This window comes from Bos mutus, chromosome 1 (assembly GCF_027580195.1).
Source record: "Bos mutus isolate GX-2022 chromosome 1, NWIPB_WYAK_1.1, whole genome shotgun sequence".
In the NCBI taxonomy this organism is placed as follows: domain Eukaryota; kingdom Metazoa; phylum Chordata; class Mammalia; order Artiodactyla; family Bovidae; genus Bos; species Bos mutus.
Genome location: NC_091617.1, coordinates 117,751,261 through 117,812,208, shown reverse-complemented (window position 1 = coordinate 117,812,208; position 60,948 = coordinate 117,751,261). Strand labels below are relative to the sequence as shown.

Below are 60,948 nucleotides of genomic sequence, written 5' to 3'. Positions count from 1 at the left end.
ATCAACTTTAACTCTGCTCCCGGACTTATCAACATTCATAGCAGGCAGATATTTGTGCTATAGAAAAGAAAGTTTCACACAGTTTCAGGGTGGAATGTTAAACTAAAATGGTTACATAAATTTAAGGAAAAAATATTAAGTTTGAATAAGTCTTAAGAACATCCTTAAAATGACTACCAGTGCTTTTGCAAGAAAAGTTTACTCACCAAATCAATAGCAACATCACTGTCACTCTGCCATGTGGACAGAAAGACCTGAAGACCCAACCAAGTTTTGCTTTAGAGTATTTGTAACACAAAAACCTAGTTTCCCAGAGAAACCACGTTAAAAGTGGGGAGTTTGTTTCTTGGACAGCACACCAAAATATCGTTTATTAAGGATGAATATGTTGGGAGTTTGGAATTAACATATATACACTACTATACATAAAATACATTACTGGGACTTCCCTGGTGGTCCAGTGTTTAAGACTCAGCACTTCCACTGCAGGGGACATGAGTTCGATGCCTAGTCAGGGAACTAAGATCCCATAAGCCATGCAATATAGCCAAAATAAAAATAAAATAAAATAGGTAACCAACAAGGACCTACTGTATAACAGAGAACTATATTCAATATTTTGTAATAACCTATAAGGGAAAAGAATCTGAAAAAGAATATATGTATATTATATATATATAATATATATGTATTAAATATATGTATATCTGAATCACTTTGCTATATACCTGAAACTACCACAACATTGTAAATCAATAATACTTCAATTAAAAAAGAATGAATATGAATGATTACAGGAATAAGAGTAATAATTACTATTACTGTGTTAATAATATTATTCTTGATGTTAATATTTTATTGTAGGTAAAAATTATATTTGGAGCTAATACATCTTTGGTTTTGTAAGAAATGTGGTCCTTAAATTCAAAGAGGATCCCAAAGAACTCAAGAGTGGCACAGCATATTTTAAATAGTGTATGACATATATGTTCAATAGTGTTCCTGATTTTAAAAGTAATCTGCTTTTAAAAGTAAAAGCAGAAGTAGAAGCATACAAGAAGAAAATAAACCTCACTCAGAATTTCACCACCTAGAGAAAGTGACATTTAATTTTTTAATGTACATATATCTATTATATATATATATGTATATATATATATAAAATTTGGATTATATTTCAAATACTATTTTGTAGACTGGTTTTAACCACTTAGTATTGTATTATAAGTATTTTCCCATTAAAATTTTAAGGCATGATTTTTAAAATGGGATAATACTTCAGATAATAAATGTAGCAAAACTTATAATAGATCATTTCCTAATTTTCAGTTTTCCACCAGCATAAAATTACATAGTGACAAATATTTTTCAGTATTGCTGATAATTTTCTGAGATCAACTGTCATGTAAAATTACTGAGTCAAAATGTTAGAATCATTCTGTCAAAAGACCAAAGGATAATGATTTCATGAATAGTCTAAGTAACCAAGGAACTGATAAAAATCTCAGTAACAAAGACACTATTTTCATAAAAAGTTGCTAATAAAATGTATCAGAGAAGGGGGAGATGGAAATGAGAGAAAATAAAATGTCACTTGAATGTGAAAATGAAATTATTAGAATTGTTACTTATCAATAGTTTCTTACCAGAACTGTGAAAACAGTATACACTTCCACCAAAGTATGTGCAATTACCCTCTCACCACACTGTTATTGATACTATCAGTGAAAAAAAACCTTGCCAAATAGATTGCTTTCTTATTCAAAAGTATCTTATTGTTGTCTAAATACAATTTTAAGTGATTTGATTATAAGCAAGTTTATATATCTTTATAGGTTCAGTAGTCACTTGTATTTCATCTTCATGAACTATCTGTTCAAATCTGGACGCAGATATTATAGGAATCTAGAAATTACATTTAACTCTAAAATATCTTTTATCAGATTAGACACAATTTACCTAAATTTATAAAGAAAATAAGCTAGATTATCTTGGTCACATCAAAACAGTAATCTTTGATTACTGTAAATGTAAATATTCAGTAGATCAGATATACTTATATAAACACTTTAATATGAATTTATTTAAATATCAGCACTTCTAATGAATTTCACATACCTTTTCACTCGATTACAGTGTAAACGCTTTCCATTCCTGCCCCGATGTGAACGTTGACATGGCAATGAAATAACCATATTCCAACATCTTTTGGATACATTTTTACAGTTTGATAGCTCCCAGGAGGAAGGTCATACACATCAGAGCGAAACGCTCCCATGTCCTCAACAAAAAAGGCAAAACACAATTAAATAGCTTTTAAGAGATATCTGTCATTTACACCTTTTGTTGTCGTTCAGCCTCTAAAGCATGTCCGACTCTGCAGCCCCAAGGACTGCAGCCCCAAGGACACCAGGTTTCCCTGCCCTTCACTTGTTCCTGGTTTACCCAACTTACCGTTTGCTATAACTCCTCTCTTGTATGTACTTTATCAGATGATGATTAGAAAGCATTAGGTGCCACTGAACCTCTCCTCTGAATACAATTGAGAGTTTGGCGAAGGAAGTCCCAGGGCTTTTTAGCGAAACGCCACAGGAGAAACATCTCGCTCTAAAAGGGTGCTTGTGTGAGTATAGGTTTTAGATACCTTGTCAGAGTCTCATACAGAGTGCTACAGGTTTCAGAGAACATCAGTTTCACAAATCCCAAATGTTCTAACTGTAACTAGGGATGTTGGTGACATGAATATGACCATTTCTCAAGATGTGACTGATCAGGAAAACTCACAGTTTCAGGAAAGAGAGGAGCCACATCTCTGCTCTCTGGGGTTGAGCCTGAAGGCTGAGGGCTTAATGGCTAATTTCTCCCCTAAACAGAAAACCTGAGGTTTAGCAGACTATCTCGTCTGTAGGCTACTTTGATTTTGATAAATGAAGTGCAAGGCCTGGCTTGGATGGATTAGAAAAAGAGTAAGAGGGATTGAATTTCTCTGCATCATATTGATAGATGGGAGGTGTTTGGAGGGTGGGGGATGTGTTGGAGAGTGCAGCTCATGATGGGGTCCAGAATAATTTGAGGAGAAGAGAGAAGAGAGTCAAGAGAGGAAGAATGCAGAGAAAGAAGTGTTGAGAGTGACAGTAAAAAGCAAGAGAGCCAAAGGTTCATGGTGGAAGGAAAATTAAAAACAGCGACATTTAATGTCAACTGATAACAACAATAACACTTTCACTGTGTAATAATAATAAAACCCCTCTAACTTACCCCCAAATTTCACTTGAACTCTATGACCCACAATGTCCTTGATTTTATACTTGCACAGGTAAATCTTAAGTAATGGGGGTGTATTCCAATTTGGAGCTGCTCAGAGAGATGAGAAAATACCAGCCACCGGAGTTAGGGGAGAAGGCAGGAAGCTGAGCAGATGCAGGAAGTGAGAGTTGTAAATGACTAGAAGAAATTTAGGCTGTTAAGACTCTCTGGAGAAACTGGAAGGTAGAGAGGAGGAAGGCTGAACTATTTCCCACTAGAGGCAGAGTGGGGCCTTAAGTCATTGCTATTTAGGGAAATTAATTTTGCATCAAAGGTGACAATAATAAGGATGACATTAGACACATTTCTAAGATGTCAGAAAATTTAAGAAACAATTTAAATGAATTGACAATGTCAGGCGGTAAAGCATCTGTCTACAATGCGGGAGACCTGGGTTCAATCCCTGGGTCAGAAAGATCCCCTGGAGAAGGAAATGGCAATCCACTCTAGTACTGTTGCCTGGAAAATCCCATGGACAGGAGCCTGGTAGGCTACAATCCATGGGGTCGCAAAGAGTCAGACACAACTGAGCACATTTTCACTTCAAGGCGTGCACAAGGTACTGGGAAATGTACCATATATACCTGGAAATGTATACGAAGGAAATTATAGCCTTAGGGAATAGGAGGTGACTGGCTGGTTTGTCCCAAGACCCAGTTAGTAACCCCAGAGGGCTGCTCTGCTGTCCCTAGATGTCCCAGAGAGTAGATTCCAGCAGCTGGATCATTGCTGGAGTAATTAAATTCAGCCTCAGTACCATTTTTCTAGATTCCATATATACGTGTGTTAATATATATTTGTTTTTTTCTTTCTGACTTATCTCACTCTGTATATAATTATGACTGATTCCTGTTGTTGTATGGGAGAAGCCAACACATTATAAAGCAATTATCCTCCAATAAAAAAAATTTTTTTAAATAAAGATAAATTCAGCCTCAAGAGAAGGGAAAGACTTCTTGTATCCATCTGCGATGAATTTAGAATGGGCGGCTAGAGTTGATAACTGGTGGTACTAGTCTGCATGGTACAAACTGGATCATTCTAAAGGAAGGCAGTTTTGTGAAGAGGTTGAGTGAGGGGCTCTGGAGTGAGAGCCAGGGGTTCAAATCCTAAGTTTAACACTTCTTGCTTGTAGGAAAGTTCTTTATCTTGTCCATCCTTCACTTCCCTGTAAAATGGTGATAAAATAGTACGTCTTTCACGGGAAAGTTGTGTGGGTTCAATGAAAAATCCATGCAAAACACTAAGCATATCATCTAGCACATAAAAACTCAAAGGTTAGCTATAATCACCACTATAGAAGTGTTGCCATAAATTCCACTTAATTTGACACCTTATACTGTGATCATTTATGTAAATGTAGCTCCTGAAAGATAACTCTGATTTCATCTCCACATAGCACTTGGCATGGTTATAGGAATATCACAGGCATTGCTGAACTGAACAATAAGTACACTGTAAAAAACTATATCTGGGTTTTAATCTCTTTTATTCTAATTTTTTGGAGAAGGCAGTGGTGACCCACTCTAGTACTCTTGCCTGGAAAATCCCGTGGACGGTGGAGCCTGGTAGGCTGCAGTCCATGGGGTCGCTAAGAGTTAAACACGACTGAGCAACTTCACTTTCACGTTTCACTTTCATGCATTGGAGAAGGCAATGGCAACCCACTCCAGTGTTCTTGCCTGGAGAATCCCAGGGATGGGGAAGCCTGGTGGGCTGCCGTCTATGGGGTCGCACAGAGTTGGACACGACTGAGGTGGCTTAGCAGCAGCAGCAGCATTCTAATTTTTAAAGTATAATATAAACATCTAAGAACTTAACAACAACCCTAGGTTTTTCCTTAACAAATATGAGGAGTGTAGATGGAAGCATGGAAATGTCAAGACTGCTGGACCTGGGCAATGGATAAAGAGATTCATTATATTATTCTGTGTACTTTATTATATAAAATTCCCTATAATAAAATTAGTTTTTTAAGCAAAAAAAATTTACAGGGAATAATTTTTTTATTAAAGGAAAGAAAGCAACACACAAATAAAACTTTGTCTAAATTAAGTTGTACATAATAATTTATTTCTATGATAGACCCAAAGCATTAAAGAAACTATGAACGGAATGCATCTAGAATTCAGGAAAGCTTTATGTGAAACTTCTATAAATGTGTAAAAGATAGACTGTATCATGCCAAGCGGTTAGATTGGAAGTTTGAGGTGTCGAATGCAAAAAATATAATTGATCCTGCATTGCACATTAACATTTATATAAGGGATTAGGATGAGGAAATAAAGAGAAAGCTCTCTACGTAAATAAATGATACTAACTTGGAGACAGAGGAAGGATAAAATTGAAAATACTTATAATAAACTAGAGAAATAGCCAGCAAGAATGGTCAGGAAAAACAACTGTAAAGAAGTATGACAGGTGGAGGGATGGGAAGCAAACCAGACAGAAGCTATAAGGAAACTAAGAAATCATAAAGTAGAAAAAGATGGCAATATAATAATACTAAAATAAAGGAACTGTAAAGCCACTTCACACCTAGTTCCATATTTTAATTTTATAGCAAATGTTAAAAGAATGGTAGAATTGGAAAGTCACCATTTGGAATCCCCATTAGAAAAACTGAGTCAGGCAAGGATCATCAATGGATACTTTTTAAACTGTAAGATGAAAAACTGTTGTAATAAACCACATAAAAATCACCTCACAGATTACTTATTAGTTACAATAGGAAAATGATACTTTCAAAATGGGGAGAATGGTACCCATCACCTTCAGAAACTTATCAAACTTTAACCTTCACAGTATTAGGACCTGTTGACACTGTGTACCTCTTGATGTTATATACGAGAAATACACAGCATCCCCTAGGTAGTGTTCTTGCCAAGGGGTTTGACATGGATCCAATCACAAGGAAATGATCAGAACAATACAGAATATGGCACATTCTACAAAACTGGCCTGGACTCTTCAAAAATGAAAGATCAGGGAAATAAATGTCATATGGTATCCTGATTTTAGGAAAGATATTCAGTTGGTAAAGAATTTGCCTGCAATGCAGGAAACCTGGGTTTGATTCCTGCATTGTGAAGATCCCCTGGAAAAGAAAATGGCACCCCACTCCAGTATTCTTGCCTGGGAAATCCCATGGACAGAGGAACCTGGTGGGCTATAGTCCATGGGGTCGCAAGACTCAGACACGACTTAGTGACTAAAACCACCATGACAATGACAACCAAATGCTAAGTATAAATGGTTAGATCTGGGATTAAAAGAAAAACCATTACAACTAGCATTTTGGGGCCAACTAGTGATATTTGAATGGACTGTACGTTAGATTATATTATCAATGAATGTTAATTTAAAGGGTATGATAATATTATTGTGGGTGAGGCAGGATTGTCTTCATTCTTAGGATACACCTGCTTTAGTATTTAGGAGTGAATAGTCATGATGTTTGCAATTTACTTTCAGTTGGATTCAGAAAAAAAAAAAAACAGAGAGAAAGCAAATGCAGCAAAAATATATAGGCATGTTCAAGGTATTTTTATTTTATGTGACTGAGAGTTTGAAAATTAAAAAGATAAGTTGGGAAAGAGGGGTAAAATTAAGATGATTATAGATGTTTTATTTACTTATTGAGAAACATCAGAATAGAGGAAGAAGTGCAATTCATGTATTCAGAAGCATTCATCAAATGTCTGTAGGACACAAAGAGCTAAATGTATAACTATTGCATCAGACATACTGCAGATTGTATGTAAGGAACTTGCGTTCTGGTGTGGTCATTTCCTTTCTTATCCTGTTATCTTTCTATGCTACCCCGATAACAAGGTACTTTAGTAATTAAGAGGAGCTGCCCAGGCCTCTTACCGTGAAGACAAAGCTGTGGCCGTGAAAGTGAACTGTGTGCAGGCCAGACTCATCCCCTATGCCAATCAGATACCAATTCACTTCACTCCCCACGTGAAATACCAGGCCTTGGTTATTTGCAAACATTCTTCCGTTAATTGCTGTGGGTGGAGAGGGGGACACAGTTTGTTATATTCGACCAGGATTTGAAATAATGTTTTTTAAAAAACACCTTATAGAAAGCACCATCATGTGTTCAGAGGCCATGAGGGTTTTCAAGCTAGCCTAAGGACGCTGTTAAACATGACCAAGCCACCCTTTCATGGGTGTGTCTGATGCTGGAGAGTTTTTCCTTACCCGAGGAAATGAGGCACTGACTTTAACATAAGTGGGTTGTTCTAGAATAATTCACAACTAAGGATACTTAAGTTGGTGGATACTTGAATAGGTCTATAAATTTAAAGCATACTTGAAATTATCTCAATAGGCTCAGAACATTAGCAGTGTGATCCCATTTCCTTCATGACCTGTCATGAGTATGACTGGAATGGCCATTTGTTGTTCAGTCACTAAGTTGTCTTGTCTGACTCTTTGCGACCCCATGGACTGTAGCCCGCCAGGCTCCTCTGTCCATGGGATTCTCCCTGCAAGAATACTGGAGTGGGTTGCCATTTCCTTCTCCAGGAATGGCCATTTGCCTGAGGTCTTGTCTTGCCCCCGCTTTAATCCTCACCAGATATGGCTTCCAATGGGTAATAGGAAGAAAATATTAAGATAAAAAACTATATATCCTTCTTTTTCCTTTTCTATTTTGTGTCTGTCTTTGGAAATACATGGAATATATTATCACAGTGACACAAATATATAATTAATTCAGGAAGCCCTTTCTTTGGGCTTCCCAGGTGGCTCAGTGGTAAAAGAATCCTCCTGCCAGTGCAGAAAACACAAGAGACATGGGTTCCATCTCTGGGTCAAGAAGAGCCCCTGAAAGAGGAAATGGCAACCCACTTAAGTATTCTTGCCTGGGAAATCCCATGGAGAGAAGAGCCTGGTGGGCTACAGTCCATGGGGTCGCAAAGAGTCAGACACGACTGAGCACACGGGCACACACATATCGTATGTAATTAATAACCATTTATCTGTGGAGGTTGAGCTCTAATGCTTTTAGCTGATGGAGGGAAGTAACAGGAAAAAACTAGGAGACACTGACACGCTGCTTTAGATCAGTGCTTCTCAAACTTTAGTGTGTGCATGGCTGGGAATCTTGTTAAAATGCAGATTGTGATCCACTGGGTGTGTGAAGGCTGAAATACTGCATCTCTAACAAACTCTGAAGGGCTGCCACTACTACTGGTTCATGGGCCACGCTTGGAGCACAAATGCCGGAAGTGTTCGGAACACGTACATCTATTTCTATTCTCCAGCTCACTGCTCTTGAAACCTTTAGCATCGTGGTTCTCAACAGGATCTTCTCCTCTAAGGGAGGCAGTGTCTGGAGACATTTTTTTAGTTCTCACAACCTGAGCAGAAGGGCTGCTGGCATCTAGGGGGTTGGGAGTATGGCTCTGCTAAACATCCTACAATGCATAGGACAGCTCCCCCACAAGGAGTTATCCAACCAAAAATGTCAATAGTGTCAACTTTGAGAAACCCTGGTTTAGATCAAGTTTAAATTCTTAACAGGGTATTCATTCCCCACACTGATGGCTTTTTCTTTCCAGGTGCTCTGTGGCCTAGCTTACCTTCTTCCATCCACCTGGAAGGCCATTCCCTTCGTTTTCCACTAGAGAGTCTCCTAGGCATCTTTAAATACTCAAAGTTCTCCTCACCTTCATGAAACCTTTCTTGACCTCCCAAATAAGAATTTAAAACACAGTGCTATTTATAATCCTGTCACAGCATCCCTTTGAGTCAGCCTTTTACTGTGGAAACACGCTGAACAACTTGAGAGATGATCCACCTTATGGCTTTTGTATCTCCTCAAGGCCTCAGACAGTGCTTTAGAGCATGTAGTTAGACCTTCAAGGAATGTTAGCTGATATCCTCAGTTTTACATTGTCCTCAGGGCTCCAGGGACATTAGAATTCACCACGCTGCTAGGACAGTGGTCTACAGCCTGAGTGCCAGCTCCAGCTCACTCACTGTCCTTTTCTCTACTGCTCATGAGCAAAGACTGGTTTTTAAACTTCTAAACGGTTGAACAAAATTAAAAAAAATATTTCCTTATGTGAAAATTGTGTGAAATACTATTTCCAGTGCAGTTTTACTGACTTGAAGCCACTTAAATTTGCGTGTAAATACTCACTTACATGTGAGTGTTTTGGTGTCACAAGGGTTGAGTAGAAGAGTTCAAGGCAGAAACGCTATGGTCTACAAGTCTAAAGTCTTTACTATCCAGCTCCTGATGGAAAAAGTTTGCTGGCCCCTAGTCTATGTGATCTGCACCCCAGCTCTATGGATTGTGTTCTTTAAACTGTGCTGAGAGTGACGGATGCAAACCTTTATCTGTTCCCTTTGGGCAGAACCACCTGTAGGCGCCAGTCAGTGAGTTAGTGAGTGGACATTACCATGCATTCTGTTGCTTCGTTTAAAAGTAATATCATTCCTGTCTACTTGGTTTGGTTCTTGAGCATAGGTATTGATGTTTTCTTCAGTGTACCAGGATTCATTCTCATCAAAAATCAGGAAGAGGAGAACACGGTGAACTATGTTTTCTTTGGTGTCTTTTCGACATACAATCAAAGGACCTACCAGTCCACTATTAAGATCCTGGAGAGACAAAGCAAGATGATGAACTGTGTCCACAGCTAAAAAACTCCCCCAGACAAGGAAAAGAGCGGGAACAAGTTTTTGTTTGAGTGAGGTTAGATCCTGAGTTTTGAATGATTAGGGTTCTAACTCTGAGCATAAGGAACAATATTTGACTTGCTAAATTCTCTTCCTTTTTTCTTTTTTTTCAAATCAGAATTTCCACAAATAACTTGCTAAATTCTTGATTGGAAAAAAAAATCATCATCTCACTCATTAGAGTTGAGGTCCAAAGTGAACAACAAACTCTTGAAAGGGATTTTAGATACATTCCTGAGTAGATTTAGCTTTATCTTTGAAATTTTAATTAAAAAACAGAACTTCGGTTTTAATTAGAATTCCCTTGCATTGGAGTTGGTTGACAGACTTGTCTAAAGGTCATGGATCCTCCCCCACCAATGATACATTTGTTCTTGCAGCCACTTTCAGTTGGGATTCCTGGTTCGTTTGTATTTATTTTCTTTTGGGGTTGAATGTCTGTGTCTGCTCTTGGTTTTGGTGGAAAGCAGGCCAAAAATAACTAAAAGGCCAGAAAATGAGCTCTTTTTTTTTTAATACAAATGAACTGGACCTCAAGTTGAGAGTTTTTAAAAGATAGATACTGTGTGTCCATTAATTTGTAACTAATTACAGAATTTTAAAACTTCATCCTTAATTTTCTGGAAACTAAATCTTATTCAATGAAACAAAGAAGAGGGTATTATCATATAATTATACATATATATGTGTTTATCCCATATATATATATATATTCCATATATATATATGTACTTCAATCCACAGTAACATGTTGGAAAATATCCTAAATCTAAGTAATCATAATGTAATAATTTTTTGCTCTTGAAAAATGCAAACTTGTATAGAATTAAAAACTAAGCAGTATTTAGAAAGTTTACATAAAACTGAGATTTTAAAGAAAAATAAAACCTTGCTTTTGTCGTAATTTCTAAGTATAAAAACTGGAATTTGAAGCTTACCTTAACCATGTCCACAGTCGAATAGTAAAACCAAGGTATGCACTCAAAGTCATTTGAGGTAGGACCAGATCTTTCAGGAACCTGCCAAACGTATGTTCGGATCTCTCCTGAAATAGGTAAATGCAATGGGTTTAAACAGAATCTTTTAAATCGCATTTCTTTATGGAAAACCAGAAAATGAACAAACCCTAAAGCTATACAGATATTAAACAGCATAGTCCTCGTTTTCACTCCTGGCTCCACAGCTTCTGGCTTTGTGATCTTAGTCAATGTGTTTACATGGTTTAGACTTCTGTTTCTTCATGCTCAGTCAGGAAGATCCCCTGGAGGAGGATGCAACCAACTCCAGTGTCCTTGCCTGGATGATCCCAGGGACAGAGAAGCTTGACAGGCTACAGTCCATATGGGGTCACAGAGAGTTGAACATGACTGAGCGCCTAACACTTTTACTTCACTTTGCTTTTCCTCATGCACATAAAATGGGAATTTAGGGATTAGACAAGATGGTGAAGGGAAGCCCTTGGTGTTACGTCTTCTGACCCACAGGGCAAGGTTGATGTCACTGTCAGGGTTGGTTGTTAGATTCTCAGCATTACAGGATCAAAACTTTATAATGGGGGCTTCTCTGATGACTCAGCAGTAAAGAATTTGCCTGCCAATGTAGGGAACATGGGTTCAGTCCCTGGTCTAGGAAGATCCCATGTGCCAAAGGACAGCAAAGTCCATGTGCCACAAATACTGAGCCAGTGCTCTAGAGCTCTAGAGCAACAAGAGAAACCATCGCAATGAGAAGCCCGCGCACCGCAACTAGAGAGTAGCCCCTGTTCACTGATACTAGAGAAAGCCCAGCACAGCCAAAAATAAATAAGTAAACTAAAAAAAAACCTTTATAGTGATTCTGCCATTGAAAAATATCAATTGTTAAATCTAATTCACTTGTTCAACAAATACTTACTGTCATGAAGATAACTCAGTCTTTGAAATGTGACAGAATTGTTTTGAATCACAGCTCCGAACCTTCCAATCTGAAGATCACATGCACCTCCTTCCCCTCCCGACCCCCAAGGCTGTTTGCATTAATTTGAATCTTCTTGACTCTTGCGGGAAAGTTCTTTTGGTCCCCACCCTCACCCCTTGCTGTATCATTCTACATCTCTCCCTTCCAGAGGTGTTGCCAAGCACCTGTGACATAGTCTTCCTTCTCTACTAACCAACCCCATCCTCAGCCTCCCCAGTTCCAAATCTTGAACAATCATCTTAGTATTAGCCCTCTCCTTCCAGCACACTGCACAGGTCCAGGGACACAGCAGGTACTCAGAAGTGTTAGTGAAATGCATGTAATGTGATCCTTTCCTGGCTAATCAGAACAAAGTGCTGACTTGCAAACTCCCTTGGCAGGAGATTCATCTTGGTCCCATGGTAGGACTGTCTACTTTTAAAATCAAAAGGGAATGTTCCACCTATCATCAAAGTCTATCTTTAGTCTTTCTGCCCCACAAATCTTTTTTTTTTCTTCTGAATTTGACTCTTTCTTTGATACCCTTAATTCCCAGAACTACTTATTGTTATGGGCACCTTTAGAGGACATTCTGCTGCTGCTGCTGCTAAGTCGCTTCAGTCGTGTCTGACTCTGTGCGACCCCATAGACGGCGGCCCACCAGGCTCCCCTCTCCCTGGGATTCTCCAGACAAGAATACTGGAGTGAGTTGCCATTTCCTTCTCCAATGCATGCATGCATGTTAAGTCACTTCAGTCGTGTCTGACCCTGTGCGACCCTATGGACAGCAGCCCACCAGGCTACTCCGCCCATAGGATTCTCTAGCCAAGAATACTAGAGTGGGTTGCCATTTCTTTCTCCAAGAGGACATTCTGGATGCCTCTTTTATATCCCCCTTGAAATATACTCCACCAGGTATCAACAGCCATGTCCCCCATGCCTGCATCCAATGACTGAGCAGGGATACAAAGGTGTCAGTTCTCTTACCCCAACTCAGGAGAGCTGCTGCTGCTGCTGCTAAGTTGCTTCAGGCTACCCAATCTGAAATTTCTCAGAGTTGTGGCTGTGACTTCTGTTGAGGTTACATCTCTGTTAAACCTTTTTTCCCTGTCCAATTTTGCTTCTTTCTTTTTTTATTCCCCCAAAGTTGTTTATCCCAAGACCACTGTCTGCACACAAATCTTCATTTTAGGGTCTCCCTCCTGGGCATTTTTATTAAAAAGCATTCATTTCCTTTGAGTTTAGAATGCTGAGTGGCATGCTGTACAGGGTGATGTCACGATGATTAGCACATGAGGTTTCTCCCTTTTTCTTAGCTGCTCAACTCTTTCCCTTGCCTCCTCCCTCACACACTGCACCTTGTACTCAACTCCTACTTTGGCACTTGAGTTGCAGACATTGAACACAGCATAAATACCTGACAACTGGACAGGTAAAGAGGTGGGAGAGCTGCACACAAATTGTATACACATCGTGCCCTATCCTGGAAGCAAACTTCATTTGCAAAAGCAACTTCTCTCTCAAACTTGTTCTTCAGGCCCTTCTTGCTGTTGTTCAATTGCTAAGTCAGGTTCAACTCTTTGGGACCCCATGGACTGCAGCACTCCAGGCTTCCCTGTGCTTCAACATCTCCCAGAATTTGCTCAAACTCATGTCCAGTGAGTCAGTGTTGTCATCCAACCATCTCATCCTCTGTCGCCCCCTCTCCTTCCTAGTCCACTAATGTCTCTCACCTGGAACTATAATCCTATTTAAGAAAGAACATTAGCCCCACAGTCTTGCATAAAAGCTTTGGGGTTTTTCTTTTCCCCAAAGCAGTTACTTGGCTGTGTTTGTTTATTTTCAGTGGGATAGTTTGTTTTCATTCCAGGAATGGAATATCTTTCCATCTGTTTGTGTTGTCTTCAAATTTTTTTCTCAGCGTACAAGAGCTTTCTGTACTTTCTGAGTACAAGTCTTTTACCTCTTTTGGTTGGTTTGTTTCTAGGTAGTTTATTCTTTTGGTGTGATTGTGAATGGGATTAATTTCTTAATTTATTCATTAATTTCTCTTTCTGATATCTTGTTGTTAGTGTATATAAATGCATAAATTTCTGTACATTAATTTTGTATCCTTCAACTTTATCAGATTCGTTGATGAGCCCAAGGAGTTTTTTGGTGGTGGCTTTAGGATTTTCAATGTACAGTATCATGTCATCTGCAAACAGTAAGAGTTTCACTTCTTCTTTTCCAGTTTTGGATTCCTTTTATTTCTTTTTCTAGTTTGATTGCTGTGACTAGGACTTTGAATACTATGTTGAATAAAACTGGTGAGAGTGGGCATCCTTGTCTTGCTTCTGATCATAGAGGAAACACTTTTAGCTTTTCACTGTTGAGTTTGATGTTAGCTGTGGTCTTGTCATATATGGCCGTTATTATGTTGAGGTATGTTCCCTCTGTACTCAATTTGTTGAGACTTTTTATCATAAATAGTTGTTTAATTTTTCAAAAGCTTTTTCTGCATCTATTGAGATGATCATATCCTTTTAATCTTCAATTTGTTGATGATTTGTTGATGTGATGTATCACATTGATTGACTTGTGGAACGAACTATCCCAGGTGACGCTAGTGGTAAAGAACACATCTGCCAATGTAGGAAACATAAGAGATGCAGGTTTGATCCCTGGGTCAGGAAGATCCTTTGGAGATGGAAATGGCAACCCATTCCAGCATTCTTGCCTGCAGAATCCCATGGATGGAAGAGGCTGGCAGTCTACGGTCCATGGGGTCCATGGGGTCGCAAAGAGTCGGACACAACTGAAGTGACTTAGCATGCATCCCTGGGATAAATCCTACTTGATCATGGTATATGACCCTTTTATTGTATCATTGGATTTAGTTTGCTAGTATTTTCTTGAGGATTTTTGTATCTATGTTTATCAGTGATATTGGCCTGTAATTTTCTTTTTTTGTGGTATCTTTGTTTGGTCTTGGTATCAGGGTAATGCTGGCCTCATAGAATAAGTTTGGAAGCATTCTTTCATCTGCAATTTTTTGAAAGAGTTTGAGAAGGATAGGTGTTAACTCTTTTCTAAAAGTTAGGTAGAATTCAGCCATGAAGCCATCTGGTGCTGGACTTTGTTGTTGTTTTTTCAACAGATTCAGTTTCATTTCATGTTTTCAATTTTTCTTCCTGATGCAATCTCAGAAGATTGCATATTTCTAGGAATTTATCTATTTATTCTAGGATGTCCATTTTATTAGCATATAATTGTTTGTAGTAATCTCTTATGATAATTTGTATTGCTGTGGTGTCAGTTGTAAGTTCTCTTTCATTTTTTATTTTATTTACTTGCACTCTCTCTCTTTTTTATTGATGAATCTGACTAAATGTTTATCAATTTTATCTTTTTGAAGAGCTAACTCTTAGTTTCATTGATCTTTTATATTACTCTTAAAATCTCTATTTCATTTATCTGTGCTCTGATCTTAATGTTTTCTTTTCTTCTGCTAACTTTGATTTTGTTTGTAAGTTGGAACAACCCATTATGGACAACAGTATGAAGGTTCCTCAAAAAACTAAAAACAGAACTACTATATGATCCAGCAATTCCACTTATGGATATACATCCAAAGAAAATGAAAACACTAATTTGAAAAGATGCATGGACCCCAATGTTCATAGCAGCATTATTTATAATAGCCAAGATATGGAAGCAACCTAAGTGTCCTTCAACAGATGAATAGATGAAGGAGATGAATATATATATATATCACTACTCAGCCATTGAGTCCCTGGTGGCTCAGAGGTTAAAGCATCTGCCTAGAATGCGGGAGACCCGGGTTCAATCCCTGGGTTGGGAAGATCCCCTGGAGAAGGAAAATGGCAACCCACTCCAGTACTCTTGCCTGGAGAATCCCATGGAGGGAGGAGCCTGGTAGGCTACAGTCCATGGGGTTGCAAAGAGTCAGACACGACTGAGCGACTTCACTTCTCTCAGCCATTACAAAGAACGAAATTTTGCCATTTGCAACTACACAGATGGACCTGGAGGGTATTATGTTTAATGGAATGTCAACTACATAAAGACAAATACTATACTATCACTTATATGTAGAATCTAAAAATAAAGCACTAGTGAATATAACAGAAAAGAAACAGTCATAGATATAGAGGACAAACTAGTGGTTACCACTGGGGACAGAAAAGTGAGGAAAGGCGAGATAGAAGCAGGGGATTAAGAGGTACAAACCACTATGTATAAAATAAATAAGCTATAAGGATATATTGTACAGCATAGGGAATAAAGCCAGTATTTTATAATAAATAGAGTATAATTTATAAAAATTTTGAATCACTATGTTGTACACCCAAAACTAGTATAATATTGTAAATCAGTTACTATACCTCAATAAAGAAATAGGCATGGAATATAGTAGGTATTTCACAAAAGAAAGAAACAAACAAAAAAAGGGGGAAAAAAGAGCAGATGTTATCCTCACAGTCCTGCATAAAAGCTTTGGGACTTTTCTTTCTCCCAAAGCAGGTACCTGGCTGTGTTGCAACAACAGTGGGGTTGTCTGTTTTCACTCCATGAGCATGAATAGAATATGGTCTTGAGGCTTTATTTTTGAAGACAACATAGATTTTCTCACCAGGGCTGAGAAATATTATAGGACCTAGGAAATACAAAAAGAAAAATGGATGGATAGTTGTTATTTATTTTAAATTATGAGTCATCTGCCCCCTTAAGATATACACAGTGACTTATTATATTCCTTAACATGCAGCCAAATGAAACACAAACACATTTAACAAATGGACCATTGCTGTTTTATGACACATGGTTTTTGCCTGGAAAATTTAAATCATCTAGAATTTTTATAAGCTCCAGTTCTAGAAAACTTACTTCGATGAGCATTAGTTAATGCCTATGAAAACACACAATTTAGAAATTGAACATTTTCTTTCTTGACCAACCTCACCATTTAAACCTTTTGTTCTGCAGCCACCCCCCTTTACCCTAGTGGAAGACTGGGAGAAACTGCAAGGTGTTTTCATTGACCCAGGGCTATTATCTCTCACAAATTGACCCTTCATTTTACTCTCTTTTTTATCTCATGCTAAGAGCTGGAGGTATATAATTTATTATAAAACTTCTATTTGAAGGCAGATAGAATTTGTGGCTCTAAAAATTCTGAAACAGAGATGGTTTTGAGATGAACTAAGGCTTCCCTGATGGCTCAGTGGTAAAGAATCCACCTGCCAATGAAGGAGATGCAGGTTTGATCCCTGGGTTGGGATGATCCCCTGGAGGGGGAAATGGAAACCCACTACAGTATTCTTGCCTGGGAAATCCCATGGACAGAGGAGCCTGGGGGGCCACAGTCCATGGGGTTGCAAAGAGTCTGACACCAGTTAGTGACTAAACAACAATAAAGCAGACAGAACTCTCCTTAAACACGTGCTATAACTATTAGTATCAGAACCCCGAAGAGACATGGAAGATACTAGATACTAATGAAGTAAAGCACCTCTTTGCCGCCCATGGCAATTCTACCATCTCAAACACTATGCTTGCTTTTCCTTTTCTAAAAAGTGGGGTTTGTGTGTGTGTGTGTGTAAATAAAGGAATCTAGAGGGTCATATTGTGTTATTTATCTTAGTGCATTTGGCTAGAATCCTAGAGAAAACAAATATAATACTGTTACTTTTTTTGAAGGGTCCATTCAAAAGCACTGGAAACTGAATACCACAGACCTCCCTCCAGGGGTTGCAAAGCCCAAGAGGCTGACGCGGAGCCAAGAAAAGTAAAAATTCCTCCTTGTCAGCATGCACATCCATCTTCTCAGGGTGCCATGCCAGAACATGGCCTCCAATAGACACACAGATATCACGACAGAAATAAGATCTGGACGTATGGATATGCCTTGTGACCTCTGGAAATACTATGCAATGTATGGACATGCCATTTGACATAACAAGTGAATACATTGTGTGACTTATGGAAATGCTGTGTGACTTATAGAAATGTTACATGTGGGTGCCTGGGAGCCACTTACTAGTTTTTTAGCTGATCTGTCAAAGGTGGAGGTATGGGCTATATTTTTCTCACTCCTAGACAGAAGAGGAAATTAAATCTTGAGCAATTAACTGTTTAAACACTTAAATTTAAACAAAGAAGGCCCCCTCCTAACTATATGACGGTTTCTGGGATTTGTTTTAACTTCAAAGAAATTATCTTTAAATGTTATTTCTAAGGTCCCTCCCAGAATCTTGGGATTCTGTGTGCAAGAAGCCAGATAATCTGAAACTAACCGTATTCATTGTCTATGATATCTTTGTTGTCCATTTAAAAATATTTGAATCACTTTTCTTTTCCCAATAAAAGTGTCTACCAGCAAACAAATTAAAGTTAGAATTATAGGCACTTTTCTCCATTGAGGTAGAAGTTGACAATATCCTTATGTAGACAACAATTTCCAGTGGTTGAGGACAAGATAACAAACCCCAAACCAATCTTCTAGTGTATCAATACCTAGTATGTCCAGATGTATTTCATCTTCATTTCGTACTGTTTGATTTGTGAATGTGATGTCATCATATTGGCGGTATACGACCTTCTTGTATTTGGACCCAAGATATGTCTCAACTCTATCCAAGTATATGTTTGTTTCGCTTTGAGAAAATAAAAACAAAAAAATACAGTTAATTAATTTAACCATTAAATTAGACAAATTCTCGTATGGAAGAACTTATTGGAATAATGAAATTTATTAATATCTAGAGTCTATTACATGAACCGTGAACTTCCAGATGTTCAAGCTGGTTTTAGAAAAGGTAGAGGAACCAGAGATCAAATTGCCAACATCCACTGGATCATCGAAAAAGCAGAGAGTTCCAGAAAAACATCTATTTCTGCTTTACTGGCTATGCCAAAGCCTTTGACTGTGTGGATCACAATAAACTGTGGAAAATTCTGAAAGAGATGGGAATACCAGACCACCTGACTTGTCTCTTGAGAAACCTATATGCAGATCAGGGAGCAACAGTTAGAACTGGACATGGAACAACAGACTGGTTCCAAATAGGAAAAGGAGCCTGTCAAGGCTGTATATTGTCACCCTGCTTATTTAATTTACATGCAGAGTACATCGTGAGAAACGCTGGGCTGGAAGAAGCACAAGCTGGAATCAAGATTGCCGGGAGAAATATCAATAACCTCAGGTATGCAGATGACAGCACTCTTATGGCAGAATGTGAAGAGGAACTAAAAAGCCTCTTGATGAGAGTGAAAGAGGAGAGTGAAAAGGTTGGCTTAAAGCTCAACATTCAGAAAGCTAAGATCATGGCATCTGGTCCCATCACTTCATGGGAAATAGATGGGGAAACAGTGGAAACAGTGTCAGACTTTATTTTTGGGGGCTCCAAAATCACTGCACATGGTGATTGCAGCCATGAAATTAAAAGACGCTTACTCCTTGGAAGGAAAGTTATGACCAACCTGCTGCTACTAAATCACTTCAGTCGTGTCCGACTCTGTGCAACCCCATGGACAAGCAGAAACATTACTTTGCCAACAAAGGTCCGTCTAGTCAAGGCTATGGTTTTTCCTGTGGTCATGTATGGATGTGAGAGTTGGACTGTGAAGAAAGCTGAGCGCTGAAGAATTGATGTTTTTGAACTGTGGTGTTGGAGAAGACTCTTTAGAGTCCCTTGGACTGCAAGGAGATCCAACCAGTCCATCCTAAAGGAGATCAGTCCTGGGTGTTCATTGGAAGGAATGATGCTAAAGCTGAAACTCCAGTACTTTGGCCACCTCATGCGAAGAGTTGACTCATTGGAAAAGACCCTGATGCTGGGAGGGAATGGGGGCAGGAGGAGAAGGGGACGACAGAGAATGAGATGGCTGGATGGCATCACTGACTCGATGGACATGAGTTTGGGTAAACTCCGGGAGTTGGTGATGGACAGGGAGGCCTGGCATGCTGCGATTCATGGGGTCGAAAAGAGTTGGACACGACTGAGCGACTGAACTGACTGACTGACTAAGAGTCTATTTTACCTTAGAAATTAATTTCATTTAAAAAAATATATTTATTTTGGTAAGATTGTTGGATATTCATCCTGTACCTTAAAACATGTTTTTAGAATGAAATTCAGTTTTGATCAAATGAATAAATAGTAAGAGAGAAAAATCAGAGACATATCAAATTTTATACAAAAAGAAAAATTAGTGTCTTCAATTTGAGGTTCAAAGAAGAATAGCAATAGCTGGAAACAAATGAAGACAAAAAAATTCTGACTGATTTCAAATGTTAAATGTAGCTGAAATTATACTTATTATACCTAAAGTGGTGAGATTGGGTAGTAAAATACATAAGGAAGAGAGAAGACAAGAAATGAAAAGAGAGACAAGAGGAAACAGCAAAGAAGAATTATGTTAATATTTGGAAAGATTAGAAGTATTTATAACTGAAGACATCACACACACATTTTGAAGTTATTTTAATTAAATGTGTCCTAAACTACACATGCCATACACATACCACACACAAAAAAAGGCACACACCACAAACACACACACACACACAAGACTGAAGGGAAAGGGTGGAGGACTACAGAATAAACCCTGCCCAATTAGAGGTGGAAGTCACTGCCATACTTATGTCCTTGGAGACGATGCAGTTCTCTCTCCCACTCCCTGCTCGGAGAATAATCCCACACAATTTCCTCAGCTGCGATATAAATAATCTTCGCCTCCTGGTACTGTGTTTGATCTGGGTTTGGCTCTGAACACTTCCTTACTTGGTATTTATGTTTCATGCCTCCAATATAGTGCTCTGAGGTCATACAAACCACATCAAAAATGCCTAGAGGGGAATAAGAAAAGAATACTTAAGGCATTGCATTCAGATTTCTTTTCTCTAAGTTATCTATAAGATATACATCCCCCAGAGAAATACTATAAGATGGTTCATTCATTCTTTCACTAATTTGACAAGTATTTATTGAGTATCTTCTTTATGCCAGGCATATTTCTGGGCACTTAGGAAACATTAATGAATAAAATAGGTAAACATTCTTGCCCTTGAGGTTTATATTGCAGGGTGTTGTAGAGACAGACAACCAACCTAGTAAGTAATGTTGATGTGGGTTGGAAGGTGATAAGTGCTATGGATTAAGGAAAATGTAGGACAGTGTAAGGAGTATTGAGAATTCTGGATGAATATGTGGAGGGAGAGGGCAATGAACAATATTTTATAGGATGATCAGGGTAAGTCTTGATGGGTGAGTGACATTTGGGCAAAGATTCACAAGAGGTAGATGGTGGATCCAGAGGAAGGGCAATCCAGCAAGAGGAAATAGAAAGCAAAATTCCCTGCCTGAGGGTCTGCTTGGTGTGTTTGAAGGCCATCTAAGAAGCCTGGGGGTCTGGAGTAGTGTGAGCAAGGCTGAGGGTACTAGGAGACAGGATTGGTAGGGAATGGAGGACAAAGTCACATAGGCCCTGTGGGCCATTGAAAAATCTGTAGCTTTAACTCTGAGTCTATGAGTGACATAGAACATTCTGGCAGTTGTGCTGAGAATAGACCAGAGTGGGCAAGGGAGGAAGGAAGGAGACTTGTTAGAAGGCTATTACAATAACCCACAAGGGATGATGATGGTTGGAGCACAGAGGTAGTGTGGAGGTAGTGAAAGGAAGTTGAAGGAAATCAGAATAATATGCAGAGTACATCATGAGAAACGCTGGACTGGAAGAAACACAAGCTGGAATCAAGATTGCCAGGAGAAATATCAATAACCTCAGATATGCAGATGACACCACCGTTATGGCACAAAGTGAAGAGGAACTAAAAAGTCTCTTGATGAAAGTAAAAGAGGAGAGTGAAAAGGTTGGCTTAAAGCTCAACATTCAGAAAACGAGGATCATGGCATCTGGTCCCGTCACTTCATGGGAAATAGATGGGGAAACAGTGGAAACAGTGTCAGACTTTATTTTTTTGGGCTCCAAAATCACTGCAGATGGTGACTGCAGCCATGAAATTAAAAGACGCTTACTCCTTGGAAGGAAAGTTATGACCAAACTAGATAACATATTCAAAGGCAGAGACATTACTTTGCAAACAAAGGTCCATCTAGTCAAGGCTATGGTTTTTCCAGTGGTCATGTATGGATGTGAGAGTTGGACTGTGAAGAAAGCTGAGCGCCAAAGAATTGATGCTTTTGAACTGTGGTGTTGGAGAAGACTCTTGAGAGTCCCTTGGACTGCAAGGAGATCCAACCAGTCCATTCTGAAGGAGATCAGCCCTCGGATTTCTTTGGAAGGAATGATGCTAAAGCTGAAACTCCAGTACTTTGGCCACCTCATGCGAAGAGTTGACTCATTGGAAAAGACTTTGATGCTGGGAGGGATTGGGGGCAGGAGGAGCAGGGGACGACGGAGGATGAGATGGCTGGATGGCATCACTGACTCGATGGATGTGAGTCTGAGTGAACTCTGGGAGTTGGTGATGGACAGGGAGGCCTGGCGTGCTGCCATTCTTGGGGTCGCAAAGAGTCGGACACGACTGAGCGACTGAACTGAACTGAACTGAACTGAATAAGAACCCAAAACAATGACCACAATGAAAACAAATCACCTCAACAACAACAAACTCCAGCATGGATCAGACCAGAAAATTCCACCTAAATTCCAGTTGCCTTTTATTTTGGTAATTGTATGCCCTTCGTGTTCTGACTTTGTTTCTATTAATATTTATATCACCTTCATCAACATCAGCATTCTCTTTCAACTCTGTACATATTTCTGTGGTTATTGTTACTTATCATTACACTGCCGTGTGTTTACTGTGGTGGATACTGTTTAGGAAAGAGGAAAAAAAGCAGACTACTCTTTTTTTTTTTTTTTAAGACCAGGGAAACATCTACAGAGGAAAGGAGAGGAAGAAGTGGGAGGGGAATGGGTGATAACTTGCTACTAGGTGAATGACTACAGCAGAGAAGAGAAAGTAGTGAAGAAAGACCTTTCTTTTCTTCTTGTGATTACTTCTTTTTGGATAATCTTTTTAAAATATTATTTTTAAAGTGTAGTTGATTTGCAATGTTTCTGCCATACAATAAAGTGATTCAGTAATATGTATGTATATCTTTCAGAATCTTTTCCATTATAGGTTATTACAAGATACTGCATATAGTTCCCTGTGCTGTAAGTAGGTCTTGTTGTTTATCTATTTTATACATAGTACTGTGTGTTTATCCCCCTTTCCTCTTTGATAAACATGAATTTGTTTTCTATGTCTATGAGTCTACTTCTATTTTGTAAAGAAGTTCACTTGTATCGTTTTTTTAGAATCCACATATAAGCGATATCACACGATATCTGTCTTCCTTTGTCTGACTTACTTCACTTAGTATAATAAAGTCCATCATTGTTGCTGCAAATGGCAATATTTCTTTTTTTTAAAAATGGCTGAGTAATCTTCTGATTACTCATAATCACCAGCACTGTTTGTTTGGAAAGTAGAATAAAAAATTTTGAAATGTAAATATATAGTCAGATGAATTTGTGATATCACAAAGAGTTAAGACACAAATCCATGGTATTTATAGAGTAATTTGTTTATTGCAGTGCTTCCCGCATAGCTCAGTTGATAAAGAATCTGCCTGCAATGTAGGAGACCCGGTTCGATTCCTGGGTCGGGAAGATCCACTGGAGAAGGGATAGGCTACCCACTCCAGTATTCTTGGGCTTCCCTTGTGGCTCAGCTGGTAAAAAATCTGCCTGCAATGCAGGAGACCTGGGTTTGATCCCTGGGTTGGGAAGATCCCCTGGAGAAGGGAAAGGCTACCCACTCCAGTTTTCTGGCCTAGAGAATTCCATGGACTGTATAGTATAGTCCATGGGGTCGCAAAGAGTCAGACACGACTGAGCGACTTTCACTTTCACTTGTTTATTGTATAGCCAGTATTCAACTGGTGTCAGTACTTTTTGACCAAAAAGAGTTTTGTTTGCTTGTTTATTTTATTTTTTGTTAAGGTGGGATGAAAGAAAATACTAAAATTTTAAGTCTAACATATACCAGGCCCTTCACTACATTGCATCTATCTCATATGATTGTGTTTATTGCTTTTTATGGATTGTAAATTATTACAATCCCTGTTTTATAAATGAGGGTATTAGATTCAGAGGAAAGGGGAGGCTCCTCTGATTCCCTTAACAATTTTCTATACAAGGTGCTTTTAAAAAACTGCCAGAAGTAGTCAACCTCGTTGAAGTAAAAATATTTCCCAAGGGAGCAAAACTAGCAAGGAGAGGGATAAGAAAGGAAGGCGAAAAAGAGACGGGTAAAAAAGAAGGGAAAGGTTGATGAAGGAGGAAGACCTGGGAAACAAATGGACAGAAGAGTAAGAAATGCAGCAGATAATAGAATGAAAGCAAATTAAAATGCTTCAGAGCATATTCGTTGCTTTTGAAAAGTATGGGTTGATTTAGAGCCTGATACCTGGGAAGAGGAAAAATGGAAAGGGCTGAGAGGATTTTTGTGTATGGGAAAATGATATACTAACACTCCTATAAATTAAATGGAGCAGGGCAAAAGTATTCTTAAACATTATTTGGATAGCTTCCTTTTTTCCTGTACAAACAATATTCAGTGCATATAAAGACATTGCTTTTTCATAGTTTGGGCATATTTCAGGCTGATGGAGAAGATCCACAACTTACCTGTGGAATCAGGGGTCATAAGAAGTGTTTGGGAGTTATGGGGATTCACAACTATGGTGTCATCCCTTGATCCTAAGGAAGTGAAGGTATTTCCTGAAAAATATATCCCATGTAAGTCTTGACTTGATCCCACACTAAGAACATGCCATGAAACATTGTCTCCCAAGCACATATCTAGTCCAGGCAGATTTCCATACATGTATCCATTTATCGCTGCAAGATATTGTGACAAAGAAAAGATTGTTTAATTTATTGGTACTTGACATCTCTTGGACTCAACCAAGGACTATTCATTAAGCAGTTCATTCATGTAAGATATCAAGATTACGCAAGCCAACCCCCTTTTTTTAGATTTGATGAAACTAAGGTCAGAGAGACTTGTTCACTGTCATGAAGCTAATGAATGAAAATGTTGAGACCAGAGTCCAAGTCTCCAGATTCTAGACCATTCTTTTTTCCCTCCACACTTTAAAGTCTTCAGAAACCAACCAACCAACTCAAGAAACACCCCAGCTATCCACTCCATTACTTTGGCAATAGAGAAATATGTCTTTTCTGTATCATATTTAGTAATAGCTAAAATAATGTATTGCACCAAAAAAGCATTGGTAAACATTTGATAGAATATAACATAATCACCCAAGTAGGCACTATTTTTATTGGGAAATTATATTTAAAGAAAACATGAAACATATTAGCCAACCATTGAGGGGAAAATATGTTTCTCTTAAAAAATCTGTAATTCTTTAGGCCTAGTGAAATTAAACTGCTTAATACATTTAAGTTAAGTGTTCTCTTACAGTACATCTTGTTAGACTCTTGGAAGTTTGGATCCTCTGTATCCACATTTTCAGGCTCTGTGGTAAATATCCTGATATTTTTATCTAAGAGATAACTTCGATTTTCATCAAATATTGTGGCAAGTAGGTAAAATTCTTTGTCTATTCCTTTCTGTGGATGAGAACAGAAAAAATAAACAGACACAAAATATGCATAGTACATATCCAAAGTCTAGTCAAATGGTTGGCCCTCGTATAGGATTTCCCATGCAATGGGATTTGTATGTTCTTGGAAAAACTGATCAATTAACTTCCCCACTTATGGACTTTTTATACAAATGTATGAATCCCAGTGAATAGATTTATTGCAGAACTAAGAAGTTGGGAGAAATCTCTACCACTGTTTTCATGTAAAGCTCTTACTCTAGGGACCCCCTATATCTTAACTCCATAAAATTAAACACTATAATCACAGATGTTTATAGTGGCTTATCTTGGAAGCTTTGTAAAAAGTAAGTTAAATAAAATGTTTTCAATTCTAGAAAGTCTGTATTTTAGGGTTTCTGAAGAAATATATGTATATATTTATATTTTTGGATAAAATAGAAAAATTATATGTACTGTAAAAATATGAGGCTATATAATTTTGAACTGTGGTGTTGGAGAAGACTCTTGAGAGTCCCTTGGACTGCAAGGAGATCCAACCAGTCCATTCTGAAGGAGATCAGCCCTGGGATTTCTTTGGAAGGAATGATGCTAAAGCTGAAACTCCAGTACTTTGGCCACCTCATGTGAAGAATTGACTCATTGGAAAAGACTCTGATGCTGGGAGGGATTGGGGGCAAGAGGAGAAGGGGACAACAGAGGATGAGATGGCTGGATGGCATCACTGACTCGATGGACATGAGTCTCAGTGAACTCCAGGAGTTGGTGATGGACAGGGAGGCCTGGCGCGCTGCGATTCATGGGGTCGCAAAGAGTAGGACACGACTGAGCGACTGATCTGATCTGATAAATACATAGCCATATTTTAAAATAAAATATACACTCAATTTTATATATTTACACTGGGGATTTATAAGGCTTTTTTGTTGTTGTTCTTTAGTTGCTAAATTGTGTCTGACTGTTTTGTGACCCCACAGACTGTTGCCCACCAGGCTGCCTTTTCCATAGGATTTCCCAGGCAGAAATACTGGAGTGGGTTGCTATTTCCTTTTTCAGGGCATCTTCCCAACTCAGGAATCAAACCTGTGTCTCCGGTATTGCAGGAGGATTCTTTACCAACTGAGCCAGCTGGGAAGCCCTTATAAGGCTTTCCAATACATGAATTACAAAAGAACTTGGATATTACTTCACTTGTGAGTAAAGAACAAGGGAAATTCACTCATTAAGCATTTATTGAGCACCTACTACATGCCACAGAAGGACTGGGTTTGTTACCAAAAATTTAATAAAACCTTATCTATGGTTTCAAGGCACTTAGAGTCTAGTGGGAGAGACAGGCCAGTAAAAATAACTGCCTGGGGACGTGCTCTAACAGGGCTTCCCAGGTGGCTCAGTGATAAAGAATCTGCCTGCCAATACAGGAGACACAGGGTCAGTCCCGTGGTCAGGAAAATCCCCTGGAGAAGGAAATGTCAACCCATGCCAGTATTCTTGCCTGAAAAATCCCATGGACAGAAGAGCCTGGCGGGTTATGGTCCATGGGGTCACAAAGAGTCAGACACAACTGAAGTGACTGAGCACAGTGCTCTGACAGAAACCTACAGAAGGAACTGCAATAACCTGCAGGAACTTGAACTAACTTTAGTTGCGGAATATAGTTTGAAGAAAATGAAGGGACTCTCAGTCTGAGTTTTTATTAAAAAGTCTCCCCTTTTAGCAGGTAAAACCGTGAGGAAAGTCCATTCCAGACAGAGAGAAGAAGGGCAAAATCAAAGAGATGTGAACTAGCCATCCTTACTCAGGACTAACAGGCTAACTTTGCAGTAAGACCAGAATGGAGTGTGCAGGGTTGGAGGGTGGGGGGTGGGGGGGGTGGGGGAGCATGGATCTGGAAGGATCCATGGGGTCTGATATGTTGCCTTCTGAGCCAACAGACTGTAGGGTGATTTTTAGGGTTGAGAGTGCTATAATCTGATTAGAAAGGGAGGAATGTGGAGCTATACTGAAGCAGAATGGAAGCAGGGATAGGAGTTAGGAGGTTACAGGAATTCAGAAAGAGATGATGCTGCCTCAAATAAGGCAATGGGATCAGAGAGCCAGTGACCAATGCTGGAGGTGAGAAACAAGGATTGTTGATCGAAGTCCTGGGCCTGGTGGTGTCCTTCTCTAAGACACAGGATAGAGGAAAAAGAGATGACTCAGAGAGGGGTGGGACACGCAGTGGCTGTCTAGAGGGAGACAAAGAGTTAAAACAGTCAAGTGGGGACTTCCCTGGTGGTCCAGTGGTTGGTACTTTGCCTTTCAATACAGGGGATGTGGTTTTGATCCTTGGTAGGGGAGCTAAGCGGAGAAGGCAATGGCACCCCACTCCAGTACTCTTGTCTGGAGAATCCCATGGATGGAGGAGCCTGGTAGGCTACAGTCCATGAGGTCACCAAGAGTCCAACACGACTGAGCGACTTCACTTTCACTTTTCACTTTCAAGCATTGGAGAAGGAAATGGCAACTGACTCCAGTATTCTTGCCTGGAGATTCCCAGGGACAGAGGAGCCTGTTGGGCTGCTGTCTATGGGGTCGCACAGAGTCGGACTTGACTGACTCGACTTAGCAGCAGCAGGGGAGCTAAGATCCCACATGCCTCGTGGCCAAAACACCAAAACATAAAAAACAAGAAGCAATACTGCAAAAAATTCAATAAAGACTTTTAAAATGGTCCACATAAAAAAAAAAATCTTAAAAAAGTAACAGAACAGTCCAGCAGAATTAAAGGTGTTTGGAACATGCCCAGAGTTCACTGGGCATGAGAAGACACAGGTCTGAAGCTGAGGAAAGCTGAGAGACACCAGCACACAGAAGTTGAAGGTGCTCACTGCACACTGCCTTTCCCCTGAAGATCCGTTTCAGGCCACCTCTCACCAAGGCATACCCAGACATAGGTCCCATCACTTAACCTGTTTGCCATCCTCTCCAAGACTTCCATTTCTGCACACAAGAAGAGGCCCTATAAGGCCGCTGTTGATGTCTGTTTTAAAATCTACTGAGGAGAAGTATGACCAGGTCAGGCAGTTGGGGTCTGTGGAAGTGGGTCCCACATCTATTGGAACTTCCCATGTATAAACGAATGTTGCACCAGGATTTACATACGAGGAGGGCGACGGGGTACCTAGTAAGAAAGAAACATTTGTGAAATAGGACCTAAGACCCAAAGTACCCTAGTCTAGCTTGTGAGATCTCTGAGATCAAGAACTGTGTCCTGCTCACACTGTGGTACCTTGGGTGACAGCTGAACAGGGCCAAAGGACCCCCTCTGCCACCGTAAGTACACAGATCTGTGATGATGTGAAAAGTAAGCGGCCCAAGGATTTTAGGAGGAGTCTGATTTTCTTGCCACTGTATTGCTGTCTGCCTTGCTTGCACCTGGGTTGAGCTGTGGTACTTGCCTCCTCCCGGTGTTCTGTAGAAGGAGCCCTCGTTGTTCTTGTTGTAAAGCAATCCATGGGGATGAATGCTGAGCGGCAGGGAAGCATTGTTATAGAAAGTGACCTGGATGATCTGCCCCACTTCTGCCTTAATGACAGGGCCTGGAAACCAACAGAGTTAGGAGTTGTCCTTGGTGTTCATAAATGTCATTGTCAGGTTGTGTTACTTGGATGAGGTTCTTCTAGGAACAAACTGAAGGGATGATGCCATGAACCAGAAATGTGTCCAATGAAAAGAAGTCTAGGTGATTCAGTATCTTAGAAACTCACATGGATTTGCAGGGACAAAAAAAAAAATGTAGTTTCAAATTGGATGAATCCCGCCAGACTCCTCTGTCCATGGGACTCTCCAGGCAAGAATATGGGAGTAGGATGCCATTTCCTTCTCCAGGGGATCTTACCAACCCAGGGATTGATACTGGTCTCCCGCATTGCAGGCAGGCTCTTTACCATTTGAACCACCAGGGAATCCCAAAAACTGTGAGTTGGTGAGTATTCTTTTGATGGCATAGAATATGTATAAATTGTGTTTATAATCCCACAAGCTATGAAATAATTTTACCAAGGAGTCCAAGGTGTGTTGCTTTTGCCTTCTGAGTTTGGAAGGAAGCATCTGTATATTCAAAGTAAACTAGTTTTTTGTAAGTTCCTCCGATTCTGGTTGGGCCTTGTTCAAAATAGAAGTGGGATTCACTGTGCAGAGAAAGTAGAAACAGAGAACTTTTACACTTACAATAACCATGTGAAAAGAAAGCAAGAACCTACATGCATCTTTTAAGGTATTTGTAATCTAGTACTTGTAATCTATTTGTGGAAAACTCAGCAGTGGCCACAGGACAGGCAAAGGTGTTTTTGTTCCAATCTCAAAAAAGGACAACGCCAAAGAATGTTCAAACTACCATACAATTGCACTCATTCCACACGCTAACAAGGTTATGCTCAAAATCCTTCAAGCTAGGTTTCAGTAGTACCTGAATTGAGACCTTCCAGAGGTACTAGCTGGGGTTTGAAGAGGCAGAGGAACCAGAGATCAAATTGCCAACATTAGTTGGAAAATAGAGAAAGCAAGAGAATTCCAGAAAAACATCTGCTTCGTTGACTACTCTAATACCTTGGACTGTGTGGATCACAACAAACTGGAAAATTCTTAAAGAGATGTGAGTACTAGACCATCTTACTTGGCTCCTGAGAAACCTGTATGCATATCAAGAAACAACAGTTAGAACCATACATGGAACAACTGACAGGTTCAAAATTGGGAAAGAAGTACGTCAAGGCTGTATATTGTCACCCTTTTCTTGTTTAACTTCTATGCAGAATACATCATGTGAAATGCCAGGCTGGATGAATCACAAGCTGGTATCAAGACTGCTAAGAGAAATATCAACAACCTCTGATATGTAGATGATACCACTCTAATGGCAGAAAGTGAAGAGGAACTAAAGAGCCCCTTGATGAGGGTGAAAGAGGAGAGTGAAAAAGCTGGCTTCAAACTCAACATTAAAAAACTAAGATCATGGAATCACTTCATGGCAAATAGAAGGGGAAAAAGTGGAAGTAGTGACAGATTTTCTTTTCTTGGGCTCCCAAATCACTGTGGATGGTGACTGCAGCCATGAAATTAAAAGATGCTTGCTCCTTGGAAAGAAAGCTATGACACACTTAGACAGTACATTAAAAAGCAGAGACATTGCTTTGTCGACAAAGATCCATATAGTCAAAGCTATGGTTTTTCCAGTAGTCATATATGGATGTGAGAGTTGGACTAAAGAAGGCTGAGCACAAAAGAATTGATGCTTTCGAATCATGGTGCTTGAAAGACTTTTTAGAGCTTTGTGGCTCAGCTGGTAAAGAATCTGCCCGCAGTGTGGGAGACGTGGGTTCGATCCCTGGGTTGGGAAGATCCCTTGGAGAAGGGAAAGGCTACTCACTTCAGTATTCTGGCCTGGAGAATTCCATGGACTACAGTCCATGGGGTTGCAAAGAGTCGGACACGACTGAACGACTTTCACTTTCACTTTTGGACGGGAAGGAGATCAAACCCTTTAGTCCTAAAGGAAATCAACCCTTTGCTTTGAATATTCATTGGAAGGATTGGTGATGAAGCTCCACTTGGCCATCTGATGTGAAGAGCTGACTCATTGGAAATGACCCTGATGCTGGGAAAGATTGAAGGCAGGAGGAGAAGGGGACAACAGAGGATGAGATGGTTGTATGGCTTCACCGGCTCGATGGACCTTAATGTGAACAAACTCTGGGAGACAGTGAAGGACAGAGGAGCCTGGTGCACTGCAGTCCATGTACTGCAAAGAGCCAGACATGACAGAGGCTGAACAATAGCAATGTATTTATAAAAATAATGCATGCTCATTGTAGAGAATTTGGAAAATAAAAATATATATATAACAAAAAATTTAACATCCTCATAATTCTACCATCTCTATATAATCACTATCAACATTTTCCATGGATATCTTTTCAGTCTTTTGTCTGTGCATGTATACAAGTCTCTGTCTGATCTATACATTTTTCTTTTGGAATAAAATTTTAAAAACATTAAGACTGATTTTTTTTAAGGCAGGTAGTAATAAACATTGCTTTTAAAACAATGTGCTGAGATGCTAGAGTACTGAGATAAGAGATGTCATTCTTAACTTTTTAATTCTATTGTAATAACATAAAATGAGGACAATTGTTTCCTAGGAGGAAATAATGGCTTGCAATGCTGAGACAGCATCAAATTTCATAACCAGAAGAATCATGTGAGCTGAAAGAATCTATTAATTCATACTTATTTTAGTCAATATAAAATGAGAGTTGAATCTAATTTTTGTTCTAAGCCCTGATAGGCTTTTCATAATTAACACAAAATTTCCATTACACAGATTGAATAATTTGTTGATGAGCATTAAAGTAAGAAAATATTCTTAAATATTAAAGTAAGAAAATATTCATTTGATAGAACATTCTCAGTTTTCTTAAATTTTCTATGAGTAAATTAAAAAAATAAATACTATGGGAATATTATTTTTTGGTGGTAATAGAACTTAATATTTTCTGACATAAAACTTTCATTCAATAGACCAAAAGAATTACAACTCCTGTAATTTTCAAGTTGGTAAATATATTTAGCAGTCAGACTACAGAAAAACTTTTTGTGCACTTCTAAAGGCTGATACCACAGTAATGTATTTTAGTCTTAGTTTTTGGTTATCAAAGAAATAATTGGTAATAAATTCTTAGGTGTTATTGAGTAAATATATATATATATACATACACATATAAAATATGATTTAAGGATGACACAAGAAATGATTGACTATACCCTCAGATCTTAGCAGGAAAGTACAAATTACATGTGAGGAATATTTTTTAATTTTTGTAAAATTGCAATTGACAACATGATTCACTATGTTTTTAAGTATCTTATAATTATAAACAAATCCATTTTAAAATTTAATGCTAAGAAAAAGATGAGAAGTGTGTTTTTCTTTGCAGTGGCTTCCAAGGCATTTAGAGAAAAATGCTATATAGCAAAGATTCTTCGGCTGAATATTTTCTAATTATTATTATAATTATTTTCCCATCTTTATTTTTTTTTCAATAGCCTCCAGCTGCCAAATGCTAGATTTAATTATTTATCAGGACCAGCGTGTGTTTAGACATACTGCTTGCAGTATAACACGTCAGCATTATTAAAATTGAAATTAGAGATCCAGTAAGACTCCATAAAAGCCAAAGAATGCCAGTATTTGGGGACCTTGGAGATTTTCATTCTATTTTTTTTTTAATTTAAATTTATTTATTTTAATTGGAGGCTAATTACTTTACAATATTGTATTGGTTTTGCCATACATCAACATGAATCCGCCACAGGTGTACACCATCTTTATTTTATCAGTATCTTTTTATTATAAAATGCTTAAGTCCTTATAGGAATAGCTAGGTTATGAAAAAGTCCAATTATCTTTATTTAACCATGAATATTTTAATCACTGAATATTACCTTCCAGCTTCTGTTAAACTATTTCCACTGAAGAAATCTATGCCAGATGGCGCATAGTCCCAAAAAATTTCTTTAGCAGCAATGTAATAATGAACAACTTGTGTCCCCATAACATCTGCTGGAGATTTTTGGCAATCCCTTACATTGAAGAAAGCCTGCATACTCTCTGAAAAATAGTAAATCCAAGTAGAGAATGTTATGAAAACATTAAAACATTTTTCTTAGTCCATATATATATTTTTTAAAACTGTAGCCAACAACATTGCAACTTCCCTTTCTTTTCAGAAATTTGAGGTATTTTATTTAAGGAATCCTGAAATGTATGAAGCAAGTATAAGACTCAGGATGCCAAAGTGAATGTTGAGGAGTGGATATTAGTGGAGATTAATAACCAGCACTGGACCAACTCCTAAGGAATATGGTACCTGCCTACTGAGAGGAATTTGAGTCTGTTTAATCAAAAGTATCTTCCCTTATGGTTCTGAAGTTGTTACCATTAATTACTAGATTAACTAGTTGGCAGGCAGGAAGAAAACCAAGGCAGGTACGTTTTCATAAGAGCATAAGTCCTGTGTTTTGATTTAAGAGCAACATAGGTGGGAGTGTAAATTCATACAGACTTTTTGGAAGATGATTAGGCAGCCTTTTTTAAAATTAAGAACACTTCCATTAAAAACTTTCGCTTCTTTCAGTTAGGCAAGATAAAAATTTGCACATACATAAAAAGATACAAATAAAAAGTGGCTAGCTATAACACTGTTAGTGACTTAAATGGGAAAGAAATCCAAAAAAGAGGGGATATACATATACGTATATGTATAGCTGAATCACTTTGTTGTACAGTAAAAATTAACACAACATTGTAAATAAACTATACAATAAAATTTTTAAAAATAAAACACAAAATAAAGGAGTAGCTTTATTTTGGGAATGTCATGGAAAAGATTCTTGCCTGGAGAATTCCATGGACATATTCTTGCCTGCAGAATTCCATGGACAGAGGAACTTAGCAGGCTGCAGTCCATGGGGTCACAAAGAGTCGGACATGACTGAGCGACTAACACACACATACACACACAGTGAACCAAGAAAGTGAAAGCAATTTAGATATCTATCAATAGCGGAATGGTTAAATAAATTAGCCTACATCTCAAACAAACACAGAAAACTATACAGCCATTTAGAAAAGTAAGCTAGACAAACCTATGGATACTAAATGGGAAAGGAGGGGAGAGGGAAGATTGGGACTGACATATATACACTATTGATACTATGTGTAAAATAGATAACTAATAAGAACCTACTGTATAGCACAGGGAACTCTACTCAGTGCTCTGTGGTGACCTAAATGGGAAGGGAATCCAAAAAAGAAGGGATATATATATATATATATATGTATATGTATAGCTGAATCACTTTGCTGTACAGTAGAAGTAACACAGCAACTATAAGATAAACATTTTAAAAATAAAACTTAAAAAATAAAAGAGTAGCTTAGAAGTATAGGGAATGTCATGGAAAAGATTTTGAGATATAAGGATGCGTAAAGAAAGCAAGCAGCAGAAGATAGAAAAACCTATTATATACAAATAATAACCTATTTTTTTAAAGTTAATAGTTAAATAAAACCTATTATATGGGGTGTGATCTCCTTATTTAAAACAGTACCTGTGCATTTTTATTTCTAAGCGTTCATGTATATTGTATGAAAATACATAGTAAACAGCTAAATACACATTTGTGTAAACACAAATGGCTTACAGGGATTATTCACTGGAGAGGAACTGGGATGGTGGTGGGGTAGGGTTGGACTAATGGCACATTCTTAAACTATTTCTCCAAAGATGAATGCTAAATCTGATTGTGTGTGTGTGTGTGTGTGAGCGCGCGCGCTAATTTTGGTGGTGTAAGCACTTTCCTGTGGCCAGATTTGAAGCTACCACAAGTTTATCACCTGGCTTATTTAATTAATAAGTAGCTTAGAAGCTCTCTGGAGCTCCTAAGAGGTGGCTGTCATATACCACATTAGACTTTCGCTCTTTCTGCCTGCTGCCTTCACCAAATTCTTCCCTCCCTCCACTCCTTCCTCTTTGCTTTCTTCCTTTCTTTCCAGCAAGTCTATTCATGCATTCTTATAATTACTAAAAACAAAACATACACAAAAAAGCCAAAACAAACAGACAAACCAAAAAACACCCCAAACTACACCATGGGAAGAGAAGAAACACAGGGGAAAGCTGTGTAGTCCACTAGCCAAGCTTTTTTCATTGTGTCCAAGGTTGACCCTATCTTTCCTGCAGAGTTGAAGAGGAAAGACCTGGCTTAAAGGCAACATCTATAAATGAGGTCAAGAGGAGAAGTAGGTCTGGTGTACATTTTAACCTTTAAAACATATTTTAACCTTTAAAACATATTTTAAAGCAATATTCCTTTCTAAGTGAGAACTTTTGTATTAATATCATTAAATTCTGTCCTTGAGTTACAACAGCCGTGTGTGGGTCTCCCTTTTCTCACAACCCTGGGAAGGAGGGACACAGCACACGGGAAATCCCAATAAGTACGTGTTGTTTAGTTGTTATTTTTTTTTGTTTGTTTAGTTGTTTAAATAATTAATTGAAGTATGGTGCTAACCAAAGTATTGGACTTAGAAATAAGAAAGGTTTTGATCAGAGAAGTAAATCCCATTTTTGTAAAAAAGGGAGAAAAGTTAAACTCTTCAGTTCAAGTAACAATTGTGTTTTCTGACTGAAAAATAATACAAAACATTTTACATGATTGCATGCAGAGTTTAGTCAGATTTAAGAATAGAGAAGATCAGTAATTTCATAATGGGCCTTTCTATTATTAAATATGAAGTGTGATTGAAGAGGGAAATAAACCAGGAAACCATTACTGGGTACCGGTTCAGAATTTACATAACACTTGGACCTATATAATTTCTGACTCTCACAGGGTTTTGGATTAGTATTTCAACCTCTTGGAAGTTGTCTTCTCAATTTAAAATAGAAGAGTAATTATATGAACTCTGTCAGACACTCAAGGCTCACTGGATAACAAATATATACTTTTTTTTGGTAAAAACAGCAACAAAAATAATCCTATATGACTAAAAGTGCTTATTACCATAAAGTTAAAAGTGTCAGAGACCTGAGTTCTGGTTCTGACTGTATTACTGACTTTGCAAAAGGCAATCCTGTCACCTGCCTGATGGTGACATCTTTCCCCATTTGGAAGATGAGGCGTTTGTTATGGGAGTCCCCTGACCCTGTATTATGTAAAAGGAATAAATCCCTACCGTGTATCCGACAGTCCAGCAGCCACTCTCCAACACCTTTGGCCACCATGAAGGCATCACGCATGGAGGCAGGGAAGACGGTAATGGTGTCTTTTCTATGATTCTGAGATATCAGAGTTTGTCCATGGAAGTAGATGGGGTGTATGTCCAACAGGCTACCCATGCTGATGAAATACCACATGACCCTGTCTTCTGCACACATGGTGAGATCAGGTAGATTTGCATACAAGTATCCATTTATTGCTGAAAACAGAAGTAAATTAACCTTTCAAGCAAGCATGTTGCCTCAAGGCCACATGGTATATATTCTATGCATTTCCTTATCACATGAATCTGGCAGTGCCATCATTGTTCTCATGCATAATCTGCAACAGGATTCGGTTTGTTTCTCCCCAAAAGGAGGCTATAAACATTATCTGTGATTAAAACTGAGGACAACACAAATTTAAAGGCAAGAGGAAGAAAAGTAAGCTGCAAGGTAGGAAGCAGTGAAAAGGGGAAAAGAATAGAAAGAAGCTAAGTCTGTGGAAGAAGGAGACAAAGCTGAGGGTGGCTGAGATAACAAGAGCACCTTTTCTGAAAAGTTCTGTGTAGAAGCACATTTCCATAAAAGTTCTGCTCAGTTATGTCTTTGTTCTTCCATAATATTTTATTACCCTAAAATTAAATATTTGGGGACTTCCCTGGCAGTCCAGTGGTTAAGAATCCACCTTGCAATGTAGGCGACATGGGTTTGGTCCCTGGTTAGAAACTAAGATCCCACAGGCCATGAAGCAACGAAACCCTGGTGCCACAACTACCAAGTCCCGTGCACCACAACAAAAGATCCCATCTGCTGCAACTGAGATCTGACACAGCCAAATGAATATTTAAAAAATTACATCTCTCTGTCGTCACCATCTATTTTTATCAATATCAGATGTTAGGGAAAAAAATGCATCTATCTAACTTCACTTGCTATGACACTTTGGAAACCGGCAGGGTTTTCTAGATGCCTTCATAGCAACACTGAGCTTCCCTGATAGCTCAGTTGGTAAGGAATCTGCCTGCAATGTGGGAGACCCCGGTTGGATTCCTGGGTTGGGAAGATCCGCTGGAGAAGGGATAGGCTACCTACTCCAGTATTCTTGGGCTTCCCTTGTGGCTCAGATGGTAAAGAAACCGCCCACAATGGAGGAGACTTGGGTTCATCCCTGGATTGGGAAGATTCCCTGGAGAAAGGAAAGGCTATACGCTCCAGTATTCTGGCCTGGAGTAATTCCATGGACTGTATAGTCCATGAGCTCGCAAAGAGTCTGACATGATTGAGGGACTTTCACTTTCACTTTCTTTCACAGCAAAAATGGCATGTTCGTGTCTGACTCTTTGCGACTCCTTGAAACATAGCCTGCCAGACCCAGAATGAAGAACTGGGAAACAGAAACTCATCAAAGCAAACTTAAATGAAAGGAAATCACAAAATAAAGTCATAGAAGTTAGAACTATAGGATATACGGAATGAGAAATTTCTTCATAATCTTACAGCGCATGACATTGCTCTCCTCGAAGTCAGGATCACTGGCATTAACTTGACCAGCTTCAGTGTATGTACGAATGTTGTCATCGATATACCAGCTATGTTTTTCATCAGTTATAGAAAACACCAGAATGAAATACTCATCGATAGATTTTTCCATATCTCCATCCAGGGTTCCTAAAACAAAAACAACGGCAAAACTTACTCTTTGCGAAAATTATTTTTGCTATGAAATAACCTAGTGATTCTGATTCTGATATTCAAAATATAAAAGGAAAACCTTTCACCTCCATAGACAGAACCCTAAGGAACTAAGCGTGCAAGGAACAGGCAGTTTCTCTTCTCCCTATTTCCCCCCACCCTGTGGGTTCAACACTTCTCTATAGGAGAAATGTGGCGGAATTTTGTGTGAGGGTGACTAGGATGAAGATTACTGGGTTTGGCTACCGGCTAGTGTCCAACCTGCTCTATTGGACTTGAATGGAGACATTGGACTCAAGCGCGCCATCTGGTGCTCAGAGGCCAAATGGCAACGTTACTTTTCTGACTGGAGAATCAAGGTGAAGACCGGAAGAGAGTTTTTTAGCAAAATTCCACTAGGAGAGGGAGGCAGACCCTACACATCCTAATTGGCTCTATTTGCTACAGTGAGATTTTTTAAATGTTACCTCTTTTACAAGTCAGAATTGGTCCGAGAAGTCCTGAAGACACATCTCTTAGAGTCTCTATATGGGAGTGGTACATCCGTGTCACGCAGTTACTGTCACTGGGACCAGGCCCCTGATTTTCTTCTACAAACCACGTGTAAGTGTATTCTGCCCCTGGCTCTAGATGGTCGTCTTCCTTTTGCAGGCCCGTAGTGTTGTCTGGATAGAGAGCGCCTAGAAAATGGAACTTGCACTGTGGTCACAGCAACCAGTGGACAACATTTTTCTTAATGTGACTCATGCTTTCTGCATTAAGCCATGAAAGTGTGTTAATTTGTATTTTTAGAAAGTCTGTGTTTCCCCCTTCCTGTCTCCTGCCTCCTGTCTCCCTAGATTCCCCTTAGTTGGTTTCTACCTGAATGCCCAGCTTGGCCAGTTTCCAGACTTAAATTGAAATGAATCAGGCAGCCTATGAATGAACTATCATCACCTTTATCAATAGATTCCACAAATATTCACTGTGCACCATCTGTGTAGGTCTTAGATACAGAAAGTTCCTGAGTTGCACTCTGTATCATCTTCATTGCAAATCAGATTTGGGAATGAGGGCATCAAGAGCATCCAAGCTACTGTTGTTGTTTAGCCGCTCAGTCGAGTCCAACTCTTTGCCACCCCATGGACTACAGTCCGCCAGGCTCCTCTGTTTATGGGATTTTTCAGGCAAGAATACTGGAGTGGGTTGCCATTTCCTCCTCCAGGGGATCTTCCTGACCCAGGGATCCAACCCCAGGGATCAACGTCTCCTGCTTGGCAGGCAGATTCTTTACCATTGAGCCACCTGGTAAGCCCCATGACCTGGCTTTACCTGAACTACATCTTCCAGAGGGCATCAAGAGCATCCATATTACTGTACACACTGCTATATTTAAAATGGATCACTAACAAGGATGCAGTGCATAGCACAGGGACCTCTGCTCAACATTATGTGGCAGCCTGGATGGAAGGGGAATTTAGGGGAGGACGGATACACGTATACATATGGCTGAGTACTTTCGCTGTTCACCTAAAACTATCACAACACGTTAACCGGCTATGCCCCAACACAAAATAAAAAGATTTTTAAAAAGAAAAAAGAGCATCTGTGTTACCTACAAGCTGCCCACTGATGCCAGGAAGTGGTCTTCTGCATAGACGACATTACCCTGAGCTACTACCTTTGTTCTGAATCTGGGACCTTGCCCTCTTCTTTTTTATTATCCTGGAATTTTGCCTCAGATCTCCACCATTTGAGGCTGGAATCTAATAAGTATGGATAACATTCCCTCATTCAATAGGAGACTTTGAAGCATGACCAACCTCTCGTCCTTTATCCTCTTTTGAGACCAACCTGCTCCGTGTAGAACACAAAACCCTATTTTGTGTTAGCATTCTCTTCCCTTCCTTTTCCCAACACCATCAAGCAGCTGTGAGTGTGGATGTTTAAGAGAGAAGATACTGTCTGGAAAATAGTGACTTCACCTGACACTGATGTTTTCTAAGAGGCTAACCCTCATTCACCAGAAAATGAGATGACAGGACATGGATATGAAATGGCAGGACAGTATTTCTGCCAACTTAACACTTAGCTCATGAGTGTCTCCTACCCTCCAAACTTATGTATTTATTTATTTACATGAGAGAAAAGTGTGTTTTCTTTCCCAGAAGTTGAATGGGGGAGGGGGATTGTCATTCATTAATTTCAAATGAGAAATTGAAGAACAATCTGGGATATAAAAATTTGAGACATCTGAAGTAAAAATCTGTATTCACCCAAACGACTCCTTTAGTTCATGACTGCCTTGCTCTTCCTGAGGTTTGTACTCTTCATTAACAAAAACTCAGGAACCTAAGGAACAGGAACTCACTTACCTTCATTATCTTTAGTGTAGGTGAGTCCATGAGGATGGAAACTGTACTTTCTGGAAGCATTATTTTTCACATGTACATGAATGAGGTCTCCAGTCTCTGCTTTTATGATTGGACCTAAAAATCCCAACCAGGATGGTTTTTCAATGGTGGTTTGAAATGTATCATCCGTGTACCCAAAATACAAAGCCTTTTTATAAACAGATCCTATCCTATCTCGGCTTGGTTGGAGATATGTTTCAGATTGAAACTCTCTGTAAACAAACAAACAAGCAAGAACTTTAACAAATTTTGACTGAAAACAAAGCAATGTCAAATCAGCTGAAACTAGGAGTAAGAATCTTTCCAGTCTAATTCTGCAGAGAAAACCCAGACACTGGTGAAAATCTAGAATGAGTCAGAAACAATACCATAGGCAAGGAGAAGCCTGAAAAGTCTGGTGAAGAGACGAAATGCATATGTATCAAGTCATAGGCATGGCATTTCGGTTCTAATGACTTAGAAATTCTTTGTACTGAACCATGTATGGAGGAAGGTTTCTGACCCTACTTCGAGGTTACTTTAGCTCTCAAACATTAGATCAATGTTACAATTTAAGATTCTTTACACATTTCAATGATTCAGGGATTTGTTGGTAGAATTGGGGGCATTTTGGCAGACAAACAGTGAATCAGAAGCCCGCATATAACCTTTAGATTTCTTTGTCCCAATCTTCTGAACAGAAAAATCAAGAAGAGAGCTGCAATTTTACAATTTCTGCCATAGACTCCATACCAGAAGGAAAAGCGTTGTTTCAGCTCTTGAGTACCATTCATACTCATCTCTGATGCGGGAAAGACTGAAGGCAAAAGAAGAGGGCATCAGAGCATGAGACAGTTGGATGGCATCACCAATGCAATGGACATGAACTTGGGTCAACTTCAGGAGGTGATGAGGGACAGAGAGGCCTGGTGTGCTGCAGTCCATGGGGTCACAAAGAGTCAAACATGACTGAACAACCGCAACAACAACCACTTATACAAAATTGATGATAAATACAGGATTAGAGATGATCCCTGAAATATGTATCGTGAAGGCAAGAGTGGCAGGAATCCCAGGAAGGAGCAATTTCTGATTTATATTAATAGCTGGCTTCCATGTTACGCTTATACTAAAAAACTCAAAGCAAGCAGTTCTAATAGCAAAATGTGCCCTTAAAGAGTCTATCATGGAAACTTCTTCAGCAGCATTTTATCAGTGTATAACAATTACCAACATTTGTGTCTGATAGCAAATTTTTCAACGCGAAGGTATCACTTACTGATCGTCCGAAAAAGGCATTCCATTGAGCATGTTTTTACCAGTAGGAGCATAGTTCCAAGTAGTTTCTTCAATGCCTATGTAATAGTGCCTGTCTATTGTCCAACCTAGAGAACTAATAAAAACCAGATAGGTCAGTGAAAAAAGGATCTTCATTTTCAAACCTTGCACCTGGAGAGGCTAACTGAGTTATGTTTCCCTTCCTTTTATAATCCACATAGTCTTCCTTTATTTATTTATTTATGTTTGTTTACATAAGTCAGAGTTGCATAAGAGTTCAAGTGCTACGTCTACATATATGTGATTTCCATTCCAAATGCATTTAGTTTTCGCGAGTCAGCTCAGGTGAAATGTTGCACAACACATAGAGAATGCCGGTTCTTGACCCCGTACACCTTACCAATTAAGAGCTTGCTTGAATTACTGAGTAGATGGGCTACACAGATTATTCATCAGCCCCTCAAGAATGTTATCTATTTCTGCATGATAGGAATCACCTCCAGTTTAGTCTAGTCTACAGATATACCTCTCTTTCTCAATTTACTGTGTTACTGAATCAGGTTTATTTGTCCAATGGGCAGCAAGTCAAACACGGAGATGCCAAGGTTTGTGGCAAAGAAAAGATTTTTACAGAAAGAGGAGAACAGGTCTCACATCTGTCTCCTCAAAGCTGGGATACCTATGAGTTAAAGAAGCAGAGTGGTCTGAGGCGTGGGGAAAGGTGATTGGAGGAAAGAAAATGGTGAAGTAACTGCTGTTCTGCATGGGTGCAGAAGCCCCTCATTTATTTTTTAATAATACACAAGATCAAAGTATTTTTTTCTGGCTGTTTATATAGATAAATATGCATACTTAAGGACATAATAAACTAAATACAGCTCTGAGAGGAAGAGAAAGGATTATTATATTAAAAATGTTTTTTATGAGAAGAGTACATTTCCATATTACTTGATTTAAAAAATCAACAAAATATTTGCAATTTTTAGTCCTTTTTTCATTGAAAAATAATGAAAATATAAGTATCTTCCTTATAAGCAACAATTACTAAATTCTACAAAGGCTAAGACATCTAGGCTGTCATATTACTAAGTTTTTCACATTTGTGAGTGCTCTGGTTAGCTTTAAGAGGAAACTAGGAAAACAGACCACTGCTTTGGGAGATTTATATGTCACCAGCAGATACTAGAAGAAATTCAGAAAAGCTAGGCCTGGAGGAACCATGGTGGGTGGAGAAATCAGCCCCAGGAGAGCAAGCACCCTTTGGGAAGCAGCTGAACAGGGTTGGGGGAGGACCCAGGTCATGGATGATGGGTTTCATGAAAGAGGAGCTAGGGATGGGCTCTCTGGCCTCAGTAAGGAGATCCAGCTTGGTTGGAGCAGTTGGATGCCGCAGTCATGCATATTCCTCTGTGTGTGGAAAAACCTTACAATCTTCCCTGCCACTGTGTCTTAGACTAGTTGCCATAGAAGGGGCCACCCATCAGGCAGGGGGCAAGATGCCCTTAAAAGGACTTTCAGATGTTCTTTTACCTTCTATTACTTCTTTTCTCTTTCTTTTAGGCACATTAATTTTAGTCTGGAATGTAGATAATAGAAGAGCCATTGAGCTGGCATATTTTTCCCTCAGTAAGTTACCCCAGTAAGTTCAAAGACATCACTTCAAACAGATCTATCTCCAGTTCCCACTCTGCCGTTTACTAGATGTGTGATTGGGAATGAGGTGCACACTCCTTCTGAACTCCCATCCTTTCCTACTTGTAATATGAAGGTTATAATAATTAAATTTCAGGACTCCTCTTCCAGCCTGACACAGTGTACGCATTTAAAGAAACTTAGCATCCTCCCCTGAGACAATGAAAATGATGTTAGTAAATGTCCATTGTTTCTTTGTTTTCTTCTCAACAAATGACTAGAACTGACTTCCATTTTGGGAGTTGGGGTGGGGAACACTTTGTCTTGGGTAATATACTTTATGGCTCATCCATAGAGGGAGAAGGCAATGGCAACCCACTCTAGTACTCTCACCTGGAAAATCCCATGGACGGAGGAGCCTGGTAGGCTGCAGTCCATGGGGTCTCTAAGAGTCAGACACAGCTGAGTGACTTCACTTTCACTTTTCACTTTCATGCATTGGAGATGGAAATGGCAACCCACTCCAGTGTTCTTGCCTGGAGAATCCTAGGGACGGGGGAGCCTGCTGGGCTGCTGTCTATGGGGTCGCACAGAGTCGGACACAACTGAAGCGACTTAGCAGCAGCAGCAGCATCCATAGGGAAATTTGGCTTCCCAGGTGGAGCTAGTAGTAAAGAACCCACCTGCCAATAAGAGATGCAGGTTCAATCCCTGGGTCGGGAAGATCCTCTGGAGGTGAGCATGGCAGTATTCTTGCCTGGAGAATCCCATGGACTGAGGAGCCTGGCTGGCTATAGTCCACAGGGTCACAGAGAGTCAGACGTGACTGAAGTGACTTAGCACACATGCACCCATAGGCAAATTATGTTTGCAGTCCTGTCCTTCTCTTCCTGCTTAGCCCTCAGTAGGTCGGTTTTTTGGCACAGCAGGATTTGATGTTAGTCATCATTATTTGACTATATTCTTGGTTGGTAGCCCAGGAACATAATGTGACTGATTTAGAGAAGCTTCACTGAATTTTGTCCCAACATGTGAGCACAAACACCTTGGACAGAATTTGAATTCTCCTCTGGTTTTCCTCTTTCATAGCTGAAAATAAGTTAAAGAAATAAACTGAGCACATAAAACTATGCATAAAGACCCAATGATAATGGAACTTTATGTTTGTAAAAAGCTTTACAATATTTAAAATACCTTACAGAAAAAAAAAATTACCCAATGTAATCTTCAAAACACTGTCCCCTAACTTCCACCCCTCATACTTGTTTCACAGTTGAGGTATGGACAGCTCAAAAGTTCAGGTATGTAGTTGCAGGATGTAAACTCCCCAGTTATGGAGCCAGGATTCAAATATAAATCACTGGATTCCAAGTCAAATGTTTATTTCAAGTGACCTTACTTGTCCTCATAATTTAGCTCAGTTGGTAAGGAATCTGCCTGCAATGCAGAAGACCCCAGCTCAATTCCTGGGTTGGGAAGACCTGCTGGAGAAGGGATAGGCTACCCACTCCAGTATTCTTGGGCTTCCCTTGTGGCTCAGCTGGTAAAGAATCTGCCTGCAATGCGGGAGACCTGGGTTCAATCCCTGGGGTGGGAAGATCTCCTGGGGAAGGGAAAGGCTACCCACTCCAATATTCTGGCCTGGAGAATTCCATGGACTATTTAAGTCCATGGGGTCTCAAAGAGTCTGACACAACTGAGTGACTTTCACTTTCACATACTTCTGTATTATTAATATCAACAAATGTTAAGTTTTGCTCAGAATGTATGATGCTAACCATATCTTCCAACAAGGCAAACAAATGGAATATAAATGGTGTGGGGACAAGATGAGGAGTTTAAAAACAAGAGGAATGTGCCAGCAACTTTCATACCCATTTCTATTTTTTCTATTACATTTACCAATAATTACTATTTGTTGAAATGGCCATCAGATTTTCCTTAGCTGCCTTCTAAACACTGGTTCTAATTGTGTCGGCCAATCCGGAAAGGGAAGTTTACTAAGGTGTTTTTCTAGAGGAGGAAACTGAAACTTCAGTGCTTTAAACAACTTTTCAAAGCAAGTAGGTTTTGGGTTAGCCAAAAAGCTCATTTGGGTTTTTCCATAAGATGTTTCTGAACAAACTTTTTGGCCAACTCGATATTAAAGCTAAAATTTAAATGAAGGCCTTAAAGGCTGGTGGATGGTTTTACTACTAAATGTTCTGCCTTGTAATCTAGATTACTCTGTAGCAAACTATCAAGTAGGATATTGATATAAGAGGAAATTCTATAAGTAGAAGAGCTAGGAGCCAGGACAAATGGGTGCATTTGAGATAAATCCCTGTGTCCTTTTTGGGTTAAGACTATAGAAATTGCAAGCTTTCACAATATGGTCTCGACTCCATGAAGGACCAGATGTCCACAAAACAAGGCATAGAAGGGCATAGAGGTAAGATATGGAGGGCTGATGAGAAAGAGAAAAGCAGCCCCTGACATCCAGAATTGGCCTGGCATTCACAGGTAGGCCTGGTGTTCTGTTGGACGTAATTTCTAGAGCACCAATATCAGACAACACCACTGGTGACCAGGACAGATCAAGATGAAAACAGGACCATTCCATAATCATGTCTGAACACACACGAGGGAGCATGAACATTGTCCAAACCTTAACAGTAACCAAGCATTCCCTTATTCTGGCCAGAACTGAAGGCTACCTCTTTACCAACTACACCTTTGGTTTTAACCCTCTTGCCTCATAGACAAGATTTATGAAGACATCCAATGGTAGAATTATCCCTACTTCTTTACTGCATTCAATCCAGAGCAAGGCCTTATTTCCTTCCACACCCTCTTAAATCACTTAATGCAAGCCTTAATCCTGTAACCCAGGGCAGAGGGTACTATCTTGCTTATTTCCCAGGCTTATTTCTAGTTTTGTTTTTTTTCCCTCCCCTGGATCTTTTGATAATAACTTTATGTACCCCAAGGCCAAGAGAACTCAGTAGTATTCAATGAGTAGGTTTCTGTATTCTTCATCTGCAGAAAAAAAAAACTCAGCTCCCAGCCTTAAAGATCTTCAACTTCAATGAGTACCTTCTGCTGTGCCCTATGTTAGATGCTGTGGTTCTGCAAGTGGAAAACCAGAGTCTCATGAAGATAAAAGGGTGGAGGGAGAGTTCAGAAGTTGCTTTCTGAAGCTCTCAGGCCTCCAAGTTGGTCTACAGATAAAAATAAATTTCTCCAAACGTGTCTCTGTGTGGATTTAGTTGCTTCAGTCGTGTCTGACTCTGTGCGACCCCATGGAATGAAGACCCGCCAGGTTCCTCCGTCCATGGGATTTTTCAAGCAAGACTACTGGAGTGGGTTGCTGTTTCCTTCTCCAGAGGATCTTCTCAACTCAGGGATAGAACCCATGTCTCCTGTGTCTCCTGCATTGCAGGCAGATTCTTTACCCACTGAGCCTTGGGGGAAGAGCATTGCTCAAATATATAAACCCTAGTGTCTAGAGTGACAAGTTATAAACTCTACTACCACCAGAGCTCAAATATCTGAAGCAACATGGAGAGAACTATAGGACTAGATCTGGGTTACACAGACAAATTTTGGAGAATATGAGATCAAGATCTCAATATTATTGTGAATCTCTGGATGCTGTACTTGGGGGTTTCCTTGAACTAGAATTTCCCAAGACTTTCAGTGAAACTTTTTTTTTTTTGCTTTGTAATCAGTATATTAAAGAAACATTCATAAATTTCAAGAATTGCTTAAATTTTGATACCATATTTAAGCTTGTGAACATATGACTTTAAACATACAATTAAAGCTATTCATCATAATTTTCTATACTACCAACATTAAGTTACAGTTACTCTGGAGCATAAGTTAAATGGTTTAAAGTAAGCCTGTAACATACCTACAAAAACACCTTCCTATCTCATATATGCAAATTACTTTTCCATGTAAAGTTCTCATCACTCTAACCTCTAAGTTTTCCTGTTCCAGAAGTCACTACTCTAAGGCTTACTGTGGTCCAAAGAGAAGAGGTCGGGGGGAAGTAACCAGGACCAATAGTTATATATATTAATAAAAGATGGCACAGCAGAAGGGAATGCAATTCTACAAGTGCAAGCCCTCAAGAAGCAGCATATTATGATAAACCCCTTCTTTAGAAAGGTATCATCTCTATCACTGATACCACAGGCTAAATTAAATTATACAGCAGGCCATCTTCAGGTAACAGTTAAGGCAATAGAATAAATGCAGAAGCATTATAATGAATCCCACTTAATACAACTATACAGACGAACACTTCTCTACAAATTAGGTTCTTTGTCTGACTGTCAGTTAAATACAGTTTTAATTTCATAGCTTAGTAATTAAGGGTCATACACTGAAGTCAATACATATACCTGGCATTTCGGTCTAAGCTATTCCATGTACATAGCTGAAATCAATTACAAAGTATGGCCTGACAAATGCTAGGGGAAATTTTTTAAAGTTGTTTTCACTAGTATTAAACTTATCTTGCACATTGAAGTCATCATACATACAGGGCAAAATCAGAGCTTTTATATTCGAGTTTATTCTTCATTTAACTTTAAACACTACCAATGGCAATCCACTCCAGTACTCTTGCCTGGAAAATCCCATGGACGGAGGAGCCTGGTGAGCTGCAGTCCATGGGGTCGCTAAGAGTCAGACACAACTGAGCGACTTCACTTTCACTTTTCACTTTGATGCATTGGAGAAGGAAATGAAAAGCTTGGTGGGCTACAGTCCAAGGGGTGGCAAAGAACTGGATATAATTGAACGACTAACACTTTCGCTTTTCACTTACTCAGTCTATCACAGTAAGTATCTATATTTTCCTCTTGTACTGGCCAGACTCCTGGGAAAGAGACTCCAGCTTGGAAAGCAAAATAATGGCTGCTGTTCTAAGATCTTAGTGCGATGAGGGGGCTTGGAGATGGGTGTGCCTTCATAGTCATCATTAAGGATGTACCAGTCCCTTAATCTCTGATTTTGGTGTAGTAGCCCTATCTTGGGTGAACCTGGTTCTCCAGTTCAGAGACCCTCTGTTTGACCATTTCCAGAGAATATACTTTAAGATGTCTGCCCCTTCCCAGTGGCTTGGGGAGCAGAGGGAACATAGGGATGCACCCAAATCTTCTTGTTTTAGAGGTCTTCCTCTACTCCCAGTTTCAAAGGAATCTGGTGCTATCCACTTGGGAGTATTTTGAAGATTTCAAGATATAAGTCAGGTTTTCTCAGTTTCCCCAGTGATAGCTCAGGATTTTCATGTTTTTTGAGTTGTTTTTTCAGTTACATCTCATCAGTATGCTTCATAGCTTCCAAAATTTTATTGCTGTTGTCTCCTCCCATAATTTCCCCATATTTGTTGGCTTATGTCTTTAAAAAAAAAAAAAAAAACCTCTTTATTGTAAATCTAATGTAATATTAGGCAGGAATGAAATTAGACGTGTGTCTGCATGTGTGCACTTGTATGCATGTGTGTTTTCATATTAACCCATAAAAGTCTTTTATTTTGAATTGCTTGTGTTCCTTGGGTCAGGCATGGGTTGGCTCTTACTTGGGTGGCCAGGTTTACAAAACCTCCCCACCTGCCCCATTACACACCCTCAAGCTTGACTCTTTGCTTAGGTTTCCTGCCAAGACTGGAATCTTGTCCCTAATTCCCATTTTCATCTCACAAAGCAGGAAGCAGAACTGGCTGGAGTCTTGCTGAATATAAATAGTGTTTTCATAATACTAAACTTGAATTGCCTCTACTCCTTATCGTTATTCTTGTGTCGTTGGAAGAGGGTATTTTACTATGACCATTGTGTTCTCTTGGCAAAACTCTGTTAGCCTTTGCCCTACTTCATTTTGTACTCCAAGGCCAAATTTGCCTGTTACTCCAGGTATCTCTTGACTTCCTACTTTTGCATTCCAGTCCCCTATAATGACAAGAACATCTTTTTGGGGTGTTAGTTCTGGAAGGTCTTGTAGGTCTTCATAGAACCATTTAACTTCAGCTTCTGCAGTGTTACTGGTCAAGGCAGAGACTTGGATTACTGTGATATTGAATGGTTTGCCTTGGAAACGAACAGAGATCATCCTGTCGCTTTTGACATTGCATCCAAGTACTGCATTTCAGACTCCTTTGTTGCCTATGATGGCTACTCCATTTCTTCTAAGGGATTCTTGCCCACAGTACTAGATATAACGGTTGTCTTAGTTAAATTCACCCATTCCAGGCCATTTTAGTTTACTGATTCCTAAAATGTCGATGCTCATTCTTGCCATCTCCTGTTCGACCACTTCCAACTTGCCTTGATTCATGGACCTAACATTCCAGCTTCCTATGCAATATTGTTTTTTACAGCGTTGGACCTTACTTCCATCACCAGTCACATCTGCAACTAGGCGTTATTTTTCTTTGGCTCCATCTCTTCATTCTGTCTGGAGTTATTTCTCCACTCTTCTCCAGTAGCATATTGGCACCTACTGACCTGGGGAACTCATCTTTCAGTATTATATCTTTTTGCCTTTTCATACTGTTTATGGGGTTCTCAAGGCAAGAATACTGAAGTGGTTTGCCATTCCCTTCTCCAATGGACCACATTTTGTCAGAACTCTCCACCATGACCTGTCCATCTTAGATGGCCCTACGCAGCATGTCTCATAGTGTCATTGAGTTAGACAAGGTTGTGGTCCATGTGATCAGTCTGATTCATTTTCTGTGATTGTGGTTGTCTTCTGTCTGCCCTCTGATAAGGATAAGAGGCTTATGGAAGCTTCCTGATAGGAGAGACTGACTGCTAGGGGAACTGGGTCTTGTTCTGGTGAGTGGGGCCATTCTCAGTAAATCTTTAATCCAATTTTCTGTTGATGGGTGAGGCTGTGTTCCCTCCCTGTTGTTTGCCCTGAGACAAACTATGGTGGAGGTAATGAAGACAATCACCCTTATGGCAGAAAGTGAAGAACTAAAGAGCCTCTTGATGAAAGTGAAAGAAGAGAGTGAAAAAGTTGGCTTAAAGCTCAACATTCAGAAAACTAAGATCGTGGCATCCGGTCCCATCACTTCATGGCAAATAGATGGGGAAACAGTGTCAGACTTTATTTTTGGGGGCTCCCAAATCACTGCAGATGGTGACTGCAGCCATGAAATTAAAAGATGCTTACTCCTTGGAAGGATAGTTATGACCAACCTAGACAGCATATTAAAAACCAGAGACATTACTTTGTCAACAAAGGTCCTTCTAGTTAAGGCTTTGGTTTTTCCAGTGGTCATGTATGGATGTGAGAGTTGGACTATAAAGAAAGCTGAGCACTGAAGAACTGATGCTTTTGAACTGTGGTGTTGGAGAAGACTCTTGAGAGTCCCTTGGACTGCAAGGAGATCCAACCAGTCCATGCTAAAGGAGATCAGTCCTGGGTGTTCATTGGAAGGACTGATGTTGAGGCTGAAACTCCAATCCTTTGGCCACCTGATATGAAGAGCTGACTCATTTGAAAAGACCCTGATGTTGGGAAAGATTGGGGGCAGGAGGAGAAGGGGATGACAGAGGACGAGATGGTTGGATGGCATCACTGACTTGATGGACATGGGTTTGGGTGGACTCCGGGAGTTGGTGATGGACAGAGAGGCCTGGCATGCTGCAGTTCATGGGGTCACAAAGAGTCGGACAAGATGGAGCGACTGAACTGAACTGAACTGAATGAAGACACTGGCAACCTCCTTCAAAAAGTCCCATTTATCCACTGTCACATTTAGTTGCCCCTGACCCTGCCTCAGGTCACCACCAACCCATGCCTCTGCTGGAGACTCCTGGACACTCACAGGCAAGTCTGGGTCAGTCTTTTGTGGGGTCATTGCTCTTTTCTCCTGGGTCCTGATATGCACAAGGTTTTGTTTGTGTCCTCCAAGAGTCTGTTTCCCCAGTCCTGTGTAAGTTCTGGCAGCTCAATGGTGGGGTTAATGGTGACCTCCTCCAAAAGGACTTATGCCACACCCAGGTCTGCTGCACCCAGAGCCCCTGCCCCTGTGGCAGGCCACTGATGACACTCAAACACTCAAAGGCAAGTCTGGCTCAGTCTCTGTGGGGTCTCCTGGTGTGCACAAGGTTTTCTTTGAGCCCTCCGAATGTCTCTGGTGGGTATGGGGTTTGATTCTAAACACGATTTCACCCCTCCTACCATCTTGCTGGGGCTTCTCCTTTGTCCTTGGACGTGGGGTATCTTTTCTTGGTGGGATACAACATTCTCCTGTGGATGGTTTTTTAGCAGTGAGTTGTAATTTTGGAGTTCTTACAGGAGAAGATGTGCACACGTCCTTCTACTCTGCCATCTTGTAGAAGATGTCCTCTACAGATGGTCAATACAAAAATTAGATTGATTATATTCTTTGCAGCCAAAGATGGAGAAGCTCTATATAGTCAGCAAAAACAAGACTGGGAGCTGACTATGGCTTACCTTATTGCCAAATTCAGACTTAAATCGAAGAAAGTAGGGAAAACCACTAGACCATTTAGGTATGACCTAAATTAAATCCCTTATGACTATAGAGTAGAAGTGTCAAATAGATTCAAGGGATTAGAGCTGATAGACAGAGTGCCTGAAGAACTATAGACAGAGGTTGGTGACATCGTACAGGAGGCAGTATCAAGACCATCCCCAAGAAAAAGAAATGCAAAAAGGCAAAATGGTTGTCTGAGGAGGGCTTACAGATAGCTGAGAAAAGAAGAGACACTAAAGGCAAAGGAGAAAAGGAAAGACATATCCATTTGAACCCAGAGTTCCAAAGAATAACAAGGATGGATAAGAAAGCCTTCCTCAGTGATCGGTGCAAAGAAATAGAGGAAAACAACAGAATGGGAAAGACTAGAGATCTTTTCAAGAAAATTAGAGTTACCAAGGGAACACTTCATGCAAAGATGGGCACAATAAAGGACAGAAATGGTATGGACCTAACAGAAGCAGAAGATATTAAGAAGAGGTGGCAAGAATACACAGAAGAACTATACAAAAAACATCTTCATGATCCATATAACCACGATGGTGTGATCACTCACCTAGAGCCAGCCATCCTGGGATGCAAAGTCAAGTGAGCCTTAGGAAGCATCACTAGAAACAAAGCTAGTGGAGGTGATGGAATTCCAGTTGAGCTATTTCAAATCCTAAAAGATGATGCTGTGAAAGTGCTGCACTCAATATGCCACCAAATTTGGAAAATTCAGCAGTGACCACAGGAGTGAAAAAGGTCAGTTTTCATTCCAATCCCAAAGAAAGGCAATGCCAAGAATGTTCAAACTACCGCACAATTGTACTCATCTCACATGCTAGCAAAGTAATGCTCAAAATTTTCCATGTGAGGCTTCAACAGTATGTGAACTGTGACCTTCCAGATGTTCAAGTTGGATTTAGAAAAGGCAGAGGAACCAGAGATAAAATTGCCAACATTTGTTGGACATCAAAAAAGCAAGAGAGTTCCAGTAAAACATCTACTTCTACTTTATTGACTACCCCAAAGCCTTTGACTGTGTAGATCACAACAAACTGTGGAAAATTCTTCAAGAGATGGGAATACCAAACCACCTTACCTGCCTCCAGAGGAATCTGTATGCAGGTCAAGAAGCAACAGTTAGAATTGGACATGGAACAACAGACTGGTTCCAAATTGGGAAAGGAGTAGGTCAAAGTTGTATATTGTCACCCTGCTTATTTAACTTATTTGCAGAGTATATCATGCAAAATGTCAGGCTGGATGAAGCACAAGCTGGAATCAAGGTTGCCAGGAGAAATATCAATAACCTCAGATACACAGATGACACCATCCTTATGGCAGAAAGCAAAGAACTAAAGAGCCTCTTGATGAAAGTGAAAGAGGAGAGTGAAAAGGCTGGCTTAAAACTCAACATTTAGAAAACTAAGATTTTGCATCTGGTCCCATCACTCATGGCAAATAGATGGGGAAACAGGGGAAACAGTAACAGACTTAATTTTCTTGAGCTCCAAAATCACTGCAGATGGTGACTGCAGCCATGAAATTAAAAGATGCTTGCTCCTTGGAAGAAAAGCTATGACCAATCTAGACATCATATTAAAAAGCTGAGACATTACTTTGCCAACAAAATTCTGTCTAGTTAAAGCTATGGTTTTTCTAGTAGTCACATGAGGTGGGTAACGGGCAGGAAGGCCAAGGGTCTCCAAAATGGAGGAAATAGGCTGCAAGTGTCTCTTAAAATTCTGTGTTTTCTGTGTTTCTCTTAAAATTCTTGGTTCTGTGGAACCATAATAACACCTGGTTCCACCAGAACTTAACTTTTCTCAAACCTTGGGCTGATAATAGCTCAACAACAGTATTCATATCAACTGTTTTATGGCTGGGGGATGACAAACCTCATGCCATCCTATCTCAAAAATGGATATTGTAGGAGAAGGGCCTGGTGAAACTCCATCAGCCTTGAGGTATCTCTCTTATCTGATTAACAGCTTTCTAACAGATAGAAAACATCTGGCTAAAGACTAGCAGAGGGGCACTCTCTATCCCCCTTCTGATGTCTATGTCAGAAGTTAATTCTGTCCCTTTTTCACTTTAAGAAAACCCTGCTACACAAAAGCTCTTGAGTGATCAAGCCTGGTCCCTTGTACCGAAGCTAAATCTTCTTCTTTGGAGATCACAAATCTGACATTGTTCACCATAAGCTATCACATGTTTGGATGTGAGAGTTGGACCATAAAGAAAGCTGAGCACCAAAGAATCGATGCTTTTGAACTATGGTGTTGGAGAAAACTCTTGAGAGTCCCTTGGACTGCAAGGAGATCAAACCAGTCTATCCTAAAGGAAATCAGTCCTGAATATTTATTGGACAGACTCATGCTGAAGCTGAAACTCCAATACTTTGGCCACCTAATGAGAACTGACTCATTGGAAAAGATGCTGATGCTGGGAAAGATTGAAGGCAGGAGAAGAAGGGGACGACAGAAGATGAGATGGTTGGCATTGCCAACTCAATGGATTTGAGTTCGAGCAAGCTCTGAGAGTTGGTGATGGACAGGGAAGCCTTGGCATGCTTCGGTCCCTGGGGTCACAAAGAGTCAGACATGACTGAGCAACTGAACTAAACTTACAGTTTTTCAGTGAGATGGAAGTGTATTGGCCAGAGGCTAGGGTTTTAGGAACCTGAGTACGATGGCTCTTATGTTCACAGTCTCAGAGTGGGCAAGAAAAGCTGGTCTCTCCTGCACTCTGTCTAGCCTAGCAATACCTTCTCTTACCTTTACCTGCATTCTCTCCCCAAACCCTGCACCCTGTGCTGTTCGTATGACTCTCTAACATGACTTCCTTCTACTCTTTGTCCCTTCTGCTGTTTTTGTGGCATTTCCAAGTCCAACAATTTCAAGTCTTCTCTAATTGCACTTGGATTCAGGTTTAAGTCACCATGGTTCTAAGAGCTTTATATGTACTAACTCAGTCTTTGCAACAACTCTATTATTATTCCTGTTTTACAGATTCAGAACCTGACACACAGAGAGGTTAAGTAAACTTGACCAGGGTCACCCAGCAAATAAGGCAGAGCCCAGATTTGAATCTGAGCTATCTCACTCCAGAGTACATCTTTAAACCACGATGTTTAGGCCACTTGTCAATCTCATCCATGTGTCAGACACCATTATTTATATATATATATATATATATGATATAGTTTTATATATGAATATATCATATGTTATATACTATAAACATACATATATAATAGATAAAGTTACTACACACACACACACATATAATACTCATTTAAATCCTCATAGAAACTCTAGATCAAGAAAACAAAAGGAAAGATATTGAATATATGAACAACAAAATTAGCAGCTTACCTGATGGACACTTATAGAATCCTATACCCAGTTTTTAAAGAAGACAAAATATTTAAGTACATTAGAACACTTATAAATTTCAGCCAGAAAACAAGCCTTAAAATGTTCATAGTATCAGAATCATATACGCCACATTCTATGATCAAAATACATATAAAGTGGAAATCTCAAAAGATAACAAAAACTCATATATTTGGGAATTTTAAAGTACATTCATAGCTTGAGCAAGAAATTATAAAGAATATTAGAAAGTATTTATAACTTAATAACAAGTTAAAGACAACATTTCAAAGCTTGTGAGATGCAGCCAAAGTAGTACTTAAATAAAAATGAATAAACTAGTCCCACCCTTGCCCATGGTTTCACCTTCTGCATTTTAAACTGAGGTCTGAAAATATTAAATGGAAAATTCAAAGATTTAATTAAATATGCTTTAAATTGCATGCCTTCTGAGCAGTGTGATGAAATCTTACGTGGTCCTACTCTGTCCTGCTCGAGATCCCCAACCATTGACATCATCCACTCCCCACATCTGATCATTATTGATATTATCATGGCTCAATGATCCAGATAACTGGAAACAGATGATCCTCTGTCAGAAGATTAGTAGTAGCCTAACTCTAAGTCACAATCCCTTCATCATTCACCTTATCGCATCACGTGGTCATTTTATTGTCTCATAAGCAGCAGCAGTAGAAAGGTAAGTACACTTCAGTAAGGTATTTTGAGAGAGACCACATTCACAAACTTTTATTACAATATGTGGTTATAATTGTTCTACTTTATTATTAGGTATTGCTGTTATTTATTTATTTATTTTTTACTGTGTGTAATTTGTGAATTAAACTATCGTTGGTTTATAGGTGCAGGAAAAAAAGTTAGGATGTATAGGGTTCAGTATTACCCATGGTGTCAGGCATCCAGTGGCAGCCTTGGAGTGTATCTCCTGCAGATAAGAGGAGACCACTATAGTCTTTTTTTTTTTTAACTTCTTTTTGACTGTGCTGGGTCTTTGTTACTGTACACAGGCTTTCTCTAGTTGTGGCGAGTAGAGCTTACTCTCTAGTTGCAGTATGCAGGTTTTTCACTGCAGTGGCCTCTCGTTGCAGACCACGGGCTCTAAAGCATGTGGGCTCCAGTAGTTGTAGCATACAGGCTCAATAACTGGGGCACATGGGCTTAGTTGCCTCACAAAATCTTCCTGGACCAGGAACTGAATCCATTTCCTCTGCTTTGGCAGGTGAATTCCTAACCACTGGATCATCAGGGAAGTCCTGGGACCACTTACATGCTTACATGCTTAAAAAAAGAAGAAAAATTAAAAATTAATAAACTAGGCTTTCAATTTAAGTCAGAGAAAGTACAATGAGAAAGAAGCAAGGAAAATAAGAGAGAGATAATAAATATAAGAGCATAAATGAACAAAATAGAAATCATTCCCCATTAGGATTAATTGGCAATACTCAACCTGAGACTTAAAAAATGAAATAGGTCCCTTCTTAAAAGTGTAAGGAAAAGGTTATCATACACAGTTTCATGTCCAGTTCTTTCCTATTTTAAGGTCCTCAAATGGATTTTTCAGAAAGGATTAGAGGACAGTTGTTTTTTAAATGACATTTATTTTTTCTAATTCTTCAAGTAATGAGCAATATGAAGAAAAGAAATACAACCCATATTCTTGTCATTAGGTGATAATTATTAATTATTAACATTTAAGTATTTTTTCTATGTGTCTGAATGTTTGTACATGTCCACATGTAGTTACGTGGTGATTTGAAAATTTGGGTTCAAACTGCATAGAGAGATTTGTATACAGATGTTTTACTTAAAATTGCATCATCAGCATATACTTGTTTTTGGCCATACTGCCTGGCTTGTGGGATCTTAGTTCTCTGACCAGGGGTTGAACTCGGGCTAGGCAGTGAAACTGTGGAGTCCTAGCCACTGGACCACTAGGGAATTCCTAGCATATACTCTTTAAATATAAAAAAAAAAAATTTGGATGGCTGGTTAATATTTGGTTTACTGATAGAATACTGTACTGACTGTGCCCTTCTTGTGGATTACCTGATGGCTCAGTGGGTAAAGAATCTGCCTGCAATGCAGGAGACACAGGAGATATGGGTTTGATCCCTGGGTTGGGAAGATCTCCTAGAGGAGGAAATGGCAATCCACTCCAGTATTCTTGCCTGGAAAATCCCATGGACAGAGGAACCTGGTGGGCTACAGTCCATGGGTCGCAAAGGGTTGGACACGACTGAGCAACAAACACTTTCTACTTTCTTTCTTCTTTCTTGTTGTTAGAGAATATTCCCAATTGGGAATATTAGGAAGTCATTCAGCTGACATCAACTCACTGTCCGCTCAATGTGTGGTACCATACTGAATCTAAACATGACTGAGAGAGTCTTACTGACAAATCTGGTGGTGCTGACCTGCTAGAAGTTCACTTCTAAGAGGAGTCTTTCAGAGACCTGAAAAACAAGACTGCTGGATATGACGAGCTTGTGGGCATGATAAAGTAATCAGAGAAGCTCTCTGATGTTGACTTCCTTCCTCATCTTTAATTATTTTCCTGATGGCATTGTCTGCATTGCTTCATTTTTGGTTTTGCAATTCAAATTTTCAAGGAAAAATAACCACCAATCTCCTTTGGACAGTGTTTGCCTTTAGTCTAAATCATCAGCCACTAGAGTAACAGTAGGTTGCCTATGACTTGGGTGCTGGTCCCAGTTCTGTTAGTTAGGTCCCAGGCATGGGGATCATGTGGTATCCAACACGCCTTGCTTTAGGATGCTCACTAGCTTCAGCAAAGGCTGTGGACAGGGCACCTTCTTTAAAAGAAGCTATAGGTTGAGCTATAGCTATTTCTATGGTGTCTCAAAGAGTCAGACATGACTGGGTGACTGAACAATGAACAAGAGGTTGAACAGGCACCAAGGAAAGAGCCATTCTCCAGACTGCTAGTTACTGTTGCACAGCTTTGGCATAGAGTAGGTGCTGGTAGAGCAACATTGACAGTGTCAATGGAGAAAGGCAATGGGGAAGTGACAGAAGTGGTAAGGCCCAGTAGGCCTATGATGCAGACAGATACTCAGGGGAGCAGCCACAGAGAGCAGAAGAGCCTGGCATGACTGTGAAACGTTAAGTATCTCCTATGCCCACTTTGTGCTAGGCCCTATGGATGATGGGAAAATATAAGACATGACTGCTGTCCTCCAGGAGGTTATATCAAGTATAGGTAGAAAGCCCATAAGTGTTTTACTTCTTAAAAAATTAAAAAAAAAAAATACAGTAGTGGTAACTTCCCATGACACAGGTATCAACTAGTCAGTCATTACTTTCTCTAAACCACTGAGCGTGTCCTCAACTGCTCATTCATTTAAGTCTACCTCTTGTAGCCCACCATAGTCACCACCAGGAGTGAGAAAATAAGGCCAAGGCCTAGTTAGAGTGTATAAGTTTATGTACAACTTTTTTTTTGGCTAATCTGTCTCACTACTCTCCCCACTGAACATTGACTCAAGTGTTATTCTGTGATGTTTACAGATAGTCAGGGTTGGAACACATTTGGAAAAAGCATATTCCTTTAAAGTTTGGGAAAATAGCAAAATTTTTACAGTAAAAATATGTTTTTTAAATAGTATTTGAATAGTAAAAAGTAATTAAAAAACATGAAAAATATAGAAGAGTAGGAAGGGTCACCTGTGACCCAAATCAACCACAGCTGACATTTTTGTGTAAATCCAGCTAGATTCAGTTTTTAATCCTATATTTTGATTGTTTGGTTTTGTTTGTTTTAGATAGTTATACTTATACTGCAAATATAAATTTGTAACCTGCTTTTTCACTAGTACAACTCATAAGCTTTATTTATTTTTTGATTTTTTTGGCTGCCCCATGCAATGTGTGGGCTCCTAGTTCTCCAACCAGGCATCAAACCCTTGCCCCCTGCCCTGGGAGCTTGGAGTTTTAACCACTGGACCACCAGGGAAGGCCCCAGTACTCATTATCGTTAAAACATCATTTTATATCATATTACAAGGAATGTACCATGCTTTATTTAATCCTTTCCATAAAGTTTGATTTTCTGGGTATTTCTAATTTTCCAGAATATTAAATAATGTTCAAATATATGTGTTTGCATAAAGTTTTATCTTGTATTCTTATTTATTTTCAGAGTGAAGTTTATTGAAGTTGGATTTATTTTATTTTATCAAAAAGGTATGAACATTTCTGAAGATCCTGACACATATAGCTTTGAAAAAAATTTTAAAAGGAAGGACGGCATTCCAGTGAGGACAGCAAACACCATCTGGAGGGAAAAAAACATCATTTGAAAATGACCCTCAAGTCCATTCAGAAGACATAGGTAGATGGCCATATCTTGATGAAGAAAAACATTCTTGTCCTTATTCAAATGATTCCAGGCTACAAAAAATAAAGAAAAACAAAGTGAGTAAACTTGACTTGATTAATGATCCATAATCCAGGTAGCAACTTAAACTTATAGTTTATATTCTAAACGTGATAGAACAGGAAAATATCTATTTGAAATTACTAGGAAAGGTATTAACCATTATATGTTGTTAAACAATATGCAAGATGTCTCATTCTTGATTTCTCTTTAGTCTGAACTTGCTGAATAGTTTTAGCAGTTTCAACATAATTAAATTAACTTTAATATTTTAGCAGATGAAACAGAAGTACTGTCATTTCAATAGGATAAAGACATATTTCCCTTCTTCAAAACCACTCACTAATAACTCCATAATAAAGAAAGATTATTATGAATAGCTGAATGTAGCAGCATTCAAAAGAGAAATTACTTCACTGGGATTAGGTTGTGAGCCTTCGACAATTTTATGAACAGGGACATTCTTAATGAATGGTCAGATTTCTTTGAGCTTTGAGTTATTTCTACATAGAAATGTTGCTCATTCAAAACATTTGAATGAGCAACATTTCACCATGGTACACAGAAGATGATTTTATAATTATTCCTTTGGTTCAGTCCATTTAGACAAGCCAACAGACACACTGGAATATAAGGAAAAATTGAGATATTAGAGGCTGAGTAAAGATGAGGGCAGTAGGAATGGAAGGAAAATGATGCAATTCCAAAAAGTCTCCAGCAAGACACATTGAATCCTGGACAAAGGAGGAGGTACAGGTGCCAGGGGGGGTCTGGTACCTGGATGATGACTGAATAGGTTCCACAGAGACTCTTGGACAACTGAATGACCACTCTGATGAGGCAGACAATCACTTGAAGTCCACTGAGAGCTATGAGAATAGAAAATAAGATGATGTTCCATTCCACTACATGCGCGGGTTCCAGGCACTGAATCCATTCTCTGGAATCTGTAAGGAAACTGAGAGAGAAGAAGGAGTTGGTCAACATGACACATGGCCAAGCTTAAAGACTTGGTCCAAGGAAGAAGGATGTAAGTTTTCATACGTTTGGGAAATTAATATATATATTTAATACATATTATTCAATTTAATGTATCAAATTATTCAAATATAAATATTGAACATGTGGTATACACAGCACTGGGCTATGTTTATTGTGAACATGCTTGCCTCAGACAATTCTAATTCACTTAGCAGGCAAGATGCATACTGAAGAATTCAACAGCAATGAGAAGCTGCACATGTCAACACCAAGAGAGGCAGAGATTGACCATTTCCTAGGAACCTGAAGTTAGCCTG

At 39.3% G+C, this 60,948-nt stretch overlaps 2 protein-coding genes across 3 annotated transcripts in view; both read right to left on the bottom strand.

Moving 5' to 3' along the window:
• Positions 1-2,122: 2,122 nt before the first annotated feature.
• LOC102267159 (ceruloplasmin) lies at positions 2,123-41,895 on the bottom strand. The gene is made up of 18 exons (XM_005902440.2): positions 41,741-41,895; positions 40,444-40,694; positions 38,557-38,769; positions 37,895-38,065; positions 36,373-36,615; positions 33,078-33,243; positions 29,634-29,764; positions 29,033-29,173; positions 28,544-28,755; positions 25,449-25,599; positions 24,649-24,861; positions 20,587-20,794; positions 18,460-18,599; positions 16,472-16,600; positions 10,944-11,050; positions 9,726-9,927; positions 7,180-7,319; positions 2,123-2,281 (listed from the first exon to the last, which is right to left on the bottom strand). Exons 1-18 carry the CDS (start codon positions 41,893-41,895, stop codon positions 2,123-2,125), a joined length of 3,132 nt encoding a protein of 1,043 aa, XP_005902502.2.
• Positions 41,896-59,303: 17,408 nt separating this feature from the next.
• The window catches only part of TM4SF18 (transmembrane 4 L six family member 18), a 24,773-nt gene continuing 23,128 nt past the window's right edge, over positions 59,304-60,948 (bottom strand). Inside the window, exons 4-5 of one of the 2 annotated variants that reach the window (XM_070374810.1) lie at positions 60,428-60,608; positions 59,304-59,664 (exon numbers count right to left, since the gene is read on the bottom strand). In XM_070374810.1, the coding sequence (XP_070230911.1) occupies positions 59,650-59,664; positions 60,428-60,608 (196 nt within the window). In that variant the 3' untranslated portion in view covers positions 59,304-59,649. The remainder of the gene's footprint in view (positions 59,665-60,427; positions 60,609-60,948) is intronic. The other variant, XM_005902441.2, reaches the window with a different exon arrangement.

Bases quoted from the DNA above. Each gene is read 5' to 3' on its own strand.
- LOC102267159 (XM_005902440.2), bottom strand. From the start codon at position 41,895: ATGAAGATCCTTTTTTCACTGACCTATCTGGTTTTTATTAGTTCTCTA. The intron at 24,862-25,448 runs GTAAGAGAACAC...AATATCTTGCAG, and splicing joins AGAGTCTAACAAGATGTACT to CGATAAATGGATACATGTAT. The intron at 2,282-7,179 runs GTAAGAGGCCTG...TTTTTTGTTGAG, and splicing joins GCCACAGCTTTGTCTTCACG to GACATGGGAGCGTTTCGCTC.